The sequence below is a fragment of the Martes martes genome (assembly GCF_963455335.1).
Source record: "Martes martes genome assembly, chromosome: 2".
Taxonomy (NCBI): Eukaryota; Metazoa; Chordata; class Mammalia; order Carnivora; family Mustelidae; genus Martes; species Martes martes.
In genome coordinates this window covers 18,907,755-18,968,702 of record NC_137889.1, presented here as the reverse complement: position 1 = coordinate 18,968,702, position 60,948 = coordinate 18,907,755, and the positions used below count along the sequence as shown (strand labels likewise).

General features: G+C 40.1%; 1 protein-coding gene across 1 annotated transcript; it reads left to right on the top strand.

Moving 5' to 3' along the window:
• Positions 1 to 636: 636 nt before the first annotated feature.
• On the top strand, positions 637 to 38,614 carry LONRF1 (LON peptidase N-terminal domain and ring finger 1). Its single transcript, XM_080797071.1, has 12 exons — positions 637 to 1,429; positions 12,149 to 12,267; positions 13,241 to 13,363; positions 23,302 to 23,451; positions 23,968 to 24,208; positions 24,309 to 24,405; positions 25,571 to 25,685; positions 28,628 to 28,749; positions 31,062 to 31,220; positions 31,306 to 31,468; positions 34,331 to 34,483; positions 36,821 to 38,614. Exons 1-12 carry the CDS (start codon positions 715 to 717, stop codon positions 36,977 to 36,979), a joined length of 2,316 nt encoding a protein of 771 aa, XP_080653197.1. The 5' UTR covers positions 637 to 714; the 3' UTR covers positions 36,980 to 38,614.
• Positions 38,615 to 60,948: the final 22,334 nt, after the last annotated feature.

Below are 60,948 nucleotides of genomic sequence, written 5' to 3'. Positions count from 1 at the left end.
TCTCTAAAGCTGACCTAGCCTAGACCTGAGGAGGCACTAAGTCATCAGACCGACTTTGCGCGCTCTTAGGTCCTCTGCCTCTACATGTCCATCTGTAACTTGGGTGTAAAGAAAACGCAGACCTGCACCTGACATCTTCACCGGGAAGCTCCCACCGGCCAGGAAGAGAGGGCAGGTCCCCACTCAGGACGCCGGCCATGTCAGGGGAGTGCTGGCGATCTGGGCTTTAGTCCCGGGAGGCCAGCCGCCGGCAGAAAAGCACCCACCAGGCAGGCATTAGAAGAGAAGCCTTGGCAGGTGAGGAGGGTACGCGTCCGGCGGAAAGACGAGGTGGGTGGAGGCCTGGGCTCCTAGGGGCTTTGTTCAATTACAAGCCAGGCCCCTGTTTCGGGAGAAGCCAATTAGATCCCCGCTGGGGGATCATCTGACCTCGGGTTCCTCCCCAGGAGGGGCTTCGGAAGGGGCGGGACCAGGCGGTAGGCTCCTCCGGGACCCGGGGCGCAGGCCGTGCGGGGGAGTCCCGGGCGCTTCAGCGAAGCTCCGCCCCGCCCCGCGCCCGCCAGGCCCCGCCCCCGGGGCTTCCCGGGCGCGCGCCGCCCCGCTGTGTCCGCGCGCCACGCCCCCCAGCTCGCGGGCCGCGTGCGGAGCCGCGCGCCTCGGAGGCTCCGCGACCGTGGCGGCGGGCGGCGGCAGCGGAGCAGCCCTCCGCGGGCCATGTCTTCTCCGGACGTGGCGAGGAGCTCCTCAGGAGGGAGCCGGGAGATGGCCCCCACGCCGCGGAGCCGGGGCCGGTTCTGGGAAGTGGGCGGCGGCAGCGGCGACCGGCTGGAGCGCGCGGCGGCGGAGTCGGAGCGCTGGGAGCTGCTGCTCCGCCGCGGCGAGCTGCTGGCGCTGGGCGGCCACCTGAAGGGAGCGCTGGAGGCGTACGCGGCGGCGCTGCGCCGCGGGGCCCCAGTCAGGCCCGAGTGCCTCGGCACCCTGGTGGACTGCCTGGTGCTCAACTACCGGCTCCGCCACGGGCTGGGCTGGAGCGCGACCCTGGCAGCGGGCGCAGACCTCGGTGCCGGCGGGCTGCTCAGCTGCCTGGGCTGCCGGGGCTTCCTGAGCGAGCCGGTGACCGTGCCCTGTGGCCACAGCTACTGCCGTCGCTGCCTGCGGAGAGAGCTCCGCGCCCGCTGCCGCCTCTGCCGGGACCGGCTGCCGCCTGCCGCCGCCACTGATGCTGAGGGCACCACCCCGCGGCCGCCGCCTCTGGCCGCCGCCATCGCCGCCTCGGGCTTCAGAACGAGCGTCGTCCTCAACCACCTGGCCGAGAAGTGGTTCCCGGGCCAGCGGGAGCGAGCCCGCGCGGCTGGCCGGCTCGGGGAGCTGCTGCACCAGGGGCGCTACCGGGAGGCCCTGGCCGCCGCCTGTGAGGCGCTGCGAGCAGGTGACCGCGGGGGGATGCGGCGTGGGCCCGGCCGACCCCACCCTCCTTTCCCCGACGGCCCGGCTACCCGGAGCTCGTCTGCGCCCCAGGGAGGCTTCGCTGCCTCCCCGAGGCCGCCTGACTCCCGCTTGTAGGGTTTCGGGGTCCTGGAGGGTGTGGGAGGGGGCGGCGCCCCGGGGTGCTTCGGTCACAATGGGGATCGCCTTCGGAGCCGAGTGTGACGCGGCGCGGGGAGGGGCGCACAGGCTCGGGGTTCCCTCGGCCGCGGCCTTGCGGTCTGGAGGGAGCGTCCCGAGCGGAGCGGGTGGTCGGGGCGAGGCCGCGGGAGCGCGGGATGGGGTGGAAGTTGGGCGAGCCGGAGCGACCGCTCGCTTCCTGCCGCGCTCTTTCCTGTAATTGGCCCGCCAGGCCCGGCCGGGCCGGGTCCGCCGCGGGCACACGACAGCCGGGGCGGGGAGAGGATCCCTCCGGCCGAGGCTAGGCGTGCAACGTTTACCGTCGTACCCCACAAAAGTCACTGGGGCAATTGGAAGCCGCGGGAGGGCAGAATTGCATAAGCTGGGGGGGGGGGGGGGGTTGTGTAACGGGTGACGTCCGGTGGGCGTGGCGGGAGCGCGGCGCCGGCACCCAGCTCCGGGAGGCCCCGCCGGCCACTGGGCTTGGGGCGGCAGTCCGAGCTGCTTGGGGGTGTCCAGGCTTACCTGAAAATGACGGTTTACCTCCCTATTCCCAGATCATACTTATTTCGTAAACACACGTGGCTTACTTTTCAAATACCCCTAGTTTCACGGTCAAGATGAAGAGGTAGTCTCTGATGAGTTCTTAGACACCCTTGTTTGCCTTCCCACTCTTGATCAAGATGTGGGGAAAAGCCTTTTAGATCTTTGGTCTGTTTCTTCTCCTCCAAGAAGCAGCTTCGGCTTCCTAACCTAGGTTAGCACTTTTAAGATGGTTTTAGGCTGTGGAAAGGGACACTGCCAGACTTATCCAGGGAGAATAAAGAGTTCTATAAATCGGTGGTTCCCTCACCCGGGGGGACGGGGATTTTACCCCCCAGGGGGCATTATCTAGAGCGGTATCTGGTAATACCTGGAGACATTTTTGGTTGCCACCGATTGTGGGAGTAGTGCTGGTACATCTCGTGGGTAGGGCCTGGGGATGCTGCTAAACATTGGAGAGAGCACCGGACAGCCTCCCACACAGTTTTCGGCCCCCAAATGTCAACAGTGTCACTGTTACATCTTGTGTTAAATAAGCTTATTTCAAAATTGGTGTCTTTATTGGCATGGAATAATGCTGGAGAGAATAATCCTGGAGAAAGACATCTAAAATATAAACTGATACTAGGTATCAGGTAAATTTATAAACTTTAACTGAAACTCTCTTTTTTTGTGTTTTTTTTTTTTATCCTAAGTGCTTAGTCATTTCGAATAGTGACAGTGTATTATTTAATAATACCTTTAGAGTTCAAAACATAAACTTGGCATATTTTCATAGTCTTTCAGAATCTTTATGGGAAGTGTAGGCAGTTATAAAATGGAGTAGAATGATAGACCCAGAACAAAAGAGAACTAGTTGGAATACAAAATTCTGATACAGACAGCTCCGCCTTTCTGGGTAGTTTGAGTGAGGAAGTGCAGACCATCTAGGCCATGGTCCTCATTTTTAAAAAATGAAGCGGAAGCTAGGGCAGTGAAATGACTTGTCTACAGTCACACAGCTAGCTGGTTGTAGAGGCAACATTGTATCATCTGTTTCTCCTAACTGTTGCACCAGGGTCGGTCCTGGCTTTATAGCTCAACCATGGAAAATGTTTAACCAATTTCCAGGGGAGTTTTCTTTGTCACTAGTATAAAATAAAGGCTGAAACTTATTGATAGCACTATACGGCATTAAATACTGCACTCCATAAGAACTTAATCAGGGACTTAATAAAAATTCAGGTCTGAGTCTACAGAACAGTGAACACATTTACTAATTTAAGGTTTGGCTTAATGTTCTATAACCAGTAATCTTTTAATTAAGGAAGATTTGGGCCTTGGATTGAGGATATTATTTTTAACAGAAAAAAACCCATATCTGCTTTCCTTTTGTAAAGACAATTTGCATGGTCAGCACATGGGAATTTTGCCTGTTCAGCCACTTAAATCTTACTTGTGTGGAACTAGAACTCAAGTCTTCTTTCACCTCATTAACCTATTTTTCCCTCTTCTGAGGTCTTTGAAAAATCATTAATTTCATACTCAAAAATGTATCTGAATGTTAGTAACAAGGTTAAGTTTTTTGATCCCATAAATTTTTAGTGCAATATAGGAGGGGAAAAAAATCTTAGAGTTTAACAAATTGTAGTTGGTGAAGTATAGATATCAAGTGTCCTAACAATTTATGGAGGTGAATAAAAATGTTCAGTAGAGTTATAAATCTGTAGTTAGGCTTTAACTTTTTCAGTGTCAGCTAGTTAACTAGATAGGCGTTTGAAATGTGTTTATGTAATTGTACAGTTGTAGTTCCTCATGCTACTTTTCATTATTGAAAGACCTTCACTGTAATTTCTTTGTAGAATTCTTATCATGAAAAACTAAATACTATTAACTAGAAAAAGATAGTCTAGGCTGCAGTTAGCCCACACCTGTTCCAATTTATCCCTGTTGACAGGAAAAGAAGGCTTGAAACCTTTTTCCAAAATCAGAAGTTTCCCATTGAGATTACATAAGTTTCTGTTGAATTGAAATATATTTAGATAACATTTAATCTATTGATCTTCTGGTATTAACTCAGATGTTTCATAACTTTCTGTCTCTTTAGTTCAGGGCTATTGTGTAAAAGTCTCTTCTGTGTTGAATCTTTATACTTATTGAAATTATCCCAGTTTGCTATGCTGTTTTTCCTTTAATTTTTAATGAATTTTTACACTGACTTGCCTCCTCCTCATATATACCCCTCTCTCCCAAAAGAAGACAAAAGAACATTGTAAATCACAGTTTGAACTGTTCTTGTTTTTTTTTAAGAATGTCATTCAGGGGAGAACAGTTTATTTAAAATACTTGTAAATTTTTGTCTTTAGTATTAATTATGTAGTTCTTGCATAGTATCAAGCATTAAAAACATTATTTAATCATTTGATCTTCACAAAGAATCCTGTGGAATACCCTTACCTCAGAAGGAAATTGAGGCAGCTATCATTCCAGAGCAGGGTGGCCTAGTGGTTAAAGCTGTACACCTTGGCAGCTGACTGCCTGGGCGTGTGTCCCAGCGCAGCCCTCCGCTTACTCTCTGACCTTGGGCCTGTTGTCTAACCTTACCGTTTTGGTTTCCTTATTTGAAAAGTGAGAATAATATCTGGTAGATAGATAACTCCCAGGTGGCTAACAGGTTAACAACTACCTAGCGGTGTTAGGAGAACCGAGATGTAAAATGCTTTGAATGGTGCCTGACAGAATAATGCCTAGTAAATATTAGTTAAAAAATTTTAGGGGTGCCTGGGTGGCTCAGTGGGTTGGGCATCTGCCTTATGCTCAGGTGGTGATCTCAGGGTCCTGGGATCCAGCTCCTAATTAGGGAGCCGGGCTCCCTGCTCAGCCCGGAGTCTGTTTCTCCCGCTGCCCCTCTCCTCCCCCTGCTCATGCTCTCTCTCAGGCTCTTGCTCTCTCAAATAAAATCTTTAAAAAATATATTTTTTAAATGTAAAAGCTGTGCGGCAACTAGATGATGTAGCTATAATTAAAATCTAAATTTTATGACATCAAGTCCTGTTCTTTTCTCTCTCCCACATTAATAACATTACCAGAGTGAGGGTTAAATCCTGATTCTAGCCTATATATGTGAGTTAGTAGTGACATTTTAGCATCCATCAATAAAGTACAGATCCTGAAAGCCTTTAGTTATAAAAAGATGAGCCAAATTGTAGGTAAATGCTGAATACACTTACAGAAAATGTAAAGGTGTTTAATATCTTAACTAGGTTAAGGTGAAGAGATTTAAATTGATTTAATCAGTAAACTTAGTATGTCCTAGCTTAATCTGTAAAACACTTGAAACAGTAAACATTGACATTTATATGGTGTTTCATAGTGCACAAAATATTTTCTTTTCCATTATCTTAACTGATCCTTACAAAAGATCATGTGAGGTAGGAGGGCAACTTGAGCATTCCTAGCTCAGAGACTAAAGAAGAGCTCCAAGAATTTTAAGTGCCTTTCTTGAGGCAAGTAAATAAGCAAGTTAGAACTGAAAGCAGAAGCACCAAGTGTGTGGATGTTGCTTCTAAGACTCAAATTGATTTTAAAAATTAGCATATAAATCCTGAATCTCATATATTCTTATTCAGCAGGTTTTTACTGAGGACTTACTACATGCGTGGCATGTTTTAGTTGCTGAAAATAGAGAAGTGGACAAAATAAAGAGTTTGTATTTTTTTTAATTTCATTTGAAATCACAGCAAATTGTTATTTATTGAAAAGGGGCTTATTGCTTACTTGACCTCTGACAAATTGAGCCCGTATGCAGTACATTTCTAATTCACCCTTTTTTAAAATCAGAAGTCATGTTAAGGATTTTTGTGATGCCTCAGGGTCATTACAAAGACCAGTTACAGTGGCATATTCTAATTGATATAGAAGATGGGAAAACAGGTTATGTAAATATTAAGTGTTCTGTTCATTTTTTTTCTTTGTTCATCAAACAATGCAGAATTTACCAAAACTCTTGTTATATTAGATTTCTAGTTATTTGTATATTAACCTTTGGTGTATTCAGAATTTGTTTTTCTCTGTAGTGGAATATTTCTAAGAGGCTTAGATACATTCAAGTGAAAATTTAAATGGGTTTATATAGTATTCTGTGCCTTGCATTGTAAAGATATTTTTCAAAATTGTTACTATGTTTAACTGTAGGTGAATGACTTAGACTCTAAAATGCAAGACAGAAACTTCTGTTCAAATCCCACCCCCTCCCCACCTTTGGTAGGATGGGATCAGTCTGGTTTGGTTCCCCTCCTTTTGTCCAGTCTGCACTACCAGTCCCTAAAGATGTTTGTCACACGGCAACAGTTTATTTGGGGAAAATAAAGGAAAACACTCTAATACGTTGCATCGAGAGCTAATCTCATTGCTATTCAACTTATTTTGAAACATTTTCTAATAGTAACAGTACCTGTTATTTATTATTTGTGTGCCAGGCATTATGCTAATGTCTGTGTAGTCCTCACAACTGTCTTACGACGTAGGTGTCACCAGCATTGTGCAGGTGAGGAGCCGGACGATTAAAGAGTAAGGTTAACTGTCCTAACTGGGATCTAAACCCAGATGCTCTGAATCCAATGGTTAATGCCAAACTATTCCCTTCATAGTATATCATTAATCAGTCACTAACAACCTGTCAATTGGTGGCTTTCCATTTAACGATTTATTTATTTTAGAAAGAGAGAGCATGAGGTGGGGATGAAGGGGCAGAGGCAAGAGGGTGAGGCCAGAGTGCATCCCAAGCAGACTCCTTGCTGAGCGTGGAGTCCAGGGGGGGTCCTGATTTCAGGACCCTGAGATCATGAGTTGAAATGAGGAGTCAGCCTCTTCACCCACTGAGCCACCCAAGTGGCTTCTATGATAACCAAGCCCTACCATACTGAACTTGAAAAAGTGACAGAAGAAAAGAAATTTGGCATTTTGGTTGGCCACCAAGGTTGTCGAAACAGCTCAGCGTATAAATCTAAGAAAAAGGCACTCAGAAGAATGAGTAAGAGATTATGAATGTGGAATGTTTATTCTTACGCATAAACAATGTAGCCAGTAAATATATAGTTTTAAAGGTCAGACTTACTGAAGAAATGCACATTAAAACAATGCTTTTTTGTATTTTTCTAGGAAACAAAAATACACAGCTTGTGGGAATGTAAAAATAAGTTTTTATAAAAGGGCCAGCAGAATGTATTGAAACTTTGTATATATAATTTTCTACACAGCATTCAACTTTCTAGACAGTGACTAAGGAAATAAACAGATATGTGAAGGCATACAGATAGATGTTCCTTGTAGTACCTCTTTTTTTTTTTTTTTCTTAAATGATTTATTTTAGAGAGCACACAAATGGGGAGGAGGGGCAGAGGGAGAGAATTTCAGGCATGTTCCTGATGAGTGTGGAGCCTGAGGCTGGGCTCCATCCCAGGACCCTAAGGTCATGACCTGAGCAGAAATCAAGAGTAGGACCATCAAGCCACCCAGGAGTCCCTGTAGTACTTTTTATATTAGCAAATATTAGAAGTAAAAACTGCTGATTAGTGTATTTTGAAATAGATTGTGAATATGGTAGGATATTTTGCAACCATTAAAAACCATGTGGATTTAATTACAGTGACCAAAAAGCAGGTTGTAAACTGCATATAGGGTAGAGTTCATAAAACTATAAAATTAAAAATGTAATCTACACACATAGTTTTCCTATGGCCAACACTGGTTATTTCTTTATGGTGGGAACATTTCTTAATTAAAAATTTCTTTCTTAATATGTAGGTTTTTCAAACTGTGTAAGTAAACATTTTTATAATCTGAAAAAAAGTTTCTTGAAGATGAACTAAGGAAACTACCTAGGATTGGAACAAGGATGATTAGTGGGGATTCTGAAGAACTCTCCTCAGCCCCTGAAATGCCTCGGCCGCTTAAGACCTGGTTTCCTCAGATGTGAAGCAGAATTTTATCTCAGTTTTTTTATTTGCCTGGTGACTGGCAATATTACTTTGGTCTAAGAGAAGAGAAAATGGGAGCATGAATTAAGGAACATAAGGGGACAGATTTTAATGAAGTTTCCCTTGTTCAGCAAACATTTAGCAAAGCCAGGATTTGAGGACACAAAGACAGGAAATAATGGAGGGAGCTCAAAAATAGATTTTAGACTGAATGCAATGCACATACAGTGAAGGAACACAGTCATGATAGCCAACATTTATAATGTACCAAGCCCTGTTCTGAATGGTTTGCATATATTAACTTATTCTGGAGTAATACTGTGAGGTAAATACTGTTGTTTGCGGAGGTGAACAGCAAGAACTCTGGAGTCAGACCGCCTGAGCGAGAATCTCGACTCCAGCACTTCCTAGCTTTTTGATCTTGGGCAAATGACTTGAACTGTGTTCAGTCTCCTTATCTGGGAAAATGTGGACAGTGCCAGAACCACATAGGATTGTTCGGAAGGTTGCAAATCATAGTAAGTGGTGTTTCTTAAATAAAAATAAATTTTGGGAAACACTCTCAATTTCGTAGCTGAGGAAACAGGTACAGAGGTGTTTGGCTGTTTGCCCCAGGCGCAGTGAGTGAGGGGCCAGAAGTTGAACCCAGCAGTGTGAGAACCTCAGAGCTCCTGTTCTTGATCCTTAGTGATGTGCCAAGTGAGAGTAGACTCAGAAGAAAGCATCTTGAGAAAGAGACTGGTGAGCTGAGTCCTGTTGGTTGCAAAATAGTTCCCCAGACCAAGAGGAGGTGCGGTATTGAAGTCGAGCTCTGCCAAGGAGAGAGTTCGGTGAGCAAAGGAAGGAGGCGTGAAATAGAATGGCAGACGTGGGGCAGGCTGAGTTTAGGTATTACTGGAACCTCAAATGGGAGCTGGATAATGATGAGAGGTGAGGCTGGAGAGGGGCAGGTGCCAGGTGTGTAGGAATTTGCATGTTGTACTAATATACCCATCTGATCTGGATGGTGAGGATATAGGTAGGGTAAGACTGGAGGCAGGGAGAGCAGTTAGCCAGCTCTTGCAAAAATCTTGGGAGATTTGGATCCAGACCCTTAAGTAAGGTTGTTAGCAGAAAGATTGGAAAAGACCTGGGACAGATTTGAGAAATATTATAGGAAGTAAAATTGACAAAATTGGGGATTTGATTTGGGAAATCAGTGGTTTTACTAGTAGAGAATACAGTAAAAATACTGTATTTTTTTAAAGATTTTATTCATTTGAGCGAGAGAGAGCACAAGCAGGGGGAGGGGCAGAGGGAGAGAGAGAAGCAGTCTGCTCACTGAGCTGGGAGTCCACTCGGGGCTCCATCCCAGGACCCTGGGATCATGACCTGAGCTGAAGGCAGACACTTAGCCCACAGAGCCACCCAGGTACCCCAAGACTTTTTTTTTTTTTTTTTTTTTTTAATGGGAATGCACTGAGTGTGTGGAAATTATAGCGAGCAGTTGGAAATTTGGTGAATCTGAAGGCAGGTTGAAAAGCTCAGAACTGAAGATAAAGATTTGGGAGTTAAATCATGCTTTTAGTACAATTAGCCCAAACCACATCTTTGTATTTCTTCACTTTTTCAACAGATTGGGTCTGTTATGTGCCAGGCAGTAGGGTACCCACAGTAGTGGCCTGAGAGGTCCCTCTCCGACAGCATGCTCGATGAGGTGACTTGTTCACACCAAGGTCCTCAAGGCCAGGTGGAGAACATACTGGGAACATTTGTTGACCCTTTCAGACTTGAGTTACTAACACAGCTGGGCTGATAGTTGTTTTTTGGGGGGATAAAGGAGAGTGGTTTATAGTTACCTTTTACAGAAGTTTACATGGAGGGCAGACATTGTATGCTTTGATGATTCAAGGGTCTCAATTAGTGCATTTGGCTCTTTTTTAGAATTAAGGGTTTGAAATAAGTGGGCGGGGTGACCCTAATCTCTTAAGAAGCTTTAGGAATTTCAACTCACTTGATGAGGTTTTTTTCTCCCCCTTATAAAGTTGTTTAAAATAATTATTCCATTAACATTTGATGTTCTTAACAAAAATGTTACCTACGAAGTATTAGGGAGCAAGATTTTTAAAATCTAGCCCTCGTGTCATTTTATGTGTATCTTTTCTCTTCTCTCAATACATACTAACCTCTTAGGCCGCCTTTAGAGCATCTCAAGAGCCTGAGTGTTTTTGTGTTGAGAGGAGAGGGGAAACCATCTTTTTTTTTTTCGCTTTGGTCAGAGTGGAGAAGTGTGATACGTTGGCTGGGTGTCGTCAACGACAGACGTGTCCTCAGACACTTGCTACAGTGCTAACCCAAAGAAGCTGTATTCAGTAGTGAAAGCATTGATAAAAGGGTTGGGTATTCAGAAATTTTGAATGTGTGCAGCATCAAGTGTGATGCAACGGGGACCTGCTGTAAAAGGAAAAAATTGAAATGAAAAAAAGTCCCTCAGGGAACCAAGAATGGAAAAGGCTGCTTGCTGCCCCAGTGAACTCCCTCTCTCTGAGATGCGAAGAAGGGGGAATCAAGGATGCTGTTGGAAGCACCCGGCTCTGGGTGGTCAGTCCTTAACGGGTCCGGGTTTTTTGGTGCTTTTGAACTACTCGTTCTTGGACCATTTTGGCACGCGCCGCTCTCGATTTTCTGAACTGCAGTTGTTTTTGTCAAATCAAGATGACATGATCCCATTTCATAATAAAATAAAGTTTTCTGATTGGATTGTAAACTCCTCAAAGACAAGGATAAAATAAAATCTTCTGAGCACCAACAGGGCCAAGTTTTGTGCCGGGACTCTTCATTCTCGATTGATGAATCCATATTGAGCTTTCAGTTTCCATGTGTTTTTATTCAGAGATAATGGTTTCCAATTACATGCCTTTACGAAACAAAAGACAAAATATTCTAGATGTGTCTTTTTTATTTAGGAAGCATGAAATATTTTCTTGAAATATTTCATTCTTCTTTGAAAATTTCCATTGGTATAAATTCGAAGGAACAGATAGTTCCAATTCTTAAGCATCAGCTGAAAAAGGCCAGTCTCATTGTCGGGAGTTCTCTGTAGGAAAGCAATCATCTAAAAAGTAAAGTAAACCAGGAAGCTGTTGAGGGGTTTTATTACCGTTTGTCTTTCTTTTTCTTTTCGATGAGGCATTATGGATCTTTATACCCTCTTCACAATGAATGCCTTATTTCATAAGCATATATTTTTGAAGGCTTCAAAGATGACTAGCTTTAAAAGAGTCAGATTAATTTGTCTATAGATGTGCTGAAAATCAATTTCTGGCTTAGACTTCAGATTTCGAATCTATGTACATGTAACAAGTGATGGTAGTATCACAGATGGTGCCACCTAACTGAAATTCTGACCTCCACTGGGTACGAATTTGGTTTCTCAAGTACAGAGGTAGAGGACGGTAGTCAAAATATCAACAAAGCTTTTTTCTCAGAAACATTCGAAATTAGATGTTTGGCGTGACAAAATATCATTTGTGCTAATGGCAGGAATTAAAATTTTGACCTCTTAAATTATCAATCCATTTCCTCCAGAATCAGGACCATTGTGTACCCTCCTAAGTTTGAGCCTTGGTCAGTCTTTGTTACTGTGGAAATTGTGTGTGGTGTGGTTGCACGTATGGTTGTAAGTGAGGATTTAGAAATTAAGGTTTAAAAAATTAAGATTTCCCATGGAGCGTCAAATCTTCTAAACATCTAAGATCTGGTTTTCAGGTCTGTATAGAATACCCTCCCTATTTTAAGAAAACATTTGTTTTCTTACAGGTGATTATTTACATTATAAAATATTTTAAGTACTTAAAAACCATCCTTTCCTGTGCTAAATTTATCTACATATAGTCTTAACGATTAAACTTATAGATAAAATTCAACACTTACATGGGTTGCACCTATACTCTACTTTGGTGGTTATTAGCTGGAATCACTAAGTCAGTTCTTAATCTAGTTTGTATTTTGTGGATCTGACAATAATATTTTAAAAATAAACCTTTATGTAATATTTGTTTCAGAGCCCAGTGATGTGACTCTAAAAATTTACCGAGCGGAATCATATGCTGGTCTCCAAGAGTTTAAAGCTGCCATAGAAGATTTAAATGCAGTCCTCTTTCAACTGCCAAATTGGCCTGAGGTAAAGTTACTGTTTTACATTTACATATTTAAAAATTTCACCTGTAGGGAACATGAATTCAGTTATGGTTATAAGTTTAAGCAAAATAGATTTGTTGGCTCTTTAAATAAAACATATAGCATTCTAGAAATCTAGGGTTAGTATTTCGAGCAGATGGCTATAAAGCAATTTTTTAAGTCCTAAGAAACCTTCATTTCCTAACTAAAGAACAACCTGAATTTAAGGCACTGAGAAAAAAAAATAGTAAGAGACTTGAGTATGCAAAATTTCCTCAAAGAGATACAACTTGTCCTACTGGATCCAAACTGAAAATTGGTGGAGGAGGTGTCCTGATGGGAAGAGAAGAGGCTGGAAAATGGAGGCATCATCATGGGGACCAGATGAGGAGTGATTTAATACAGTAAATGGGGACAACGGAGGTTGCCTTGCCCATATGCTTTTTAAAAAGATTTGAGGCAAATATATGTAATCAGTTTACCAATTTTTTATCCAATTGCCAAAGCAAATCAGGTTATGTCCCATATATGTTCTTCAAGCTAGAAATGACTATTTTATATGACTTTTCCCCCATTTGCAACCATGCCTTTGAGGACAATATAATAAGGATGCTCTAAAAATTATAAATTAATATGAAAAACGATACCAAATCCCATGCTGGCTTGACTGGTTAGTATAAGGCAAACGTTAATGATGGAAAATGATCTGTATGGACAGCTTTAAAACTATTAAAAAAGAAGGAATCCTCTGCATTTACCACTGAAGTGATATAATTAGAAATATGGTTTTGAAGTCATTTTTCCATAAGTGCTTCTCCAGAGGAGCGTGTAAACATACCTTTGAAATGCTATGGGCTCCTCAGAGTTATGCAGAATTTCAAAATGCACATTTCCAAGCAAACCATTTTTTTTCTAGATACTGATTTTTCAAAAATAATTGTGTCAGTAAAAGTTGTGTATTTGTGCTTTCATTGAAGGTCTACTTCAGGAAAGGAAAAGTACTCCAGGATGCTGGTTTTTTGGGTGATGCCTTACAGCTCTTTCTTCAGTGCTTAGCTCTGGATGAGGATTTTGCACCTGCAAAGCTAGAAGTGGAAAAGGTAATCGGTTTACCAATTAGAGTAGTCGAAGGCAGGTCTGAGACACAGGTCTTTTTAAAAATGCTGATTATAATTAGAAACTTGGGGCAAGAACATAAGGAGTCCAGTAAGTCAAATTTAGCAGCAGTTTGACAGTTTGGCTGTTTGGCTTTCAGGGTCATATACTTAGTGTATCGAGTTTTTACTGAAATCAAAACACTTCATTTGCAGATACTTAAATGTGTTATTTTTGCTTAAATTTAGGTGCTTTCTACTGGTTTGTTTGATTGGAGCCAAGCTAATCATCCTTAATTGTTGTCATGATATTCCTGCTCAGAAATTTTTTTTCTAGTTAAAGCAAAACTGGTCTATAACATTACATGTTTCCATGTACACTATAAGAGATACCACTAAAAGGCTATTTACAATCCATCATCATACAGGTGCTCCCTTCCCCCATTTCACCTAACCCCCTTACTCTCTGATAACCAGCCATCTGTTTTCTGTATCTGGGAGTTTTTGTTTTGTTTGTTCATTTCTTTTTTGTTTTAGTATTAGATTCCACATATGAGTGAAGTCATACCATGTTTATCTTTCTCTTTTTGACTTATTTCACTTGCCATGATACCTTTAGGGTCCATTCATGGTGTCACAAGTTTTTTTCTGGGCTGAGTGGTAGTCCATTGTATATGTATAACATATCTTTATTCCATCAGCCACTGATGGACATTTAGGTTTTTTCCACTTCTCAGCTATTGTAAACAATGCTGCACCGAACACAGGAATGCACACGTCTTTTCAAAGCAGTTTTTGCATGCTGAAGATAAGTACCCAGAAGTGGAAGAGCTGCACAATGTAGTTCTATTCTTAATTTGTTGAGGACTTTCCATACTGTTTTCCACAGTGGCTTTACAAAGAATGGTATACAGGGTCCACTTTTTACCATATCCTCTCCAAGCCTTGTTATCTCTTGTCTTTTTGGTAATAGCCATTCTAACCATTGTGAGATGATACCTTATTGTGGTTTAGATCGGTATTTCTCTGATTAATGATGTTAAGCATCCTTTATGGTCCTGTTGGCCATCAGTATGTTTTCTTTGGAAAAAAATATCTATTCAGATCCTCTACCCATTTTTTAATTAGGTTGTCTTTTTGTTGTTGAGTTGTAGGAGTTCTTTATATATCTTGGATATTAATCCCTTATCAAATACACGATTTGCAAAAATCTCCCATTCAGTAGGTTGCCTTTTTGTTTTGGTGATTTCTTTTGCTGTGCCGAAGCTTTTTAGTTTGATGGTATCCCATTTGTTTATTATTGCTCTTTTCCTTGGCTTTGGAGTCAGATTCACAAAAATACTGCTAAAGCCCATATTGAGGAGCTTACCACCTATGTTTTCTTCTAGGAATTTTGTAGTGTCAGGTCTTATATTCAAGTCTTTAATCCATTTGAGTTAATTTCTGTCTCTGGTGCAAGACACTGATCTAGTTTCATTCCTTTGCATGTGGCTGTCCAGCTTTCCCCAACACCATTTATTGAAGAGACTCATTTCTCCAGTGTAAATTAATTGTGTAAATTAATTGTTTGTATATGTGCGCCTTTAATTCTGGGTTCGTAATTCTGGTTCACTGATGGCATGTGTGCATTTTTATGCCATTATTATATTGTTTCGATTACTACAGATTTGTTCTGTAGTTTGAAATCAGCATTGTTCTCCTTTCTTAAGATTGCTTTGGCTATTTGGGATCTTTTGTGATTTTTCTACAATTTTAGAATTATTTGGTCTAGTTCTGTGGAAAAATACCATTGGGATTTTGATAAGGATTACACTGAATCTGTAGATTGCTTTGGGGAGTATGGACATTTTAACAATAGTAATTCCTCCAGTCTGTGAGCATCCCTGGAATAAACCCCATTAGATCATCATGTATGAACTTTTGCTGTATTTTTAAATTCAGTTTGCTAATATTTTGTTGAGGATTTTTGCATTAATGTTAGTCACTGATAATGGCCTGTTGTAATTCTCTTTTTCTGTGGTTTCTTGTCAGCTTGCTGGCCTCAAAAAGATTTGGGGAGTGTTCCTTCTTCAATTTTTTGAAAGAGTTGAGAAGGATAGGTATTAAATCTTTGAATATCTGGTAGGATTCACTAGTAAGCCATCTGGTCCTGGACTTTTGTTCGTTGGGAGGTTTTTGATTATTGATTCAATCTTACTATTAACTGATCTATTCAAATTTTCTGTCTCTTCATGATTCAGTCTTGGAGGATTGTATGTTGCTATGAATTTATTCATTTCTTCTAGGTTGTCCAGTTTGTTGGCATGTAATTGTAGTAGTGTCTTATAATCCTTTATGTTTTGGTGGTGTCACTCATAACATTTCATTTCTGATTTTATCAGAGTGCTCTTTTTTATTTGACAGGTTTTTGTTTTTTTTTTTTACTTTTTTAAATTCTAGTATAACTGACATACAGTGTTATATTACTTTCACATGTATACTATAGTAGTGATACAGTAGTTCTATACATTACTCAGTGCTTATCATTTTAAGTATATTCTTAATCCCTTCATCTCTTTCACCTGTCCTCCCCTTCCCCTGTGGCAGTCACCCATTCTTTAAGAGTCTGTTTTTATTTTTTATTTTTTTTCTTTGTCCTTTTGTTTTGTTCTTTAAATTCCATACGGGAGTGAAATCATATGATATTTATCTTTCTGCGATTGACTTAAATTTCATTTAGCATTATATCCTCTAGATCCGTCCATGTTGTTGCAAATGGCAAGATTTCATTCTTTTTTATGGCCAAGTAAAATTCCATTGTGTATATGTACCTCTTCTTTTATCCATTCAGCTGTTGCTTCCATAGTTTAGCTATTGTGGATAATGCTGCAATAAACACAGTGTGCATATAACTTTTCGAATTAGTGTTATTTTCTTTGGGTAAATATCCAGTAGTGGAATTACTGGGTCATATGCTATTTTATTTTTAGTTTTTTGAGGGAACTCCACAAAGTTTTTCACAGTGGCTACACCAGCTTGCATTCCTGCCCCAGTGCATAAATGTTTCTTTTTCTCCACATCCTGGCCAACACCTTTTATTTCTTGTGTTTTTGATTTTAGGCATTTGACAGGTGTGAGGAGATATCTCATTGTGGTTTTATTTGCATTTCCCTGATGATTAGCGATGTTGAGCACCTTTTCATGAATCTGTTGGCCATTTGTATGTCTTCTTTGGGAAAATGTCTGTTTATGTCCTGTGCCCATTTTAATTGGATTATTTTGGGGGTGGGGGTGAGTTGTGTAAATTCTTTATATATTTTAGTATTGACCTCTTGTTGGTATATTATTTGCAAATATCTTCTCCCATTCAGCAGGATGTCTTGTTTTGTTGATGGGTTTTTTTTTTTTTTAAAGATTTTATTTATTTATTTGGCAGAGAGAGATAACAGGTAGGCAGAGAGTCAGGCAGAAAGAGAAGGAAGCAGGCTCCCTGATGTGGGGCTGGATCCCAGGACCCTGAGATCATGACCTGAGAGGAAGGCAGAGGCTTTAACCCACTGAGCTACCCAGGTACCCTTGTTGATGGTTTCTTTCACTGTGCAGAAGCTTCTAGTTTTGATGTAGTCCTGATAGTTTTCTTTTTGCTTTTGTTTCCCTTGCCTCAGGAGACCTACCTAGAAAAATGTTGCTACTACCAATGTCAAAGACATCATTGCCAATGCTGTCTTCTAGGATTTTTACAGTTTTAGCTCTCACATTGAGGTTTTTTTTTTTTTTTTTTTTTTGTTAAAGATTTTATTTATTTATTTGACAGACAGAGATCACAAGCAGGCAGAGAGGCAGGCAGAGAGAGAGGAAGAGAAGCAGGCTCCCTGCCGAGCAGAGAGCCCGATGTGAGGCTCGATCCCAGGACCCTGGGATCATGACCTGAGCCGAAGGCAGAGGCTTTAACCCACTGAGCCACCCAGGCGCCCCACATTGAGGTTTTTAATCCATTTTGGAATTTAATTTTGTGTATGGTATAAGAAAGCGGGGGGAAAAAAGGTGGTCCAGTTTCATTCTTTTGCATGTAGCTGACCAGTTTTCCCAGTACCATTTGTTGAAGAGACTTTTTCCCATCGGATATTCTTTCCTACTTTGTTGAAGATTGATTGACCATATAATTGTGAGTTTATTTCTGGGTTTTCTATTACATTCCATTAATCTATGTGTCCGGTTTTGTACTAGTACCATACTCTTTTGATTACAACAACTTTGTAATACACTTGAAGTCTGGAATTGTGATGCCTCTAGCCTTGCTTTTCTTTTTCAAAATTGCTTTGGCTACTTGTGGTCTTTTGTGGTTCCATACAGATTTTAGGATTGTTTCCAGTTCTGTGAAAAATGGTGTTATTATTTTGATAGGGATTGTACTATCCAAAGAATGCTTTGGATAGTACAGACATTTTAACATTTGTTCTCCCAATCAATGAGCGTGGACACGTCTTTCCACTTGTTTGTTTCATCTTCAGTTTCTTTCATCTATGTTTTATAGTTTTCACAATACAGGTCTTTCACCTCTTCGGTTAGGTTTTTCCCTGGTATCCTACTGTTTTCGGTGCAGTTGTAAATGGGATTGTTTTCCTAATTTTCTTCTGCTGCTTCATTATTAGTGTATAGAAGTGCAATGGATTGCTATGCATTCATTTTGTATCTTGAAACTTTACTGAACTCATGTATCAGTTCTAGTAGTGTTTTGGTGGAGTCTTTAGGGTTTTCTATATAGAGTGTTATGTCCTGCAAATAGTGAACTTTAATTCCTCCTCACCAATTTGGATGCCTTTATACCTTTTACTTATCTGATTGCTGTGGCCAGGACTTCCAATACTGTGTTACGTAAAAGTGGTGAGAGTGGATGTCTTTGTTTCATTCCTGACCTTAGGGGCAAGTCTCTGTTTTTCCTCTCTGAGGGGGATATCAGCTGTGAGTTTTTCATATAAGGCCTTAATTATGTTGAGGTATGTTCCCTCGAAACATACTTTAAGAGGTTTTTTCATGAATGGATGTTCTACCTTGTCAAATGCTTTTTCTGTCTCTACTGAAATGATCATATAGTTTTTATCCTTTCTCTTATTGATGTGATATATCACATTGACTGATTTGTAAGTATTAAGCCACCCTTGCATCCAAGGAATAAATCCCATGTGGTCATGCTGAATGATTTTGTTTAACGTGCTGTTGGATCCTGTTTGCTAGTATTTTGTTGAGGATTTTTTCATCTGTGTTCATCAGAGATACTGGCCTGTAGTTTTCTTTTTTCGTATTGTCTTCATCTGGTTTTGGTGTCAGGATAATGCTAACTTCATAGAATGAATTTGGAATCTGTCCTTCCTTTAGGTTTTTTTGGAATAGTTTGAGAATAGATATTAATTCTTACATGTTTGGTTAGATTTCCTCTATGAAGCCATCTGCTCCTGGACTTTGATATGTTGGGAGGTTTTTAATTACTGATCAATTTCATTGCTAGGAATAGGTCTGTCCAAATTTTCTCTTTCTCTCTAATGCAAGAACCCTCTTTTCTTTTTAGTCTTGACATTTGCCAATTTTATTAATGTGTTCAATGACCCAGCTCTTAGTTCTTTGATCTTACCTTTTTTTGTGTGTTTCATTTATTTTAGCTGTGATCTTTATTAATTCCTTTCTTCTAGGACTTTGGGCTTTGTTTCTTTTTTTCTAGCTTCTTTATGTATAAAGTTAGGTTGTTTGAGATTTTTCTTATTTCTTGAGGTAGACCCCTTAGAACATCTTTTGCTACATCCCAAAGATTTTAGTACATTGTCCCTCTGTTTTATCTCTAGCTATTTTTTTAAGTTTCTTATTTATTTGATGGAACGAAGATTTGTTGTTTCATAGTATGATGTTTAATCTCCACATTTTGGTTGGTTTTTTTTTTCCTTGTAAGTAATTATTAGTTTTATACCATTGTGGTTGAAGATGCTTTGTATGATTTCATTATTCTTTAAGTGAGGCTTGTTTTGTGGACTAACGTGATCTGTTTTGGAAAACATTCCATGCGCACTTGAAATTTTTGGATGCAGTTTGGATACAGTGTTCTGTATATATCTCTTAAGTTCATCTGGTCTAATGTGTCATTTAAGGCCAATGTTCCTTGTTAATTTTCTGTCAGGATGAACTATCCACTGATGTAAATGGAGTGGTAAAGTCCTTCATTACTATTGTATTACTGTCAGTTTTTCCCTTTAGGTATGTTTTATTTGCTTTATATGTCTTGGTGCTCTTATGTTGAGTGTATATACGTTTATAAATATTATGTTTTCTTGTTGGATCTTGTTTATCATTATGGAATGCCCTTCTCTACTACTAAAGTCCTCGCTTTGAAGTCTATTTTGTATGTTATACATGTAGCTATACCAGCTTTCTTTTCATTTCCGTTTGCTCAGAATATCTTTTTCCATCCATTCACTTTCAGTGTGTATGTGTCCTTATTTGTGAAGTGTGTCTCCAGCAGGCAGCATATGGATGAATCTTATTTTCTTATCTATTCAGCCATCCTGCGTCGTCTGATTGGAGAGTGTGGTCTGTTTGCATTTAAGAGTATATCTTGATAGGTATGTGTATATTGCCATTTTGTTGATGATTCTTTTGGCTCTTTTCATCATTCCTCGTCTTCCTTTTTTCTCTTTCTCTCTTTGCTTGTGGTTTTATGGCTTTCTTTAGTGCTTTGCATAGATGATTTTCCCATTTTCTTTTGGATATTTTCCATTAGTTTTTGCTTTGTGGTCACCAAAAGGTTCACACAGAACTTCCTTTGTATGAAATGGTCTGTTTCGAGTTGATAGCAACTTAAATTTGAACACATTCCAAAACTTTCATTTTTCTCCCCCCACTCACCTTTTTATATTTTTACATGTCACCTTAGACATCTCTTTATTTTATGCATCTCTTAACCAGTTATTGTTGTTTAAGTTAATTTTTTTTTGTCTTTTAACCTTTAGACTTACTTTATAAGTGATTGATCTACTTACCTTTACTATTTGTTTTCCACTGAGATGTTTACTTCAATGTTTTCTTCTTATTAATTAGTGCCACTTTTTTTCAGTTCAGAGAAGTCCCATTAACATGTCTTGTAGAGCCAGTGCAGTGGTGATGTATTCCATTAGCCTTGGCTTGTATGGAACACTCTTAATCTTTTTTTCAGTTCTGAATGACAGTCTTGCTGGGTAGAGAATTCTCAGATGGAAGTTTTTTCATTTCAGCCCTTTAAATAGGTCATGCCACTTTCTTCTGGCCTGCAAAGTTTCTGGTGATCAATCTGGTGGCCTATGGGGTTTCCCTTTCAAATAATAAGTTTTTCTTTTGCTGCTTTTAGAAATCTGTCTTGAAATTTTTCTGTTTCCATTATAATGTGTCTTGGTGTGAATCTCTGTGGGTTCGTCTTCTTTGGTACCCTGTACTTCCTGGACCTGGAGATTCTGTTTTCTTCCCCAGGTTAGAGAAGCTTTCTGGCCCTTTCTCTTCTCACTTTGGGACCCCCAACTCAGGAATTTTTATTGGGCTGCTTTTTGCTTTTAATTTCCAGTGTAAGTTTTGCTTATTTTCATGGTGCTCATAGTAGTGCCCCAATTTGTTCTGCCTTAATCTTCTCCATAATCCATATATCACTTTCCAGAGTTTGTTTTGTGGTGTGTTAGTAGGTGTTAAGTAAAAGGGAGGAGTCCTCTGATTAAATTATTTTGGGGCACATTGGGTTAAATCAAGGTAAACAGGTTTCTTCAGAAGTTCTGAGGTTTTGTTCTGCTAACATGAGAGCACCAATCAGCTTTTGTCAAACATATTCACAGAGCATCTGGAAAGACTAGAGTCTTTAAGAAGTTTTTTTGGTATATCTATCCCCATATAATTGCAGTGTTGTCATGATGCTCTCTTCAGTATCCACAAAACTTGAGGTGTTATTTATCACCTTGATAGTGTTATTTACATGGTGGCGTTTTGTCAGAATCACCTTGGGCACTTGGTAAATGTAAAGATTCCTGGACTTCACCACAGACTGTTGGAATTAGAATCTCTGGAATTTGGGCATAGTTTTACAAGAACCCAGGGAGATTGTTGTGCACTTAGAAGGATGACAACTTTGAAAATTTTCTCAGATCCCCAATGCCTCATGAATATGGCTAACATCAGTGTATCCTCCACGAGGCGTGTTTGCATATACATTCTAGACCACTGATTTAACAAAAAAGGGTTTACTGTTGTATGTATTCTGTTTTATATTTGTTAGTGGTCTCTCCCTGAGGAGACTGCAGACTTTTTAAGGGCTTATAATTTTGCATTTTCCATGCTACTAAATATCCTATTTCTGTAAATATTTAAAAAGTTGACCTTTAATAAGGTTAGGTGAAGGCAAAACAGCTGATGCTTTGAAATATTTTTCTCCCAATATGCTTTTTGTAAATTGTGGTATACTTTACACATGATGCATGGATTTTACAGTCCATTGTTTGGAAATTATACATCCATGTAACAGCACCCCAATCAAGATGTAGAATATTTCCATCATGCTAGAAATCTCAGTCATCCCCTTTTCAGCAAATCCCCTGTATCCCTGCTCCCAGAGGCAATTACTGTTTAGATTTTTATTAGAGTATAAATAGAGTAGTTTTGCTTATTCTAAACTTCATGCAAGTGGAATCACACAGCATGTATTCTTGTGTCTGGCTTTTTTTGGGGGGGAGGCAGAACATAATAGTTTTGAGATATATCTAGCAATTTTTTAAAAAATTTCATTGTTCACTAAGCATTCCATTGTAGAAACATAGCACAACTTATGGTATTATTAGTGATTTTCATTTGCGTTGTTACCAGTTGCTGCTATGAACTAACGTTCTTGTATAAGTTGTTTTGTGGATGTGTTTTTCTATCTCTTTGGTAAGTACCTACTGGATCTGCTGGGGTCTAAAGTAGGTGAGTGTTTAATACTCAGACCAGGGGAAATGTAAAAACATACAAATTTTAAAATGCTTGTTCATTAAAGGGGGTATTGCTAGAGCTCCTACCAGATGTTCTTTTATTTACATTGACTATATCTCTTGTTTATTTACATTGTAATGATTCAGGACTAATCTCATTTTTGTGAGTTCAAGAGAGAGTATAACTGAACGACCAAACTTCTGGATTTAGGTTTTAAGAAATGCTCTGCTGTTCATTTAATACAGCTTATTTGACAAAGACATTTGAGCCCTTCTCATTTCCTTCTAGCCAGGTTCTTCCCCTAACTTAACCTACTGTGGTTGTTGTTGTTGTTGTTGTTGTTTTGAGAGTTTAGATGTGGATAGATGTATTAAAATTTCTGGGTGCTTCTACCAGGAATATGACAGCTGCCTTCCAGGTGCACTCCCAGCTACTCTGGGACAGTTGCCGTATGGTGCTCCCATCCCAGAGCTGGGCAGTGATAGCTGCCTGTGCAGGTTACTTGTTCAGTGAGTAGCTAAAGTCAGTATAAACGCATGGAATTTTAAGAGTTTTGTAATTAGGTGAGTTCTTTAGTTCACTTAAACACTCAGAGCCCAGCCTTACAATATACTTTGGGGTGAACTGTGAACCATAGGACTCCCTAAAGTTCAGAGGTAAATAAGATCTCTTAAGATCTCTTCTTTTTACAATCCTTCATTAAAAAGTTGGTTTTTGTTTTGGGTTCCTTCTTGGGCTAGTAGTCTAGCTGCTCCCATACCTTCCTTTTGAATGATTTCTTTGAGGTAATCTGACCCCCATTTAAAGCACACCTTGGTTTTACAAGACTTTCGAATAATTTGGCAGTTCTGCTTATTAATCTCTTCCTCCTCTGCTCATTAAAAACCATGTCTGCTAGGAATTTTCTAAAATTTCATAAATATTAGATACTTTATATTAAATTATTCCTAATCAAATATTTTATATTTTCCATTACTTTTATAATATTTCTCTTACAGATTTTATGTGATTTATTATCACCTGAGAACTTAAAAGAAGGCCTCAAGGACTCTTCCTGGAGTTCATTGCCATGTAGTAAAAACAAACATTTTGGTTTTCCTTCAGTAATGGAAGAGTCTCACTCTGCCAGCGAGCTTAGTCCAGAGCAGGTAAGGGGTGAGGAAGGATTTTCATGGGTTTAGTGCATCTGTTTCTTTACACGTTACGACTCTCACTTTCTTTGTTTGGAGTACTAGAATCTATTTAGGCACTTTTAATCTATTAAGCATTGTCTTAATTAGATTTTTGTCTGTAGCCTTTGATTTCACACTAAACTTTTACGTAAAATACTTGTTCATTAATCACAATTTTAGGTCACCCTGCATGTCAGAAAACTTTGGTGGAAAATATAGAACACGGTATTTATTTTAGTTGCCTCAGGGTTGGAACAAGTATATTAGCATAACTGCATAAACCTCATTGTAACATATCAGCTTGACGTCTAGAGCTGCATAATTACTGGCAAAAGTCATTTATCAGGGTATTAGAATTAATAGTTGGTGTTTTTAATTGAACAGTAAAATGAACCTTGTGAGACATTGGAATTTCATTTCAATGGATTCTTGGTGAGAGCAATAAAGGATAGTGAAGAAATATAGTTACCCTTGTTTATTGTATTTTTGTAGAACGAAGAAGTACCAGAGGTCACATCTGAGCTTATCAGAGGAAGCTTAAACCGCGCTTGGTCAGCACAGGCTATAAATTCAACAGAAATGCCTGCCAGAGAGGACTGTTTAAAAAGAGTGTCCTCGGAACCTTTACTCTCTGTTCAAGAAAAAGGTGCTCTGCTGAAAAGAAAGTTGTCTCTTTTAGACCAGGATGTGATTGTAGATGAAGACGGAAGAAATAAGCTTAAAAAACAAGGAGGTAAAAATGTCACTACCGTCGTAGAAAACACATTTACTTATTTAGAATGGTCTTTAAACTTTTTCCTAAAGATGATAGTCCTGTCTCTTTGTTTTCATAGAAACTCATAATGAAGTCTGTACATTTTCATTAACTTCTGGTGACATCCCAGAAGAATTAATTGATGTCTCAGATTTTGAGTGTTCTCTCTGCATGAGGTGAGTACATAAGGTTTTATAAATGATGAATATTTTAAAGTACAGAGTAGATAAAGGTAACCCACTGTAATAATAGGCATTGTAAAGTGACAGAATCCTGGACTAAATCAAAAGATAGAAATACCTTGCACACCTTGGGCAAATAAATCTCTGAACACTATTTGGATTTTTCTTACTTATAAAGTGGAGTCAGTATTTGCATAGCCTACACTGCAGGTGGTGTAAGACTCACCTGACTTAAATATAAAAAAGTTACTAGGAAATTGGAAAGTACTACAGAAGTTACACATATTATTGAAATGTAGATACATCCTTTTTTTTTTTTTTTAAGTAAAATTGGATAAAGATTTCCATCATGCAGAATGCTTGTAATTCTAGAAGACTAAGAGTTTCAAAAGAACAGTTTCCACTGAGATTGTGGTGGAGTCAAGGGAACAGTGCGAAGAGTCAGGAGACCCGGGGCCGGCCACATCGGGCTGGTAGGAACTAGCTGAGTTCCCAGCAGGTCCCCTGCCTCTGAGCCTTGGCGTCTTCGACCCTGAGCTGAGGGCACTAGGCCAGATGACTGCTCAAGTACCTGTGTATCTAACAATACTTCGAGGCAGTTCAGAAGTATCATGTTTCAGGAAAGAATTAGAATGTAAGTAAAATCAGTCTTTTCTATATTGTTTATTACATATGGTATTAAACCTAATATTTAAGATTCAACTGTAAGGTTTACTGGGTTCTTGTTAATGAATTTTAGATAGTAAGGCTTTTATAAGCATATTAAGAAGCCATCTTAAAGTGATGATAACATAAGAATCTATACAATCATGGTGAATATTTTACATGAATTTTTTTGTACATAGTCTGAAATCTGGTGTGTATTTTACATTTATTGTACTTCTCAGTTTGGACCAGCCATATTTCAAGTGCTCTGTAGCCCCATGTGGTGAGTGGCTGTTCCATTAGTCAGTATAGCTTTAGGCTCTTGGCAGGGTACCCCTTTGATGAGAACTTTTAAAAGGTTCAGGAGGGCATAATTATCTTTATCACTACCCCTTCCTTCCTCTCCTGCCCCTCAGCCCCTCCTTAGAGAATAGTGTTATGGTTCCATTATTTGTTCAGTTTTTCCAATGGAGAGTTTAATGTGAAAACTAACAGGTATTTTGGTTGTTTTCAGGTTGTTTTTTGAGCCAGTAACAACCCCTTGTGGACACTCATTCTGTAAGAATTGCCTTGAGCGTTGTTTAGATCATACACCATATTGTCCTCTTTGCAAAGAAAGCTTAAAAGAGGTAAACATTCGTCTATTTATCTGCTTATTGGTCTTAAGCTTGGCAATGTTGATTTCTGTTTGGCCACAGAAATAGTGATTATCGTGTTCAGAAGAAATTACATTATGTAGGCTGAGTGACCAAGAAGGATGACATTTCATTACCCAAGTGCTAGTGCTGGAGAAATGTGAGTTTAGAGAGCACAGGGGAAAGTAGGGTGGTCCTAGAGGCCAAGTCCCATGTACTTATTTATTTTTGAAGAAGGTGGGGGATGGTCAAGTACCTGGTCTAGAACTGGTTCCATTTTAATGATGACACTATTGGGGAAACCCAACTGCCCTGTCTTCCACCCTTAATAGGTTAGATTTCAGCCCTAGTCCTACCCCCTTAAGGTATGGATTAACTCTGTCCAATAGAATTTTTTGCATTGATGGAAATGCTCTATATCTGTGCTGTCCAGCATGGTAGCCACATGTGGTAATTAAGCACTTGAAATGTAGCTAGTGTGACTGGGGAACTGTATTTTACATTTTAATTCACATGTAAGTGGGCACATGTGACTGATGGCTACCCTTTGGGCAGCCCAGCTCTAGAAAGTGCTATACTGGACAGAAGAGAGGAAGGCACAGCTTCCCACAGCCCGTGTATGGTCATTGGTAACCTGTGTTAGGGAAACAGGTAGATCTCAGGTGCATCTTTTCTGGAGCCCGTGGGAAGACAGCATTCTCCCAGTCCTGCTTGGGTGACTGGAGCCCCCATAAGCTGAGGCTCAGGCTGTAGAATTCTAAGCTCCAACTGCAAGGATAGCATTGATCAGGGAGAGTGATCCTGTCTCTGTGGGTGACAGGACTGCTTAAAGAAAAAAGTACCTTCCAAGGTGAATGGAAAATGGAGAAGACATTTTACAGTTGAATGTACATAGTTATTTCCTACATAGGAAATAACAGAACTCAGCTCTGTTCAGATACCGTAATAGCATGTGTGTATTATTACATTTGATATGGGTCTTACATAACAAGCTGGTATGTGAGACATAAAACCATATACAGAATTTTCATAAAGTCCAGAAACAAGATAAACTCAGAGTTTGTTAGCTACATTCCAACTGCTATACTTTCAGGTGAAGTACTCTAACCGTGCTGTTTTTCCTATGTTTCCAGGTTTTTAGATACTCTGTAGTATATTTGTCATGTGGCTTCAAATGTAGAGATAGCTCACCTTTAAAAAATGTCTGGAGTTTGAAGGAAAACAAAATAAGCATATTAGTTACAAATACAGTTAACATACTGATTGAAAATAACCTTACCCTGTGCCCTAAGGATACTCTGTATAATAGATAAATTTCTAATATTTAAAGAACTGATATGCTCTATAGTTTTATACTTTTCCTACTTGTCATTTTCTTTTGCTCATTTTTTTTCATTTGAATGCATTTTAAAGATGGGATTTTTATAGCAGCGTAATAGTCCATTGATTTAACATTTCCCTTACATGTTGAGTATGTAAGTTGTTTTGTTCTTTTTTTTTTTTTTTAAATATGCTATGCTTTGCGTCTTTGACTATTTCCTTAGGATAAAATTTCTGGAAGGTTGAATTACTGATCAAAAATCATATATTCATAAGACTCTTAAAACCAATTGCTGCGTTGCTTGGTCCTCCAGAAATATCGTACGAATTTAGATTCCTGTCGGTAATGTAAGAGAGGTTGTATTTCCCCAAATTTAGTACATGAGTATTACATTATATATTATGTATAACATATTGCACCCTGGTTTTCAAAATGTGTTCCCCTTCACTTGGGAACTTGTTAGAAATACAAATTCTGAGCCCCCATTGCAGACCCACTAAGTCAGAAACTCCGGGCGAGGGCTCGGCAATCTGCATTTTAACAAGCCCTGACTGAGGCTCACGTTTGAAAACCACTCCTGTCCCCCATTTCCCAGCCTCTCACGTTCCCTCCTCCTCTGTTCCTCATCGGATAATGACAAACCCTTATTTTTGCCGCATCTGCAGATTAAGAAAAGTACGGCTTCTCTTTAATCTTGTGATTGTTTCCCAAGAGTTGTGCCTCGCTAGTTTTATGAAATTATACTGGTCATTTTCTTGTTCCAAAATCCTGGACACACACTCTGACCTGGTTCCCGGCCTCAGGCAGTTTTTAACTTACCTACAGAAGTAGAAGATCTGCTTGTCTACGGAGGCATAGGGGGCAGGCTGTGATGACTGCCTTTTATGTGGTAAAGGTGGTAAAAATGGGCCTCTTGGGAGACAGAAAACTAGTTAGGCAGACTTCGTGGAAAAGGTAAAGTTGCAGCAGGACAGGCCGGCTTCTTCCTAGGCAGGAGGGAGAGGGACGGCCTTTAGCAGCTGCAGGGGAGAAGGACAGAAATGCGTGAGGGGCAGTTTTTCCGAGGGCTGAGGGAAGTACAAATGTACCCTTTTATACAGAGGGGGAAAGCAACCACTCCGGAAGGGTCTGAGTGATAGCAGGTGACGGTGGAAGGAAAATCTGAAAGAAAAATGATCTGGGAACTCCGCCCCTGAAATAGGGAACCAAACTTGAACAAGGCGAGGGCCTTATTTTCTTTATTCCTTAGCTTTTGTTTCTCCGACAAAATGCTAGCTTGAAGTACCCAGGAGCCATGCGAGAGAAGTTGGCCTTTGGTGTGGGAGAGGGCAGGGCAGGCCTGACTGCTGCTAAGAGAGGATTTGTGGCCACCGCAAGACCAGGGGCTTCTGTCCAGGCGCAGTTTCCACTGCAGCCGCGTAGCCTTAAGGGTCTCGGGCACAGCCTGGGCAGGTGGACCTGTTTGGCACCATCCATTGTCATGTCCCCCCTCCCCCATTAATTCAGACTCGACTGTATAAATATGCATTAAGGCTTTACTCTATTCAGTTGAACTGTTTTGCCTGTTTTATACCGTAGGAAAAGCACTGGAATGTAAAATAATATTGTCTTTTAGTATCTAGCAGATAGGAGGTACTGTGTCACACAGCTGTTGGAAGAATTGATAGTGAAGTATCTGCCTGATGAGCTGTCTGAGAGAAAAAAAATATATGATGAAGAAACTGCTGAGCTCTCACAGTAAGTTTCTTCTCATAAAGTTACTGTGATCCCCGCCCTTTGACACAGTAAGGAGAGACCTCTTCCCAGCAAGCTGGATCCTGTCTGCAGTCCAACCCAGTCTAGCCAGAGGCGCAGTTTAAACAAACCCTGGTCAGCTTCCCCTGTCCTCCACAGACAGAAGTTTTTAAGAGTTTCTCTGGTAACTTCCAGATCTTCCCCTGGAGGCTGGCAACTCAGCTCTTTGCCCCTAGCAGGTTTTTAGGTGGAGGAGGGATTTCCTGCAGGGACTTCAGGCAGTGGAACTGGGAACGGAGCCCTCAGGTGCCTTGGTGCCCGGAGGCAGGACAAGAGGGTTGAGGAGAGAGGGCCCTGATTGGCAGGCGCAGTAGCCAATTAGAGCTTGGGGAAGGGGGTGGGACCTTGAGGCCTGAGACTGAAATTGGAAGGAGTGATTTAGGGGCCAAATTCTCAGTCAGTGAAGATTATTGACTGGTACAGCTGGTATAGACCGCTGTGAAGAGCGAGCACACAAGGGCTAGTCGGGGCTGGGAGGTTGGACCTGCTTTTGTTGCTCTGTATTCTTTCTTCCTCGTCCTTCTCTTCCGTTCTTTTCCCTTCATGTCTTTCCCTCTTGCTCCAGTCACATGAGTCTCTCTAAATTTTCCTAGGTATTTAATTTCTTGAGTCTTTTTCTTCCACCCTGAAGAACAGAATTGCAGTTTTTACATAATACCTTGTTTTGTTTCTACTATTTTTCAAAATACACTTTTTCTTACTTTCTAAGAAAAAACTGTGCTTGCAAAATTAGTTTGTGTCCACTGACTGTCTTCACGGGGCCAGGGGCCTTCCACAGAAGGACGGTTTCCAGTCTTCTCTGTACCAAAATGGATATTGATTGGTCTTCCATGGAACTCATGTTCTGTTGTGTGATTTTCAGGATAGAAAATATTTTGATACGAGGATTATGAACCTTTTTGGTCAACAGTGCGAAAAGCCGGATATAAGAAAGCCTCAGATATACTTTTGAAATCTTAAATATAGTGACACAACCAAACTCTGCCAAAGACTGGAATCTTCGAATGACAGAGGAAGGAGTCACAGGAGGGGGTTGCTGAGTGAGGCAGGGAGGTCAGAGGGAGTCTTGCTGCTTACCAACAGGGGATTTTTTAAAAGAGGTTGCACATCCCCAGGTGCTCAAGAGTTTTCCTAATTAATAGATCCACTGCTTGTCAACGTACGAGCTGAAAGAAGACCCAACAGAGTGCTCAGTGATGGTAGAATACGCATTTTCAAAAGAGGAACGAGCACTTGTATTATGAAATATTACTTTAATATAATTATGCCCTTTTGAAGGAAAACTAGAAAATACTGTAAATGAGCCTGTGGGGGAAGGGAGGAGGAAGGTCACAATCTATAACCGGAAAGGAATCACCCATGGGCATTTTGACATATATCCTTCCAGATTTTAATATATGTATAAATACATTTTAAACAAAAATGAGATCATTTCATTCATGTTAGTCTATAATTTCCTGTTATTTTTTTCCCCAAGTCAACATGTACACATCTTTTAATGAAAACAATGCTTCATTTTGTGGATAGGCCTATTTTACTAGTCCCCTCTTCTAAGTTTTGGTTACTGTATACAATGTTACAGTAAACTGTCCTAAAGTGCTTGTAGAATCATTTCTAGAAGTTCAAAGGATATGAAGTTTTTAAAGTTTTTGACACACGCAGCCAGATTCTTCTCCAGCAGGGTTGTACGGTTTCAAACTGTCCTCCGCACTGCCGGTTTTTCCCACGAACTTGCCAGAACTGGGCGTTGCCTTTATCCTTCTTATTTCCTGCCAATCTGGCAGTGAAAAATATTCCTAATTTTAATCATCCTGAAAAAAGTTAATCTGTTTTTCATAGTGCATTTGAAAATATTTTCAAATGCACTAAGAATCTTAAGGATTTGCTTTTTGTCTATTGTGGGAGCTCATTTTTCCTTCTCTGAGTATTTTATGGACAAAAGGTTAACTTACATATATTTTAAACAAATTTTTAATACTAAATACTAATTATACCTTTTATTCGTAAAGATGATTTAGCTCTATATAATAACTTAGTATCTTAAATTCAGATTTACTTTGATAAAAGGATCACAGATTTTTAGTATTAATATTGCATCTGGGAGAGCTTAATGAAGACATGCTGATTCTTGCTCTTGGCAAAAATAAAAATCACCTCATTTAGAGCTAATTGTTTATATTAATTTATAATGTGGCAAGCCTCACAGATTTTTTTTATGTTCTGATGTGTGATAATGAAACTTTTTTCTTCTTCAGCTTGACCAAGAATGTTCCAATATTTGTTTGCACTATGGCCTACCCCACTGTGCCTTGCCCTCTTCACGTATTTGAGCCAAGATACAGATTGATGATTCGAAGAAGTATGCAAACTGGGACTAAGCAATTTGGAATGTGTGTCAGTGACACACAAAATAGGTACGCTTTTCTGTGCATAAATATTTTTGTTTGTATTGGAACTTGCATGCCTGAACTTTGGTATTTATCAGAATTTCTCTCTTAGTTTTGCAGATTATGGTTGTATGTTACAAATTAGGAATGTACATTTCTTACCTGATGGAAGGTCTGTGGTTGATACCGTTGGAGGAAAACGGTTTAAAGTTTTAAAAAGGGGAATGAAAGATGGATATTGCACTGCAGACATTGAATATCTGGAAGATGTGAAGGTATGAAAAACTGATTTTTTCACCACCTCAGTATCCTCTGCCCGAGTCCTTACACGGGCATGCAGACTGATACTTTTCCAGGCATATAAAACGCTTCTTCCTCTCAGATCCTCACTGATCTGAACTTTGGTATTTATCAGAAGTTCTCTCTTAGTTTTGCAGATTATGGTTGTATGTTACAAATTAGGAATGTACATTTCTTACCTGATGGAAGGTCTGTGGTTGATACCATTGGAGGAAAATGGTTTAGAGTTTTAGAGTTAGACATTTTAGCTGCTCGTTACCTTCTTCTTGTCTCGTTCTTACAGAGAGTTCCAGGTGAGCCTGGGTGTCCAGAACGTAGGTCTTCATTTCTCCAGGCTCTAGAACCAGCATGGTGCCTGGAAGTATGTGGGCATGGTGGGTGCTTAGTCCATCTAAGTTAGGAAAGCTGCCAATCCCTGCCCTTCTTGATTAAATTTAGTAGTCAAAACTGATGCAATCAGCAGACTGAAATGTGACATAAATGTAAACACAAAATCCTTTAAAAACTCTTCTATACGTGTGTGACATAACCTTAATGATAAAGGGACATAGTTGGGTGATGTGTTCAAGGCCTAGGGCATCACGGAGAAAGTACCACCATCACTGCACTTCCTGGTGACCGCTTACCTCGGGAGGTTTATTGGGATGACCTTCTGGGACAGGGTTCATGGGGCCCTTCTGATGTTTCCGTAGCTCAGTCACCATCTGCAGTTAGGTTAGGTACCAAAGTAAAGGCAGTTTCTTTTTTATAAAACCACTGATCTTACGCTCTCACTGTTCATGAACTTTTCCCACTGGGCCCTTCATTTTAATCGCTTATTGAATGTTGACATTAGGCACTTCAACAGACATAAGCTCATTGAATTTGCAAAACTCAGCTAGCAGATGAGGGAGGTTAAAAAAAGGTGTTAATTTGCCTAAGATCCTAGAGGCAGAGTCCTAAAAGTGACTGAAAGCAAGCTTTCTGGCCCCTGAGTGCTCTGCTTTCATATGCGGTACTGCCTCTCTGGTGAACTCGATTGGTCTGATATTGCCTGTCCTAGATTATAAAGATGCCATGGGGACAAGACACTTCTTCTTTTCTGGTGGGCTGTGGCACAAATTTCCCTTCCCGATGCCATGGGGACACGACACTGCTTCTTTTGGTGGCCTATGGCACAAATTTCCCTTCCCCTTCTGCTCGAAATGAGTTGAAATTCTGAGCTGATTGTTAACACCTGTGCCTTGACAACCAGGCACGCTTGGTTAACGGAATCATGTGCTAAAGGCAATATTCCTTGTAAAAGTACTGCCCCGTTTTAGCTTTTTGCAAGTTTACATCTTCACATTTGAATTTGATGACAAAATCCCTTGAGTATGTGGCTCACCCTGTGACTGTCGATATGGGGCAAGAGAACAGCATATTGAAAGCATTATAGATTTGAGGTTTAGAGACAGTTCTGTCTTTGTAGTCTTAGGAATGTCTTGATTTTTCCTCCTCCTAAGGCCTCATCTCCATAATGATTTGTTGTCTTCTTTGGAAGAGCTTCTCAAATGTGTTTTTTACAGCAAAGCCTTTTCTTTTTTTCCTTAGTGTAGTGATTCTGTTTTCTGTGACTTTTACTGAAGGCTTCAAGTTCTGCTCACTTTTAGCCAGCTCTGTTTTCCATCTCAGACACTCATCTTTTTGTCATTGTTTTCTCCAGCCCATGGTTTCCTTGAATTTTAGCAGGGTGCAAAGTAGCAGTTTTCTTTAATACTTTTAACAAGTCACAAGTTTGTTTCCGGCTCCTGTCAAGACCGATGTGTGTTAGCAGGGGACTGAACCTTGCGTTGTCATTCTAAGACCACAACTGAATTGTATGGTTCCTCTATCTTTTTATTAACAAAATTTTACCAGTTTAATCATTTTGAAGTCTATAGTTCAGTGGCATTTAAGTACATTCACACTGTGCAAAAAGCAGGTGATTTTTAATTTTTCATTTCAGATCTTTCAAAAATAAAAAGTGTATTGTTTTTATAGTGAGTCACTCTAAAAGTATGAAAGGCTGAGTCAGGCCTGGTGTTTGCTCGGAAGACTTAATGTATGTGAAGTGGCGCGCTCCCTGGCACGGAGCGAGTGGGCTAGAGGTGCGTGCTGAAGAAATCGATGCAGGATGGATGAGTTAATGCTCTGTTTTCTCTCCTGGGTTCTGTGAGGCTACTCTTCTGGATCTTAGGTTGCAAGGCGGATGCGTTTAATTTCGTGTTGTCTGCAGGATACAGGGAGGGATGATGGAGGCAGCCCCAGCCTTGGTCTTCACAGGAAGCACTTCATCGTGGCATAATTTATTCTCTCTTTTCTGATATGCTGGTTTTAGTTTCTTATTACCCAGTTCCCTGGTAAAAAGGTGTCATTATGGTTGCCCTCCATCCCGTTCCTGGGTTCTGCCGTGGTAGCTCTGCCTAAAACTTCCCCCCTGGTCTTCCCTTTTACTGCTCTACTATTTTCAAGAGCCATTAATCCATAAAGCCAAAAAGGAATTCAAATTTGCATAACCCTTTACCCAAGAACTCACCCTCGGGAGTCCCGCTCCCACCTGGAAGCTGTCGGGAGGGTCCACGGTATTGTGGGCAAGGGGGTAGCCATCCACTGCTGCGTCTTTCGTCTGGCCGTGGGCAGCACGTGAGGCAGAAATGCATAATATATATGAGATATATATTTTATATACATATATAATATATTGCAGAGTACTCTGATCCAGCACTGGAATAGGTATTGCCTCTTTCTAAATTCTTACTATTTTCTCATTTCTGTAGGGTTAGAGATAAGGGACCGGGAGACTAGACACGAGTCTGAACTGACTGTTGTGTTTCTAGGTTGAGAGTGAAGAGGAGATCAAGAACCTCAGGCAGCTTCATGACCTGGTCTACTCACAAGCCTGCAGCTGGTTTCAGAATTTAAGAGACAGATTTCGAAGCCAAATTCTTCAGCACTTTGGCTCAATGCCTGGGAGGGAGGAGAACCTTCAGGTAGGATGGCTTGGATATTGTTTCCAAAAGTCTTTTTTAAATAAACTCAAATTAGTGGATTTTTAGGTTTTGTTTTCCTTTTACACTACATTTCCTTGTCCCTGCTGTCTTTAAAGTCATGACCCTGTTCTCCTTTGATGTCCACTACAGTTTGCATAGGAATGGGCAAGGACAGAGTTGTCACCTGAGGTAGCTGTAGCTGTGAGTGCATAGAACAAAGCCCTTGACAGGGGATTTGCTTGAAGGAGGCATAAGGAGTGGAAGGTGGAATATTCTAGTAAAATGGTACCCACCTAGTAAATTGTGATTAAGAGACCTAGTCAGCCTTGGAGCCAGTCAGCTGTTCTGTGACAGTTGGGTTTTGTGTCTCTTCACATTTAACACTTCACTCCTCAGGAAACTATCGTTCTGATGGTCTTGCTCAGGTACTTAAGGTTTATGTTTAACTTCAATGTATAGAAGGCACTTTCTGTGCAAGCCGATTGGTGCACAAAAAGAAGTATCCTCATTCTGGAAAATCTGATGATAGATTCATCAAAACACTAACTTTTAGACCTAAGCATTTTGAATTGATTAAAATGTTGATGGTCAGAGGGTAGTAGATTTCATAATGGAATGTCTAAAAAGAGATGAAGAGGGAGAGAGACTAGATCCCAGTGTGATGGACACTGCCTCTCATTCTGGTTTTCAAAGGCTCGCCTAAGTCTGTCTGAACCCCAGCTGAATCCTTCACCTGAACTTGCACTTCTAACAACAGACCATCTTCTTTGAACTGAGTACCCCTCTGTGTCCCGCATCCCAGCAGTAGCCACACATTTGTTTTATCCTGGCTACCTGAATCTGATTAGCTGGGACAGGATAGCCTTTGATAATCATAAAATTGAACGAGTAGATTTTAAATGTAAAAATCCAACCTTGCGTTCACCACCCTTCCCTTTTATTATTCAGTCCTCTAGCACTGCTTTCTGGTAGTATTGTTGGGAGTCAGGACTCGGTCAGGAAAACAAAAGCGGCCACGCTGTATAATCCAGGTGGGAGAGGTTTACTGTAGGACGTAGAGTCGACACAGCTGTTGGCAGAGCTGGAGGAGTGAAGATCAGGGACCTCACGGATGGGAGACAGGGGACCTGCCACCATAGATCTCAGCCTGATGCAGCGAAGCACCATCTTCTCAAGAACTTGCAGGAAGTTTCTGTAATTCTTAGGAAGACCAGGGAGGTACCCACCAGTATCAGTCTGTAGCAGGTGGCTGCTAAGAATTCTCTGGAATGCTCCTGCGGATCTGCCGACACTTTGCAACAGTCTCTGGAGAACAATGGTTTCTTCTCTTCCAACTTCCACATCTCACAGAAGTGTGCCTCTCCTTAGCCAAGTCTAACCCAGAACCATGTGAGGGAACGGATTCTGGGAAACGTTTCCAACCCCCCTGAAATGTGAGGAGAAGGGGGTAGTGATGCTGAGCAGAGATACTCCACAAACACAGCAACTTCACCGTGATTCTAGGAGATTCTAGAGGGATCCACATTGATCTCGGGAGCACCTTTGGTCATTCTGAAACCTCAGGTTTCAGGTTCAATAAGAAGCAAGCCAGTGTGCAACAGAAGTGGCTTAAAAATTCTTGTGTACAAATTCCAAGTTCTTTCAGTAGCCCGTACGTAGACAGCCCTTGCAACACCAGAGCAACATCCGAACGTCTTCTTTGCTGGAAATGTTTATTTTTTAAACAAAGCTAGAGGCGGAGACCTTTTCTTATCTTGCCTAGGTTTCCACAGTTCTTTGCAGACATTTTTAAATATCAGCTTAACGTTTTAGATATGTATTTTAAGAAAGTAGTTCTGAGTTAGGACAGTTTTGTCCCCGTGGCACATTTGGCGTGTCGTGGTCTTCGACGGCTCGTCTCCTCTTTTCCCTTGTTACTCCATGTGTGTCTTTCACGTTTAATACCTCACCCCTCATGCAATTCGAGAAAACTTCACTGCCGCCCCTGGGAAGTGCCGCCGCTGGCGTCTTAGTGGAGAGAGGTCAGACCTGCTGCTGAACAGGACACCAGGCACAGGACGGTGCCCAGACGTCCGCAGCCTGAAGCAGAGACCCTGCCGCAAGGCAGCGCGGGGCCGAGGAGAGTGGGCCGGCCCTGGCTTCAGGTCTGGGTTTCAGTCCGGTGGCCCCTTTCCCTCTTTCATACGGGCGTAAGAGCCTTCCTTACCTGCCTGTCAGAAGAATTTGAGAGAGGCTCTCGGACACGTAGTAAAGCGCTCAGTGACCAGTGGCTTGTTGGTACTGCTTTTGTCCCAGAGATGTGCCTTGTATTAACACTATGAACTTGATCTTTTTTAGGCAACCCCTAACGGACCAGCTTGGTGTTGGTGGCTCCTGGCCGTTCTCCCTGTAGATCCCCGATACCAGCTGTCTGTCTTGTCGATGAAGTCTTTGAAAGAACGGTTGACAAAGATACAGCATATACTGACCTATTTTTCTAGAGACCAATCTAAGTAAACGGACCGCTTGGATCTTCCTTTGAAGTTACCCTGATCTGGCTGTGCCGACGGCCGGGTTGTCTGCTGCCTTTTGCACATCCAGTGCTGGTTTGAGAAATGTAAGGAAACCTCCCCCCCCCCCCCACTTCCTTCAACCTCCTGAATCATGTGGTTCTGCAAATCAGTACCTTCAAGTAGGACGGAGACCACTAAGAACTTGCACAGAAAAACACGCACTGAATGTGTGTCAGACCTCTACATTGTCATGAAGTTGCACTATGTACCATATTCTAAAACGAAACAAGAACTGTGTGTATGTGGGGTGTGTGTGTATGTGTGCGCGCGCGTGTGTATGCATTTTCTCTGGCTTTAAAATTTTAAAAGAAAAAAAAAAGCCATAGAGAGCAGACCTTGCTGAGGGTTGGTTATTGCCCGAGTTTACAACAGCAGCGAGACAAGTTTTTGCGAGTTGAATTCGCCTCAGATGTATCTGTCCTAAATGCTTCTATTTGCACAAGTCTGTAAGCTACGGTATTGAGTATCTCTCTCGGTTGGAAATCCTGCTCTTGCTGAACTGTCTTGACCACTGACTATGACACAGTTCCTTATTTATGTAAATACCTGCGTCCTAGAGGCCGGCAGGCTTGGGATGCAGACCCTAGAGCCAGTTTTCAGGAACAATTGCAAACCTGCCATGGTACTGTGCATCTATTCATAAAACACTCAAAACTGTGAAAATATGGTTTACATTTAACTGTACATAAAGGTAAATGGAGAACTCAACTCAGTACCAGTTAGTTTGTACATTTTAGGGGGCTTTTCACATTAACTGCCCATCTATATAATTTATAGTTTGACATGATGTGTTTAAAAGAATTACATAGGATACATGCATTAAGGATCGGGGGAAGAGGAGAAGCTTAATGTAGAACTAAGCTTTTAAAGTATGTTTTATTTTTTAATTCTGGTCTTGGTGCAAATGTTAGTTATGCCTTATTCATATCACAATTAGATCACCATGCTGTGACATGGTTTATATTCTTGCTGCCCTAGATACTTTTGTAATTATTTGTTGCAAACTTGTGACTGTCCCTATTAACTTTCTTTTATGTAAGTACTTTGTAAAAGTTTCTTAAACTTTTGCTTTTGCTTATTTAATTTTGAATAAAAGCTAAATTCATAATAATTTCTTTCTTATATTTTAGGTCAGTGTCACAAAGATCAGATGAGTTTTGCTTATTGTTTTGTGACACGAGAAGCTTATAGCCTTCAAAATACTTCTTTTGATCATTTTTGACTAAACAATCCAGGGTCTTAAAGTGGCTTTAGGCCTTAAAACAAACCTTTGAAGTGCCATTTTTCAACATTTAGAATTAGGGTAAAGACACGATTCTTCCCATTACCCCCATTTGAGATTCCTTGATTAAACACCAGGCCTCAATTTCCCAGGTAGGATTTTCCAAATATAGATAAGTCATTGAACAGTGACTATTCTTATAAAAAATGTATTCAGAAATGACTGCCTAGTGAACTCTCCTTTGCCCCCACAATTATGCTAATTAAGGATTTGTCCAAAGAGTGGGCCATTCCCCAAAAATACCTTACGGGTAGTTCTGGAGTGGTAAACTTTCTTATAATAAACGATTGGATGCCCGTTGAGTAGTGTCTGGGTAGTAATATACATGCAGATTTTACCTGTAGTTCTCAAAATATGTAGGAGAAAGTAGTAGGATTTACCTGGTGCTGAATCTACGGCTGATACGTGCACACACAAATGGGCATGAAAGGATCTCTGTCTACATGTACATACTAATGGGAATTCATGAGTTTTATCATTTGACCCTAATTTTGTGATGAATGTTCTGTTATTATGTCTATAGATTTTCTTGGAACCCTGGACAATTATTTTCGTCCTGTACCTCACGAACCATTTATCCAGAAAGGGAAACAAAGACCTGATCGATTTCTTACCCTCATCACTTGACGTGACTAAGTTCTGTCACTTTTGAACATTTCAAGTCCAAGTAGCTAGTTGCTGCTCTTCTCTAAATACGCCTGTCTCCACATGCCCGTATCTTCCTGTTCCTCAAGGAGTCCAGACACCTTCACTCAAATAGAACTCTGAACTCCATAGCACTTTCCTTGTACTTTGCTGATGGCACTGACGGGAGGTAACTGAATCGTGCATAAACCCTCTCACGAGTGTTATGACTGGTGTCTAGCAGTTTGGACAGATTTAATAGGCTGACCACTGAACTGAAATAAATGCCCATTAAGAAGAGAGACTGTATAAAGATGGTTAGACTGAGCGATGCCCTGCCTTCTCTCCTCCAAATCCAACAAAATGACAGGAAAGAAAATGAAATCTAATGATGTTTTGAAACCAAAAATCCATCAGCTGACAAATGCTTTTGAGGAATTTCTGAGATAGGGAAACAGGACATAATCTAGAAGACTGAGGAGAGCACAGCTTTGCAGAAGTGGAGGACTATCCCCCAAACTAGGGGAGGATCTTAGAAGACTCCAGAGGATTTCTTGGGGAGCTAACACCTGACAAAAGTAGATCATTTGGCTTCTTCCCTACTTGGGCTGAGCCATAGGTAGCAACAGCAGTAGTTCTCCAGCCAAATCGCAGAATGGGGACACTGGGCTAGAGAAGACCCGTGAAACATTAGCTATAGATCCCCAGTAGGAATGAGAACCCACACTCTTAAGACTGCAGACTCTGCACTACCTCATGTGGCCGTGTGTCCCTATGGTTCCCCCCCCCCCCCCCCCCAGTTAACGGAGGCAGGTGACCTGTGACTGAACCAGCAATTCTGAAAGACTGAACAAGGATCCCAAATGTCAAAGATAAATAGACAAATCCTAGAAATTTGAGGAAAAATTCTAAATGAGACAACAAACTCAACAGTCTTTGATTTGAGGATGTGTAATTCCAAAAATATCTGGAAATCTAAAAAATGTTTTTAGACAATCCCTGGTACTACAGAAGCATTCAATAGAAGTTTGTTGAATCAGTGAATGAATCATAAAAATAAGTAGATGAGCAAAATATAAGAATGCATGCAAAGAATGAAATGAATGAGGTGGAAGGTTGGATTGGGGCCCCTTCCAGAACACAAGGAGAGACCCATTAAAGTGTGAGACGTGGAGGATTGATTCAAAATTTTAACATCCATCTAACAGAAGTCTCTTAAGGAGAGTGCAAGAGAAGAAGCAATTAATACGAGTAGTTTTCTCAGGCCTCAAGACAAAAATAATCTTGCTTTCTCAGGGACCAAACTGACTCATTTAAAGGGAAAGAAGGCACGCTTACACAGGCAGACTGAGGACAAACAGAATAGCAGTAACTCCGTTGTCTGGCATTGATCTGCAACGAGAGGACTGGCCTAGTATGAATTCAATATAAATTTTCTTCATAAAAAAATATTTTTTTCCCCACAAACTAATGCTTAAATGCCAGCACTTTTAAAATGTTAAGTGGTTTTATACATTAAACATTTATAACTCAGTTTAATAAATGAGTTCTCTTGCAGACCTGCCTCCAAATAGCTTTTGGCTGTTCACCAAAATTAAATGTATGCATAAGGATTTTTTGGGGTCTTGCCTTAGGGTATTGAAAAGAGCATAGGCTTACTTTCAACATGTAGTAAGACCATATTTAATCCACAGAAAAATCCTGTGAAGTAGGCATTCTCTCCTTGTACGGATGAGAAAACTGAAAGACTAAGTAGTTAAGTGATTGTCAAAGGATTTACACAGCTAATGTGCGGTGAAACTGACTTTGAACCTAGGCATCTGGCTCAACCTTACCACCATATCAAGTTATAAAACATCTAAGAAGGTCAGTGTATAAGGAAGGGTCTGGAAATGATTCACTTGACTTTCTGACATCGCAGGCTTGACACACGATAGGCATTTTACAGTGATGAAATTAAAGCTTATTTTTAAGCAGCTCACCCAGGTTGTGAGATGGCCAAGTCAGGCTTGGCCATATACTTCTGGGAGCAGTGTAAATTGCTAACAATCTTTTTAGAAAGTTATGTTGCAGTTTATGTGTCGAGGATCATTAAAATGGTCATATTCTTTGACCCAATCTTATTTTAAAGGAAGTACATTAATTCAAGAAAATAGAATCCACCTGTATGATGATACTCTTAATGTCTCTAGAACAGCAAAAGCTTAGAAACAACCAGTGCCTATTATTGGTAACAAATGGAGAGACCGTGTGAAAAAGTATAATTTAAAAGTACAATTATACCACGATTACCATGGTATATTAAGTAGAAAACACTATGGAAAAATGAAATCAATACATCAACAGGTGGTATATTTTTCTTTAGAAATTCCTGTATGTCTTTCCTGTAGGGATGGCCAGCCATCTAGAGCTCATCTGTTCAATCTACAACTACTTACTCCTTGGGATTTACTATTTGAAATTGTGACTCCGTGAACCTTTATGAACAGCATGGTTGCACTGATCAAGTTTGTCATGTTTCAAGTACACAAAAGCTTGAAGACCAGAAACTGGAAATAGTAAAGTAGTCAAGAATGATTGTAGAGGCATATACCTTTAAAACAAAACAATAACAACAACAAAAAACCTCTCAGAGTATTTGGCATTATCCTTCCACTGTTTGCTATTAGGAAATATCAAGAGAAGTGAATGTGAAAACCTAGTTTAGTGGTAAAAATATTAAACCATGCTAACCAAAGGGTTTCCAGGAAAGATGGTGGAAGAGGAAGATACTCAACTCATCTTGTCCCACAGATGTACCTACATAACACCCAACCAGTTAAATAACCCAGAAAATGACCCAAAGACTGGCAGGACAAACCCTCTAAAGTCAAATATAAAGATGCCACACCAAGAAGAGTAATAAGGGAGATGAGGTCGGGAACCAAGCTGACCTACAAGACTGTCCACAGGAGGGACGGGGGACAACTAAAGGCACAGAACAGTGTACAGACCCCATGCCAGGCACCCGAGGCATGGGGGACCCCCACTGGAAAGAGGGATCCCCCTAACATTTGTCTTTGAAAACCAGAGAGGCCTAACATCACAAGTTCATATAATCAGTGATGTAACACCTGGAACTTTAAAAATAAGCAGACTCCATGGGCACCTGGGTGGCTCAGTTGGTTGAGCGACTGCCTTTGGCTCAGGTCATGATCCCGGACTTCCAGGATCGAGTCCCGCATCGGGCTCCCAGCTCCTTGGGGAGTCTGCTTCTCCCTCTGACCTTCTCCTCTCTCATGCTCTCTCTCACTCATTCTCTCTCAAATAAATAAACAAAATCTTAAAAAAAAAAATTTTTTAAAAAAAATAAGCAGACTCCACTCTGGGAGAGCAAGAGTGCAGTAGGAAACTGAGTCCCCACCTTTAAAGAGACAGCACAACAAACATGCACACTGAGATAAAGCATAGAAGCAGCAGTTTGAGGGGTACCTGGGTGGCTCAGTGGGTTAAATCCTCTGCCTTTGGCACGGGTCATGATCCCAGGGTCCTGGGATCGAGCCCCACATCAGACTCTTTGCTCAGTGGGGACCCTGCTTCCTCCTCTCTCTCTGCCTGCCTCTCTGCCTACTTGTGATCTCCGTCTGTCAAATAAATAAATAAAATCTTTAAAATAAAAAGCAGCAGCAGTTTGAAAGAAGACGGGTATACAGGAAGGAAGTTTACTTACTACTCTCAGAACATGCTCTGGAAGGGCAGGAATCTTTAAGAGACTTCTCTGAGAACAAAAGAACTGTCAGATACCATTTCCTTCCTCCACCCCCCAGCCTAGATACCCAGACACCTGCAGGAACCAGTGCAGCTCCAACACTCTCTGCCTAGCGTGCTCATAGTGAAACCAGCCCTTCTGTTCTACAGACCCACCTACTCTAACCCGCCGTCAGCAGGAGACCACACAAAATGGTGCCACGACTCTGGCAGTGTATAAGCAGCCCAAGAGGGCCAAGACCACTCCAAGGTGATTCAAGCCACTGGAGTGGGGGGAAATAACTACATATCAATTTGACATTCGTCCCAGCAATAGGTTGGGAGCAGACATCTGGTCTGACTGCAGGCCCCACCCAACAAAAGCCTCACAGGGGCTTCAACACAAGGAGAGCTCTCCACAGTTTAGTGCTGCTACAACTTTGGCAAACATCCGGTTGGACTCAACGCAAGTCCAAGATATTAACTTCACAGGCACCAAATCCTGCCCGCAATAGGCAAAAAAAGCCACTGCAGACGACTGAAGTCAAACGCAGGTCAGGCACAATAGTAGGGTATGTGCAACCCACAGAGATGTGGGGGCATTGTCCTGCAGGGCACTAGACCTCTTCTTCCTAAGGCCACTACTTTCAAGAGCAGGAGACATAGCTGACTTAATAACACAGAGAAACAGACACGGAGAGTTAGACAAAATGAGGAGACAGAAGAATAGGTACCAAATGAAAGAACAGGACAAAGCCATGAGACCTAAATGAAATGAAGTAAAATGTCTGATAAAGAATTTAAAATAATGGTCATAAAGATATTCCCTGGACTTGAGAAAAGAATGGAAGATCTCAGTGAGCTTCTCAACAAAGAGGTAGAAAACATAAAAAAGAACCAACCAGGGATGAAGAACTCAGTAACTGAAATAAAAATACACTAGAGGGAATAAAGAGTAGACAAGCAGTAGAATAGGTCAGCAACCTGGAGGACAGAGTAATGGAAAGGAATCAAGCTGAATAGGAGAAAGACAAGAATTGCATTAAAATGAAAATGAGAAGAGACTAAGAGAATTCAGAGACCATCCCCCCAAGCGTGTAATATGCCCATTATAGGGATCCCAGAAGGAGAAGAGAGGAAAAAAGGAACCAAAAATTTAAGAAATCATCAAAAATTCCCCTCTTGTGGAGAAACAGATCTCCAGATCTAGGCGATAGACACCCTCTAACAAAAATCAATCCAAGGAGGTCCACACAAAGGCACATAGTAATTAAAATGGCAAAAAGTTGTGATAAAGAGAATTTTACAAGTAGCAAGAGAAAAGAAAACTTTATGGGATTTCTCTTCTATGTAACAGTTATCAGAACTTTTTCAGTAGAAACTGCACAAACCAGAAGGGAGTAGCGTGTTCAAAGTGCTGAAAGAGAAAAACCTACAACCAGGAATAGTACATCCAGCAAGGCCATCATTCTGAATAGGAGAGATAAATAGTTTCCCAGACCAAAAAAAAAAATGCTTAAGGACTGCTTCACCACTAAACCAGTTTTACAAAAATTATTAAAGGGCACTCTCTGAGTGGAAAGGGAAATCAATAAGCAGAAATAAGAAAAATAGGAAAACACAAAAGCAAAAAATATATCTATAAAAATCTATAAATATATCTATAAAAAATCTATAAAAATCCATTAAGGGTTTCAATAAAAGGTGTAAAGTATGACACTATAGATCTAAAATGGGGGGTGAGGGAGGAGAGGAGTAAAAGCTCAGTGCTTTTAGAATGTGTTCAAACTTAAACAACCACTAATTTAATATAGACTGCTACATGCACAAGGTATTATATATAAACCTAATAGTAACTCTTAAATCAAAAAACTGGTAATAGAATTGCAAAAAATAAAGAAATGGAATACAAATATCTCACTTAAGAAAGCCAACAAACATAAAGAAGAGCAGAGAATAAAAGAACAGAGAACAAGAACAATCATAAAGCAAACAACAAAAAGGCATTAAGAACACACCTATCAGTAATTACCTTGAGGGGGGCCCTGTGGCTCACTTGGTTAAGTGTCTGACTCTTGATTTCTGCTCAGGTCATGATCTGAGGGTTGTGAGAACAAGCCCCACGGAGGGCTCTGTGCTGGGTGTGGAACCTGCCTAAGATTCTCTTTCTCCCTCTCCCTCTACTGGTCCCCAACTGCCCGCTTGTGCTCCTTCTCAACTAAAAAATAATAAAAATTACCTTTAATGTAAATGATGAACTAAACATTCCATCAAAAGACACAGGGTAACAGAATGTATACAAAAGCAAAATTCTTCTACATGCTGCCTACAAAAAAACTCATTTCAGACTTAAAGACACGTGCACACTGAAAGTGAAGGGATGGGAAAGCAGTGATGCAAATGGAAGTGAAAAGAAAGCCAGGGTAGCAAGACTTATATGGGAAAAAATGGACCTCCTAACAAATAATGTAATAAGAGACAAAGAGGAACATTACATAATCATGAAGGGAAAAATCCAAGAAGAGCATATAACTATTGTAAATATTTATGCACTCAACTTGGGAGCACCCAAACACACAAAGCCCCCATTAACAAAGAAAGTAATTGATAGTAATATAATAGTAGTAAAATGCCTCAACACCCTACTTACATCAATGAATATATCCTCTAAACAAAAAATCAACAAGGAAACAGTGACTTTGAAGGACACATTGGACCAGATGAATCTGATATAATCAGAACATTCTAACCTAGAACAGCAGAATACACATTCTTTTCAAATGCTCAGAGAACATTCTTCAGAATAGATCACATATTAGGCTGCAAAACAAGCATCAATAAATTCAAAAACACTGAAGACATATTACACATCTTTTCCAACCATAGTGCTATGAAACTGGAAATAAAACACAAGAAAAAATTGATCGAACATAGATACATGTAGGTTAAATAACAGGCTACTAAAAAGTAAGTGGGTCAACCAAGAAACCAAAGAGTATTTCAAAAAATACATGACGACAAATGAAAATGAAAACACAATGGTCCAAAATCTTTGGGATGCAGCAAAAGCTATTCTAAGAGAGAAGTTGATAGCAATATAGGCCTACCTCAAGAAGCAAGAAAAATCTCAAACCTTACACCTAAAGGAGCTAGAAGAATGACAAAACCCAAAACAGCAGAAAGAAGGAAATAAAGCTTAGATCAGAAATAAGTGAAATAAAAACTAAAAAAATAAATTAATGAAACCAGGAGCTTGTTCTTTAAATAAAGAAACAAAATTGATAAACCTTTAGACAGACTCATCTAAAAGAGAAAGGACTCAAATAAAACAGAAATAAAAGGAGAAATACCACCACAGAAAGACAAATAGTAAGAGTATATTATAAAAAATTATATAACAAAATGGACAATCTTGAAGAAATGGGTAAATTCCTAGAATCATATAACCACCCTAAACTGAAGCAGGAAGAAATAGAAAACTTGAACAGACCAATTACTGGCAATGAAATTGAATCAGTAATCAAAAAATTTCCAACAAAGAGAAGTCCATATACAAGCAAATACTGCCAGGTATTTAGTGAAGAGTCAATCCCTACTCTTCTCAAACTATTCCCAAAAAATAGAAGAGGACACAAAGCTTCCAAATTCATTCTACGAGTCCAGAATTGCCCTCCTACCAAAACCAGATGAAGACACTACAAAAAAACAAACAATAAAACACCCAAAACAAACAAAAAACAACCAAAATTATAAGCCAATCTCTGATGAACATGGATGCCAAAATCATCAAAAAGTATTAGTAAACCAAATCCAACAATACATTTTAAAAAATCATTCAACATAACATGACCATGTGGGACTACTCCTAGGAGGCAAGGGGGTTCAGTATTCCCAAATCAATCAACATGATATGCCACATCAACAAGAGAAAGGATAAAAAGCTTATGTTCATTTCAATGGACACAGAAAAAGCATTTGACAGAGTTTAAAGTCCATTTAAGATACCTTAGAATAATAAAGTGCGTATGTTAAAAAAACCCATAGTGACCATCATACTCAATGGTGAAAACTGAGAGCCTTTCCCCTAAGATCAGGAATGAGACGAGGATGTCCACTCTCACCACTTTTATTCGACATAAGATTAGCAGTCCTAGCCACAGCAACCAAATAAGAAAAAGGAATAAAAGGCATCCAAATTGGTAAAGAAGAAGTAACTTTCACTGTTTGCATTGGACATGATACTATATACGGAATACCTTAAAGACTCCACCAAAAAACCTACTAACACTGATAAATGAATTCAGTGAGGTTGAAGGATACAAAGTCAATATATAGAAATCCATTGTACTTTTATGCACAAATAATAATCAGCAGAAAGAGTAATCAAGAAAACAATTCTAATTAGACCAAAAAGAATAAAATAAAATAAATTTTGCTGAAGAAGTAAAAGACCTATACTGTGAAAACTATGAAATATGGATGAAAGAAACTGAAGAAAATATAAACAAATGGAAAGATATTTCATGCCCATGGACTAGTCTTAAGAACAAATATTGTTAAAATGTCCATATCACCAAAAGCAATCTACAGATTTAATGTAATTTCTATCAAAATACAAGCAGCATTTTTCACAGAATAACAATCCTAAAATTATATGAGCCACAAAAGACCCTGAATAGCCAAAGTAGTGTTGAAACAGAAAAACAAAACTGGAGGTATCATGATCCCAGATTTCAAGTTATACTACAAAGCTGTAATAATCAAAACAGTATGTTACTGGCACAAAAATAGAAATATAGATCAATAGAATGAAACTAAGAGCCTAGAAATAAACACACACTTTATGGTCAATTAATCTATGACAAGGGAGTCGAGAATATCCAATAGGAAAAAGACCATCTCTTCAACAAGTGTTGGGAAAACTGGACAGCTACATGCAAAAGAATGAAACTGACCACTGTCTTATACCATACACAAAAATAAACTCAAAATGGAATAAAGATCTAAATGTGAGATCTGAAACCAGAACAATCCCAGAAGAGCGAACAGGCAGGAATGTCTCTAACGTTGGTCATAGCAACATTTTTCTAGATAGGTCTCCTAAGGCAAGGGAAAGAAAAGTAAAAATAAACTAGTGAAACTACATCAAAATAAAAAGCTTTTGCACAGCAGAGAAAACAAAAACAAAATTAAAAGACAAGTTCCTGAATGGGAGGAGATATTTGCAAATGATATAGCCAATAATGGGTTAGTATCCAAAACATATAAAGAACATACACAATTCAAGACCCCCCAAAACCCAAATAATTCGATTAAAAATGGGCAGAAGATATGAACGAATGAATGTCTTCTCCAAAGAAGATATCCAGATGGCCAACAGACACACGAAAAGATGCTCAACATCACTCATCATCATACAATGATGTATGTATGACCTCACATCTGTCAGAATGGCTAGAATCAAAAATAAGAAACAACAGTGATGGGGAGGATGTAGAGAAAAAAGAACCCTCATGATGGGAATGCAAACTGGTGCAGCCACTATGGAGAACAGCATGGGAATTCCCCAAAAAGTAAAAATAGGATTACCATATGATCCAGTAATGCCACCACTGGTTATATACCCAAAAGATACAAAACCATTAATTTGAAAAGATAATGTCACCCCTATGTTTGTTGTAGCATTATTTACAATAGCTAAAATGTGGAAGCAACCATATTGTCTACTGATTGATAAATGGATAAAGAAGATTGGTATATGTATGCAATGGAATATTGTTCAGCCATGAAAAAGAATAAAATCTTGCCATTTGCAACAACATTGGTGGATCTAGAGAGTATAATGCTAAGCGAAATAAGAGAAAGACAAATGCTATATGATTTCCCTCATATGTGGAATTTAAGAAAACAAATAAGCAAAGAAGAAAAAAGACAAACAAAGAACCCAGAATTTTACATATAGAGAACAAACTAGTAGTTACCAGAAGGGATGTGCTTGGGGTGGGGGTGAGGGGGTATAGATGAAGGGTATTAAGAGTACCCTTACATGATAAGCACTGAGTACTATATAGAAATAATGAACTGCTATATTGTATATCTGAAACTAATATGACATGCATTAATCATATTGGAATTTAAAAAATAAATTAAAAAAACATGGTACTCAGAATTCTTATAAGATTTTTCCTTTTGTAATGGGAACAATATAGAAAGTAAAGTTAAATGACTTTTTAAGACTGACACTTTTAAAGCCTGTCATCAGCTTCATAGACTATAGTACATTCTTTCTGTATAAAGGATACCACTTTAAGCAACCAAATTTAAATCCAGTCCCCTTTACTAACTGGATGTTTGGGCTGGGGTAGGTATTTTCATGTATATAAAACCTCAGTTTCCTCCTTTTCAAAATAGGGGTTAGAGACAATGTATATAAAATATGCAGCAGGATAGTAACTACTCCAATGAGAAATAACCACGATTATCGTAACTATATGTCTAACACGAACATCTGAAGATAGTCTTCTACAGAATCATTAAACAGGTATACTCAGGGAAGGCAGGAATACAGAAGGGCCTAAGTGGAGAATGTTCGAGGCTATACAACCTGGGATAGTAAAAACTCTACTTATAAAAAGTTTCTGACTTGACACTGTCCAGCATCAGTCTTCTGCCATTCAATTTTATACTCCCTGAATAAATTTTCCATTTATCCTTAAAGAAGAGCAAAAGCGAGAAATACAGGGAAGATTCAACTCTTGTTTTAGAAGACAAAAGAAAAGTGGGAATTGTCATTGCTTTCGGGGGTTAGCTACGATTCTTTAGTTTGCAGCAATATTGAAGGAGTGAAATTCAGCAGAATAGAGAATGTGAATCTGGAATTTGGGTTTAATTTCCACTTAGGCAACTCAGAAACAACACTGGATGTCTTACAAATTTATTTTCAGGAAGTAGCACTATCAAGCACTATTATCTTCCTCAGAGTTAGAACATAAAGTTGAGTTTATTACTTTTTGACACATGAAAAATCTTTGTGTAGAGTGAATTTTGTTTATATTCAGAAACTGCACTATATAATTTGGAAAGGTGGCAGGATAAAATTGATACATTCATCGATACACTTGTGTTCTCCTTATATGCCTACTGCTATTAAAACTATTTCAAGGGGCGCCTGGGTGGCTCAGTCGTTGGGCTCAGGACATGTTCCCAGGGTCCTGGGATTAAGCCCCACAATAGGCTCCCTGCTTGGAGGGAAGCCTGCTTCTCCCTCTCTCACTCCCTCTGCTAGTGTTCCCTCTCTCGCTGTGTCTCCCTGTCAAATAAATAAATAAAATCTTAAAAAAAAAAATTCAAGTAGGTCAATTTTTAATTTCTGGCTTCAAGGGATTTAGGCCTGGCACATATATATGTATATTATATACATATACATGTGTGTTTTGTTGCAAAAAAATTGTGATTAATAAAAGACTTTCAAGTATAAAATATGTTATATAACCTTCTTGGAAGGATAATAGAATGGAATTAAAGAACAAAAGGATTAAAGAAGAGATTGTATATTTTTAAAAAATGGTTATGGATAAAAATCAAATTGCTGCCATATTTATTCCATTGAGTACATTTAAAAATAGTCTTATACTGTTTTATTGTAAAATATTGTTACTGTAAGCTGAAAATTGCACTTTTTTGTCATTATTTAAATTTATGATAAAAACATATACCTCAACTTAAAATATGTGAAGAGGAACTTTTTTCTCAAATTTTTGAGAGACTTCATGAACAAAAATGTTTGAAGACTACTTGGGTAGACCACCTCGTCTCATGAATTTTTCTGATTGTCTCTCCCTCCATCATTTACCCCCTTCACCACTTCAAGAAAAACGTTTCTAAAATTCTGATCCAATCATCTCGTTCCCTGGCTTGAAAACCTGTAATGAAGGATAAAGTCTAACCTCTGCAGCTCTACCTTCAGCCTACAGTGCTTCTCAGCCTCTTACTGCATTTTTGGCACATATTTCCTGACACGGTCTCCGAGAACCCTCCACTACCAGCCCTATGCATTGGTTTCTTGTCTTAGAAGCCATATTTCTCTACACTGTATAGTGAAACTCTCCTTATCCTCCAAGGCTGAACTAAAAAATCACTCTGCTGTCAAATGCCTAACCTCTCAAGTAGCTCAAATGGTCTTTCTTTCTGCTTGGCCCTATTTTACTTGCTGCCTGTCCTGATTATAACAGCCATCACGCATTGTACTTTTTCCACGTTTTGTGTCATTTACTCAGATTTCATGTAGGATTTTTTTTTTTTAAGATTTTATTTATTTAGTCAGAGAGAAAGAGAGAGAGAGAGAGAGAGCGAGTGAGCACAAGCAGGCAAAGTGGCAGGTAGAGGCAGAGAGAGAAGCAGGCTCCCCGCCGAGCAAGGAGCCCAATGTGGGACTCGATTCCAGGACCCTGGGATCATGACCTGAGCCGAAGGCAGCGGCTTAACCGACTGAGCCACCCAGGCGTCCCTCATGCAGGATATTCTTATCCCTTCATGTAGTTTCAACTAGCAGAGATCTAAATTAAATTAAACAAAACAAGCAACAATAGAACACAGGTATATAACATTATGTGTTCCATATTTAAAATAGCTTCTGCATTCTTTAAAATGCCTTTATTACTGAGTACTCAATGAATAATTACCAACCTTTAATCCATTTGATTATAAACCAGTGCCACTGAAATTAGTCAAGATACTCCAAGGAAGCAAAAGCAGATCAGATACTTCCAAAAGGCAAAGAAGGAAGGATGAGAGAGAGGAAGGAAGGGAGGGAAAAAAAGATGTGTGGCTGCGGGGTTACTGAAGTGAATTTTACTATGATGAACAAATTGAGTACGGAGGTAAAGAAATAATGATGTAGCAGCATACAGTGTAACTCATCGTTGACTGGTAGAACATGCTAGAACATGTTTAAGCAAGGACAAAAACAAAATGGCAAGGTGAAAGGTTTTAAGAACTCCTTATGCAACCCAGGGAGTGAAAGAAAAACATACCTTTAGTTCCAAGAATATTTCCACCTCAGTGGAGTTCGAACAGACCTGTGATTTACCTCCTGCTCTCAAATGCTCAACCCCCAAACAGGGCAGTAAGTGGCAAGTGAAATAGTTGCAACCGTTGTTATTAACAGAGCACCTCCTAAGTGCGGGACCCCACAGCAGGCATGGACGTAGACATGCGCATAACAAAGAACAACAATCAGTCTGGCAAGTGATCTAGATTTTTACCTGGAGCCTCCAGCTTCGAAACAAAAATTCATTCAAGTCTAATAGTTTGAAAGGCTTGAACTCAAACTTGAACATTATAGTTCAGTTTTCTTAGGTAAATGGTGGACTCTTAATATGAATATTCAGACCTTTCATTTCTAAAAAAGTTCTCCTGAATATAATTTAAAAAAATAATGTGCTGATTTTCTTCTCTTGGTGGCTTATCCCCTATCTTCTATCTCTCTTACTTCCTCTTGTATCCTTCTGAACTCTTTGTTTTCAGTTCCCTAGGCTGTTTTCATTATCCTCCTCAAAGTCAGTCGATATAGTCACTTAAATCTGTTCTTATTTGAGAACAATGTAATTAAGTCTTCATTGCTAAGATGATTTTCTTCTATTGTCTATCATAATTCAGGTTAATGCTGATTTTGGTGGGGGTGGGGAGTGGAGGGAGGGGCAGAGGGAGAGGGGAAGAATCTCAAGGAGGCTCCGTGCCAGTGTGGGGCTTGATCTCACAACCCTGAGATCATGACCAGAGCCAAAATCAAGAATCAGATGCTTAACCAACCAAGCCACCTAGGCCCCATGTTTAACTCTGATCTTTAATATCTTGATTTGAAATGTTCTTTAATCATTTCAAACATCGGGTGTCTAGGTGGCTCAGGGGGTTAAGCCTCTGCCTTTGGCTCAGGTCATGATCTCAGGGTCCTGGGATGGAGCCCCACATTGTGGGGGGGGCAGTCTCTGCTCAGCAGAGAGCCTGCTTCCTCCCTCTCTCTGCCTGCCTCTTTGCCTACTTGTAATCTCTGTCAAATAAATAAAATCTTTAAAAACACACACACACTACTTTAATGATAAATTCATTCCAGAGTATTGTGCTATAAATTTTCTCTATTTCATAGGTCTCTTAAAAATCAGACTTATTCCTGGCTGTCACAAAGATACCAAAAGAAAGCTATAGACCAATATTCCTTATGCATACAGATGCCTTCGTCTTGAAGAACTGAACAAACCAATCCTAAAATTAATGGAAATGCTAACACAATCATAAAAAAGTAGAAGGACTCACACTCCCTGATTTCAAGATTTACCACAAAGCTGTGGTAAACAAGGTGGTGCACTTTGCTCCCCAGCCTCAGGACATTAGCACAGCCTTCCTTTCAGACTGATAAGGATTATGAGGCAAAGGTTGTGTGGAAGCATGGTGACAGCCAGCTGAAAATTCCCTTAGATCATAACTGATTCTAGTAACTACAGGTTACTAGGTATTTGTAGGTAGAGATAACGTTGCCAAACATGAGGAAAGGAAGGGATTTAGAGACAAATCAGCAGGTCAGACTCAACACAATCATGCATTTGGGTCCCAGAACATCTATTTATCATTCCCCTCAGCGTGGCTGGTAAATGTGAGACACAGCCAGGAAAACCCACCCTTCCATCCCAAGTCAAAATATCTGAATGGTTCTAGCACCTTGGACATATAGCCATTCCTCAAAAAAAAACGTGTAACAGAATGACTAGAGATTTGGATTTACATGAATAAATGATTTCACGTTACCACCAACTTGGTAAGATTTTCAAAATTTGGACTGGGGGGACAAGCGCAGAGGAGGAGGATCTTAGGCTTATCTTGCCACACGGATACACGCAGAAAACACCCAGTCAGTGTCACTGATGACCCAAAGCCTGGCAGAACAGCTTCTCCAAAGCGAACGTAGGGGAGAAGCCCCACTGAGGAGGGCAGAGATGAGGTCAGGAGCTGAGCGGCAGGAAGGTCCGCGTGAGGGAGGGATGCCGCGAGCACACACACCGGAGAGGAGGAGACCTAACAGCAGCCACCCCAGGTGCTGGGGACTCACACTAAGAAGACAAATCCCCGATAACATTTGGCTTTGAAAACCAGAGGGGCCTCACTTCATGAGTTCTTGCAATCAGTGGGGCTTAACACCTGGAGCTTGAAAAAGTCAGTGGGCTTGGCTCTGGGAGAGCCAGGAGGGCAAGGGGAAACTGAGGCTCCCGCCGATAAGGAGACAGCATGACGAACAGACCCTCTGAGATACAGCATAGGAGCAGCCATTGGAAAGAAGCCGGGAGTATATGGAAAGATTTATTTGCTAATCTCTGAGTGTATGCCAGAAGGGGCAGGGATCTTTAGAAGACTCCTCTTGGGACAAAAGAGCTGTCAGGTGCCACTTGCCTCACCTGCCCTCCAGCCTTGACACAGAGATTTCTCTGAGAACAAGCACAACTCCAACATTCTCCACCTAGCTTGCTAACAGGGTGCTTTATGCTCGAGTTCTCCTGTGGACTCAGCCCCTCCCACACACCTTGCCCAGGGGTCTATCCTAACGAGTACCACAAGTGTCACAGCATGCAAGCAGCCACCCCAAAGGTCAGCATCACCTCAAAGTGACTCCTGCCCCGGGGAGAGGGGGTGAAAACCACACAAGCCTGTTCAGCTGCTGCCCCAGCGAGGGGCGGAGAGCAGTCCGATGGTCTGACTGCAGCCTACCCCTCCCCCAACAACAAAACCTTCCCAGGGGACAACACAGGGAAAGCACCTGCAGTCGGGTGCTACTCGTCCCTGGCAAACACCTGGCCCGACTCCACTCAAGCCCAAGGCAGCCGGGACTGGCACCAACACAGTGATCAAAATCTGCCCACAACAGGCAAAGGGAGCCATTACGGACGATTGGACTGAAGGCAAAAGCAACTCAGCTGCGACAGCACGGCACACCCTACACACACAGGAGACACCCCCGAAAAAGTGCCAGGATCTGGTGAGCAGGGGACATTGCATCACAGGCCACTGTCGGACCTCTTCTGCATAAGGCCACTACTTTCAAGAGCAGGAGACTTGGCTGACTTTCCCAACACGCAGAAATGGGCACAGAGAGTCAGATGGAAGGAGAGGACAGAAGAGCACGTCCTTAATGCAAGACCAGGACAAAGACAGAGCACAAGAGCGAACCAAAATGGAGGTAAGTAATATGCTTGATAGGGAATTTAAACTAATGCTCATAAGGGATCAGAGAGGAACTATAAAAACAACTGTAAAACAAGTAACCAAATGGCAATAAGTCCATACCTAGCAATAATTACCTTTGAATATAAATGTACTGACCGCTCCAATCAGAAGACATAGGGAAGTAGAATAGATTAAAAAAAAAAAGGAAGACCCATCTATATGCTGCCTGCAAGAGACTCATTCAGCACTAACGACACCCGCACCTGCAGACTGAAAGTAAAGGGATGGAAAAGCAGTTATTATGTAAATAGAAGTGAAAAGAAAGTGGGTAGCAATAATTACGTCAGACAAGAGACTTTAAAAATAAAGACTGTAACAAGAAACAAAGAATAACACTACATAATCATAAAGGGAACAATCCCCCTGAAGATACAACAGTTATAAATATTTACATACCCAACATGGGTGCAGCCGAAACAAAGCAGAGTTTTATAATAAACATAAAGGAAAACACTGATAATAATACAATAATAGGAGGGGACTTTAACACACCACTTACATCAAATGGATTAGATTATCTAAATAGAACATCAACAAGGAAGGGGTGGCTTTGAATGAAACTTGGCACCAGATGGATCTAACAGATATATTCAGAACATTCCATCCTGAAACAGCAGAATATGTATTTTTCCAAGTGTACATGGGCCATTCTCCAGAATAGATCACATGTTATGCTCAAAGGACTCAACTAATCCAGAAGATTTGCTGTCCTATCGAGCCTCTTTTCTGACCATGCTATGAGAGTAGAAATCAGCCACAAGAAAAAAAATCTGGAAAGAAAACAAATACAGGTTAAATAATAGGCTACTAAACAATGACTGGGTCAACCAAGACATCAAAGAGGAATTAAAAAAGAAATACCTGCAGACAAATGAAACTGAAAACACAATGGTCCCAAATCTTTGGGATGCGGCAAAAGCTGTTCTAAGAGGGAAGTTAAGAGCAATACAGGCCTACCTCAAGAAGCAAAAAAGTCTCCAATAAACCTAACCTCACACCCAAAGGAACTAGAAAAAGAACAATAGACAAAACACAAAACCAGAAGAAGGAAGGAAATAATGGTTAGAGCAGAAATAAATGATATGGAAACTAAAAAACCCTAATAGAACAGATAAATGAAACCAGGAGCTGATTCTTTGAAAATATACCAAAATTGATAAAAATCTTAGCCAAACTCATTGAGACAGAGAGTCAAAGAGAGGGAGGGAGGGGGGAGAGACAGAGAGAGAACAAAATGAGAAATCAAAGCAAAATAACAACAAACACATCACAGAAAGACAAAGGATTATGAGAATATGATGAGAAATTTTATGTCAACAAATTGGACAACCTAGAAGAAGTGGATGAATTCTGAGAAACATAAGCTCCCAAAACAATCAGGAAAAAGAAAATTTGAACAAATTACCAGCAATGAAATTATATCAATCATCAGAAAACTCCCACAAACAGAAGTCTGAGCCAGATGTCTTCACAGGTGAATTCTAGCAAACATTTAAAGAGCAGTTAATACCTATTCTTCTGAAACCATTTAAAAAATAGAAGAGGAAGGAAAGCTTCCCAATTCATTCCATGAGGCCAGCATTACCCTAAAAAGAAAACCAGACAAGACACCACAAAGAAAGAGAACCACAGGCTAGTATCTCTGATGAACATAGATGCCAAAATCCTTAAAAAAAGTATTAGTAGATCAAATCCAACAACACATTAAAAAAAAAAAAATCATTCACCACAATCAAGCAGGATTTTTTTCCTGAGATACAAGGGTGATTCAATATTTGCAAATCAATCAACACAATCCTTTCTCTTGCTGATGTGATATATTTTTAATATCATTTTAATAGACACAGAGAAAGCATCTGACAAGGTACAATGTCCATTCATGATAAAAACCGTCAACAGGGACGCCTGGGTGGCTCAGTTGGTTAGGCAGCTGCCTTCGGCTCAGGTCATGATCCCAGCGTCCTGGGATCGAGTCCCGCATTGGGCTCCTTGCTCAGCAGGGAGCCTGCTTCTCCCTCTGCCTCTGCCTGCCACTCTGCCTGCCTGTGCTTGTTCGCTCTCTCTCCCTCTCTCTCTCTCTGACAAATAAATAAATAAAATCTTTAAAAAAAAAAAAAAAAAAAAAAAAAACCGTCAACAATGTAGGTCTAGAAGGAACGTGGGGGAAACCCTAGAGGCAACTCAGCAAGGGGGGGGGGGGCGGAGAACTTTTCCCCTAAGTCAGGAACAATATAAGGATGTCCACTGCCACCACGTTTATTCAACATAGTACTGGAAGTCCTAGCCAGAGCAATCAGACAACAAAAAGAAATAAAAGACATCCAAACTGTAAGGAGGAAGTGAAACTATTTACAGAGGACGTGATACTATATACAGAAAACTCTAAGACTCCACCAAAAAACTATTAGAACTCATAAATGAATTCACTAAGGTTGCAGGATACAAAAATCAATGTGTGGAAATCTCTTGCATTTCTGTACACTAATAATGAAGCAGCACAAAGAGGTATTAAGAAAATGGTCTCGTTTACAATTCCATCAAAGAGAATAAAATATCTGGGAAAAAACTTAACCAAGGAGTTGAAAACCCTGTACTGACAAAACTATAAAACATGGCTGAAAGAAACTGGAGATGACACAAACAGAAAGATTCTCCATGCTCATGGTTTGGAAGAACAAATATTGTTAAAATGTCCCTACTGCCTAAAACAATATACAAATTTAAGGCAATCGCTATCAAAATAGCAACACTTTTCACAGAGCTAAAGAAATAATTCCAATTTCCTATTTGTATGAACTGCAAAAGACCCCAAATAGCCAAAACAATGCTGAACAAAAATGTAGGTATCATAATCCCAGATTTCCAGTTATATTACAAAGCTGTAGTAATCAAACAGTTGGTACTGGCACAAAAACAGACACATAGATTAACAGAACAGAACGAGAGCCCAGAAATAAACCCATGCTCCTATGGTCACTTAATCTTCAACAAAGCAGGGAAGAATATCCAATGGGAAAAAGTGTCCTTAACACATGCTATTGCAAAAACTGGACAGCTACTTGCGAAAGAATGAAACAGAAACCATACCATACTAATTAACTAACACCATACACAAAAAGAAACTCCAAAAGGATTAAAGACCTCAGTGTGAGAACTGACACCATAAAAATCATAGAAGAGAGCACAGACGGAATTTTCTCTGACACTGGCCATAGCAACATTTTTCTAGATAGGTCTCCTAAGGGAGAGAAAAGCAAAAATAAACTAGTGGAACTACATCAAAACAAAAACTTTTGCACAGCAAAGGAATCAATCAACAAAACTAAAAGACCTCCTGAATGGGAGAAGAAGTATGCAAATGAGAGTGTGCACATGTGTGAGTTGGAGTAGGAGGAGGAGGGGCAGAAGGAGAGAATCTTCAAGCAGATTCCCCACTGAGCATGGAGGCAGACATGGGGCCCCATCCCATCACCCAGGAGAGCAGAACCTGAGCCAAAACCGAGAGTCCAATGGTCAACCGACTAAGCCACCCAGGCGCCCCCGCAGAACAGATTCTGACCTATAGAGAACCACCTGGTGGTTACCAGAGGGGAGGTGGGTGGGTGAAAGTGATTGAAAGCACACTTACGATGAGCACTGAGTAATGTAGAGAATTATTGAGTCACTCTGTTGTACTCCTGCAACTAATATATATTCCAATATATATATTGGAATAAAGATGTTTTTTAAAAAAGGTTTTCAGTATTAAAATATCAATGGGATCTATAGGGAAATAAAAATTCTATGAAATTATAGGTATCTATGTATTTATTGGGACATTCAGTCTGTCTTTAAGTTATTTTCATTCTTACTCTTGCAGATTCTAATGCTACCTGTGTTTCATATTGTTGACAATGCATGAAGATTAGGAATGCCAAACAGAGAAAAATCTCGGTCTCTTTAAGTGACATACTCTTGTTTACAGTTAGATCTTGAGTTCTGAAAATACGCATTAACATCAACCTTGTGCTCAATGCTGGGACAGATATTTGGGATAATCAAATCAGCCTTTTAGAAGCTTAAAATTTTTGCAGGCCCGTAGATGTGCTAGGTGCCCAATTAATGTGCCAGGATTGGCCATGCTATCTGGGGAGTAGGCGGTAGCTGTGAAGTAGATAAAGTGAGCGTAGCAGGTGATAAAATGGCCAGCACTGGACAGGTGGAACAACGCTGGGGGCGGGGGTTAGTGGTCCACACGAAGGGGTCAGCAGAACTACAGGGAGCTTTGTATGGCTTACACTGTGGCCCAAAGGAGAGTGGGGGAGGGGAGAAGCCAGCCTAGGCTGAGCTGAAGTGGTAGGCGGTGTCAAAAAAAAAAAAAAAAAAAAGGGCACTAGAAAGAACTAGAACTTTCTCCTAGAAAGCCTCACTTCTCAGATATTCATCTATTTATCTCACTGATTTTATCTGCATGTGACAGACCACAAAAAGCTACATTAGACTGAACCCGTGTTATTTCTGCGCTCAAAAGTTTATAGCAAATATATCCAAGCCAGAATATAGAATTATCAAAATAGCTCTAATTAGTAGATGACATTGGTCAAGGGATTTACTCTTTGTTGAGCCTTTGATATGTATACAGCTTTTAGATCCTAAATCTCATGCCTGTTGATTTTCAATCTCTGAGTTATTCAGAGATATTAAGATTTATATGTATTTTAACTTTTTAATTCAAGGTATAACAGACAAAGAAAAGTGAACAGACCATTAATGCATGGCTTAATAAAGTACCACAAAATGAAGATACCTAGTTGAAGGATGGGAACATAACTACTACGTAGAAGTTCCTGTTGTACCCACTCTGAATTACTAACCTCATCTTCTCTCCAAATTCAACTACCGCCTTAACTTCTAAAACCATTGCTTCATTCTGCCTGTTTTTGAATTTATAAAAATGGAATCATATATTCTGTGTCCAGCTTATTTCAATCAATATTATTATTTTCCCTGCTGTATAGCATCCCATTTTCTGAACCGACCACAATTTATGTCTTCTACTGTTAATAGACATATGTGTTACATTTTTTTTGCCCTTATTAGTAATGCATATGTGTATATTTCTTAATGAGGACACAAGCACATATTAGAAAGGTCAAAAAAGGCCCTGAGTCTAAGTGTGATGGCATCACTTTCAACTATTGGGAAAATCCAGGAACCGGTTGGGGCTGGATTTTGTGCCATTCTGTATTAAATTAAGGGAAGGTTGGTTTGCAATGTAACCCAAAATTTGGAAGGAAACAAATGTTTCTCAATTATGCTGTAGGGAAGGCTAGGTCTAAGACATGTCTTGACTTTTTACCGCATGGAGGCACCCAGAGATTTGGAATGAGATGAATATGTAAATACAATGCACATTTTGATTGTTAAGTCAATGTCCATAATCTTATATATGAGTTTAGAGTTTAGATATGGAGAAGTTCAGACAGGTATCAGAATATCTTTTCCTAATTGAAGAGAAAATAGAATTTCTTAACAAGATAAAATTTTCTGATCTGCTCATAAAAATGTGTCAAGAAAACATATACTCCATTTCTCCTTGGGTGAATCTGGTGATTTGTCAAATGCTTCTAGTTTTTAAAAATTTCTGTTTAGGTGGTTTCCCTGTAGAGACACACAAGTGCCACCTAGTGTTCAGGAGCACCAACTGCAGGCTGAGATGTCACGCTTTTAGAGCTCTTTCTAGCCTGTTTTCCTGCAGTCTTTAGGGGCTGGAAAATAAGAGGAAATAAGGGGACTTGGTTGCAAGTGTCAAGGCTCCGACTTCTCTTCCTTCCTCTCTCCCAGAAAGGCTTGTAAATGCGGTGAAGAGTACTTCCCAGACCCTAAAAGGTGAGGGTTAGGCAGATCACCTACTACAAGCTGATTTAGATGATTTTTCAGTCCATTTGTTTTAGTATAACTATAACGCACATTTTTAAAAGAAAATTAAGGGTATGGTAGTTCAGTTGTTAAGTGTCTGCCTTTGGCTGAGG

Coding starts and splice junctions, on each gene's coding strand:
- LONRF1 (XM_080797071.1), top strand. CDS start 715: ATGTCTTCTCCGGACGTGGCGAGGAGCTCCTCAGGAGGGAGCCGGGAG. Junction 12,268..13,240: donor AACTGCCAAATTGGCCTGAG/GTAAAGTTACTG, acceptor CTTTCATTGAAG/GTCTACTTCAGGAAAGGAAA. Junction 34,484..36,820: donor GGAGGGAGGAGAACCTTCAG/GTAGGATGGCTT, acceptor GATCTTTTTTAG/GCAACCCCTAACGGACCAGC.